At 37.4% G+C, this 72,089-nt stretch overlaps 1 non-coding gene and 1 pseudogene across 1 annotated transcript; one reads left to right on the top strand and one right to left on the bottom strand.

The window, feature by feature from the left end:
* Positions 1 to 17,927: 17,927 nt before the first annotated feature.
* On the top strand, positions 17,928 to 48,357 carry LOC140709546 (uncharacterized; annotated as a pseudogene).
* Positions 48,358 to 51,054: 2,697 nt separating this feature from the next.
* LOC119620661 (U2 spliceosomal RNA) lies at positions 51,055 to 51,238 on the bottom strand. Its single transcript, XR_005237205.1, has one exon. It is a non-coding gene; the product is annotated as a U2 spliceosomal RNA (small nuclear RNA).
* Positions 51,239 to 72,089: the final 20,851 nt, after the last annotated feature.

Genomic DNA, 72,089 nt, shown 5'->3' with positions numbered 1-72,089 from the left:
GGCATTTTTTAAAACTCTGAATTTAGCATTGTTTCTTTATTTTTCTGACAACATAGATTTTAATTTTTTAAATTTATTTTTAGGCTCATTTACAGACTTAGGCATGTTATACAATGTACAAATATTACACTTTTTGTAAATTGTATTACTGTAATAAGATATTTGTTTATAGCATGATGGTCATTACACTTAATCTATGTATTTTCTCCTGTTATGACAGTGACAATATTTGATGTTCCACAATTACTCCACAATATCACTATACTAGTTTTACTTCAATTAGCTTATGATAGAAGGTACCATTCCCCTTTGAAAAACTGAAGCTTTCATTAATTATTTTGTACTTTCAATTATCAATTGCATTTCAATTACTTTCAATAATTCAATAATTCTCATTGATTTTTATATTACCTTTCTTTTATTTCTAATGCTTTTTCCCTATGGAATGCCATTTGAAACAAAACTGAAACATCTCAATTTATTATTTGAGTGCCTTTTTTTAATTTAATTTAAGTTCCAGGATACATGTGCAGGTTTGTTACATAGGTACATGTGTGCCATGGTGGTTTGCTGCTCCAATCAACCCATCACCTAGGTATTAAACCCAGCATGCATTAGCTATTTATCCTGAGGCTCTCTTTCCCCAACAATCCCCACCAAAAAGCCTCAGTGAGTGTTGTACCTCTCCCTGTGTCCATGTGTTTTCCTTGTTCAGCTCCCACTTATTATTTTTTATTATGATAGTTGCTTTATTGTGGTGGTCTGATACCAAACCTGCAGTGTCTCTGAGGAATTCCTATATTCTGTTTTTTTTTTTTTAATTTTATTTTTAGGTCTGGCATACATGTGCAGGTTTGTTACATAGGAAACATGGGCCATGGTGGTTTGCTGCACTGGTCAACCTGTCACCTAGGTATTAAGCCCAGCATGCATTAGCTATTTTTCCTAATGTTCAACTCCCACTTCTAGGTGAGAACATGCTGTGTTTGGTTTTCTGTTCCTACATTAGTTTGCTGTGGATAATGTCTTCTAGCTCCATCCATATCCTTGCAAAGGACATGATCTCATTCCTTTTTATGGTTGCATAGTATTTCATGGTGTATATGTACCACATTTTTTTATCCAGTCTGTCATAGATGGGGATTTGGGTTGATTCCATGTCTTTGCTATTGTGCATAGTGCTTCAGTGAAAAAATGCATCCACGTATCTTTATCATAGAATGATTTATATTCCCTTGTGTATATATATATATCAAGTAATGGGATTGCTGGTTGAAATTGTATTTCTGGTTCTGAATCTTTGAGGAATTGCCACACTGTCTTTCACAATGATTGAACTAATTTACATTCCCACCAACAGTGTAGAAGTGTTTCTATTTCTCCACAGCATTGCCAGCATCTGTTGTTTCTTGATTTTTTAATAATCACCATTCTGACTGGCCTGAGATGGTATTTCACTGTGGTTTTGATAATGATCAGCAATGTTGCGATTTTTTCATGTTTGTTGCCTGTGTAAATGTCTTATTTTAAGAAGTGTCTGTTCATGTCCCTTGCTCACTTTTTAATGGAGTTGTCTTTTTCTTGTAAATTTACTTAAGCTGCTTGTAGATTCTGGAAATTAGTCCCTTGTCAGATTAATAGATTGCAAAAATTTTCTCCCATTCTGTAGGTTGTCTGTTCACTCTGATGATACTTTCTTTTGCTGTGCAGAAGCTCTTTAGCTTAATTAGATCCAAGTTGTCAATTTTTGCTTTTGTTGCAATCACTTTTGAGGTTTTTGTCATGAAATCTTTGCCTTTGCCTATGTCCTGAATGATATTGCCTAGATTTTCTTCTTGGGTTTCTGTACTTTTGGATTTTATGTTTAAGTCTTTAACCCAACTTGAGTTTATTTTTGTATAAGGTGTAAGAAGGGGTCCAGTTCCAATTTCCTGCATAAAGATATCCAGTTATACTAGAAACATTTATTAAATAGAGAATCCTTTCCCCATTTCTTGTTTTTGTCAGGTTTGTCAAAAATCAGATTGTTTTGCAGGTGTGTGGTCTTGTTTCTGAGTTCTCTATTCTGTTTCATTGGTCTGTCTGTTTTAGTACTACTACCATGCTGTTTTGGTTACTGTAGCCTTGTAGTATAGTTTGAAGTTGGGTAGCATGATGCCTCCAGCTTTCTTCTTTTTCCTTTGGATTGTCTTGGCTATATGGGGTTTTTTTGTTTGTTTCATATGAATTTTGAAGTAGTTTTTTTCTAATTCTGTGAAGAATATCAATGGTAGTTTAATGGGAACAACATTGAATCTTTAAATTTCTTTGGGCAGTATGGCCATTTTCACAATATTGAGTCTTCCTATCCATTAGCATGGAATAGTTTTTTATTTTTTGTGTGTCCTTTGGTTTCCTTGAGCAGTCATTTTGAGTTCTCCTTGAAGATGTCATTCACTTTCCTTATAAGCTGTCTTTCTAGGTATTTTATTCTCTTTGTAGCAATTGTAAATGGGAGTTCATTCATGATTTGACTCTCTGCTTTTCTATTGTTGGTGTGTAGAAATGCCTGTGATTTTCACACATTGATTTTGTGTGCTGAGACTTTGCTGAAGTTGCTCATCAGTTTAAGAAGTTTTTGAGCTGTGATAGTGGGGTTTTCTAGATATAGGATCCTGTCATCTGCAAACAAAGACAGTTTGACTTCCTCTCTTTCTAGCAGAATATACTTTATTTCTTTCTTTTGCTTGATTGGTCTGGTCAGAACTTCCAATACTATATTGAATAGGAGTGTTGAGAGAGGGCGTTTTTGTCTTGTGCCAGTTTTCAAGGGGAATGCTTCCAGCTTTTATCCATTCAGTATGATATTGGCTGTAGGTGTGTCATAAATGGCTGTTATTATTTTGAAGTATGTTTCATCAATATCTAGTTCACTGAGAGTTTTCAACATGAAGGGATGTTGAATTTTATCAAAGCCCTTTTCTGCATCTATTAGTTCTGTTTATGTAATGAAATACATTTATTTGTTTGTGTATGTTGAATCAGCCTTGGTTCCCAGGGATAAAACTGACTTGATCATGGTGGATAAGCTTGTTGATGTGCTGCTGGATTCAGTTTGCCAGTATTTAACTGTGGATTTTTGCATCAGTCTTCATCAGGGATATTAGCCCGAAGTTTCCCTTCCCTTCCCTTCCCTTCCCTTCCCTTCCCTTCCCTTCCCTTCCCTTCCCTTCCCTTCCCTTCCCTTCCCTTCCCTCCCCTTCCCTTCCCTCCCCTCCCCTCCCCCCCTCCCCTCCCCTCTCCTCCCCTCCCCTCCCCTCCCTTCCCTTCCCTCTTCCTTCTTCTTTCCTTCCTGCCTCCCTTTAGCATTGGTTCGCTTCCCTTGCCGTTCCCTTCCCATCCCCTCCCCTCCCCTCCCTTCTTCTCTCCTTTCCTCTCCTTTCCCTCCCTCCCTCCCTCCCTCCCTTTCTTCCTTCCTTCTTTCCTTCCTTCCTTCCTTCCTTCCTTCCTTCCTTCCTTCCTTCCTTCCTTCCTTCCTTCCCCCCCTCTCTCTCTTTCTTTCCTTTCTTTCTTCCTTCCTTCCTACCTGCCTGCCTACCTGCCAGGTTTTGCTATCAGGATGATGCTTGCCTCATAAAATGAGTTAGGAAGTAGTTTCTCCTTTTAATTTGTTTGGAATCATTTCAGAAGAAATGGTACCAGCTCCTCTTTGTACCTCTGGTAGAAATCAGCTGTAAATCCGTCTGGTCTTGGGCTCCTTTTGGTTGGTATGCTGTTTATTACTGCTTCCATTTCAGAACTTGTTATTGTTCTATTCTGGCATTCAACTTCATCATGGTTCAGTCTTGGGAGGATGTATGTGCCCAGGAATTTATCCATTTCTTCTAGAGTTTAGTGTATTTGCATAGAGGCATTTATAATATTCTCTAATGGCTGTTTGTGATTCTGTGGAGTCAGTGGTGATATCCTCTTTTTCAATTTTATTGTGTCTATTTGATTCTTCTCTCTTTTCTTCTTTATTAATATAGCTAGTGGTCTTTTTATTTCTTTTTTTTTTTTTTCAAAAAAAAAAACCTACTCCTGGATTTGTTGATTTTTTTAAGGGGTTTTCATGTCTGTATCTCCTTAAGTTCAGCTATGATCTTGGTTATTTCTTGTCTTCTGCTAACTTTGGGGTTTGTTTCCTCTTGCTTCTCTGGCTCTTTTAATTGTGAGGTTAGAGTGTTGATTTGAGAGATTTCTATCTTTTCCATGTGGGCATTTATTGGTGTAAATGTATTTGTTAACTGTACTTTAGCTGCACCCCAGAGATTCTGGCATGTATGTTGTCTTTTTGTTCTCATTGATTTCAAAGAACTTTTTGATTTCTGCTTTAATTTCATTGTTTACCCAGGAGTCATTCAGGGGCAGGTTGTTAAACTTACATATAGTTGTATGGTTTTGAGTGATTTTCTGAATCTTGCGTTTGAATTTGATTGTGCTGTGGTCTGAGAGACTGTTTGTTATTATTTCAGTTCTTTTGCATTTGCTGAGGAATATTTTACTTCGAATTATGTGATCAATTTTAGAGTAAGTACCATGTGGTGCTGAGAAGAATATATACTATGTTCTCTGTGGGTGAAGAGTTGTGTAGATTTCCATCAGGTCTGCTTGATCCGAAGTTGAGTTCAAATCCTGAATATTTTTGATAATTTTCTGTTTCAATGATCTGTCTACTATTGAGAGTGGACTGTTAAAGTCTCCAACTATTATTGTGTAGGTGTCTAAGTGTTTTTGTAAGTCTTTAAGAACTTGTTTTATGAATCTGGGTGCTCCTGTATTGGGTGACTATAAATTTAAGATAGTTAGCTTTTCTTATTGAATTGAACCTGTTACCATTATGTAATGCCATTCTTTGTCTTTCTTGATTTTGTTGGTTTAAAGTCTGTTTCGAAACTAGAGCTGCAACCCTTGCTTTTATCTGATTTACATTTGCTTGGTAAATTTTTCTCCATCCTTTTATGTTGAGCATATGTGTGTCTTTGCATGTGAAATGGCTCTCTTGAAGACAGCACATTGAAGAGTCTTGACTTTTTATCCAGATTGCCATTCTGTGTCTTTTAATTGTGGCATTTAGCCCATTTACTTTTAAGGTTAATGAGGTTATATGTGAATTTGATCCTGTCATGATGCTAGCTGGTTATTTTGCAGACAAGTTGATGTAGTTTCTTCAGTGTCATTGGTCAGTGTTGTACTTCAGTGTGTTTTGTAACGGCTGGTAATGGTTTTTCCTTTCCATATTTAGTGCTGCCTGCAGGAGCTCTTGCAAGGCAGTCCTGGTGGTGACAAATTCCCTCAGCATTTGTTTGTCTAAAAATGATTTTATTTCTCCTTTGTTTATGAAGCTTAGTTTGTTTGGATATGAAATTCTGGGTTGGAAATTCTTTGGATTTTGTGGGGGCATTTTTGTTGATGCTGCTGTTGTTGTTTTCTGTTTGTTTGCTTTTCTTTTAATAGGGCACTCTTCTGTAGGGTTTGCTGCAGTTCCACTCCAGAACCTATTCACCTGGGTCCCTCCCGCACCTGGAGGTGTCACCAGTGCAGGCTGCAGAACAGCAAAGATGGCTGCCTACTCCTTCTTCTGAGAGCTTTGTCCCAGAGGGGCACTGACCTGATGCCACTGGGAAATCTCCTGTGCAAGGTGTCTGGCAACCCCTGTTGGGTGTCTCAGCCAGTCAAGAGTCACAGGATAAGGGATTGGCTTAATGAGGCACTCTGGCTGCTGCTTGGCAGAGGACGCGACACACTGGGAGGAATCCCTCTAGTTCAGACTGCACAAATTCCTTGGAGCCAGCAGGATGAAAGACTAAGTCCACTAATTCATGGAGACTGTGGGCACCCCTCCCCACAGGGGCTCCATCCCAAAGAGATCAGAGTTCTGTTGGTAAATCCCTGGCTGAAATTGCTGAAATTCTGACAGGGAGGCCCCACCTTGTGTGGAAGGATGTGTCAGGATCCAGACCAAAGAGGCAGTCTGGCCACAATCTGTGAGAGCTGCTGTGCTGCCCTGTGGGGAATTCCTCCCGGGTCCAAACCACCCAGTCTCCCTTATAACAGCAGGTCAAAATGGCAGACTACAGCTGCAGTGATGGTTGCCATTCCTCCCCCTGGGAATTCAGTTGTCTTAGGCAGCAGACATCCATAATGATGACAGCCACCCTTTCCCCCAAGAACTCGGTGGCCTTAAGTAGTCTCCAGCCTAGTGGCCACTGAGAATCTGCACATCTCTGTGCTTGGGACCCAAGGCCTTGGTTGCATTGACTCACCAGGGGAACTCCTGATCCGTGAGTTGACAGATCCGTGAAAAAAGCGTGGTTTCCGTGGAAAAAGTATGGTTTCCCAGGTTTCCCAGGCAGGGTAACACAATCAGTCACCACCTCCCATAGCTGGGAGTAAGGGCTCCCCTTGATCCATGTAGCTCCCAGATAAACTGTTACTTCACCCTGCTTTTCCTGGCTCTCTCTGGGTTGCACCAACTGCCCAGTCAGTCTCAATGAGAGAACCTGGATATCTTGGTTGCTGGTACAGGATTCACTCACTGTTTTCATTGTCGCTGGGAGCGTCCAACTGCAGTTGTTTCTAGTTGATCATCTTGGCCCCTCTCTTATTATTTGCATTTCTTACATGGGGTCTCACATTTTTATCTTTCTCTATTGTAATTACATTCCGAGTATTTTCTTCACAATTGTGTTTCAATTAGTGGATTGTCTCTTACTAGTTTTGAGATTACATCACATTAAATGTATTAATTTGGGTACAATAATATTCTTTTAAATACATTTCATGTGATTTTTCCATATTTTTTATATTTGTCATTGTCTTAACATTATTTCTAGCTTAAAATTTTTTGTTAACTATTTTCTTGCCACTTTAATAGATTTTCTTCCATTTTCTTTTTAATTTGTTCTTGTTTGTAAAAAGGAATGCTGAAAAAGTACTGAATATTACAGTTATTTTCAAGTTGTTGAATTACTTTATTGTTTTAAAACTGAAATCAATTAAGCCATCATATTCCCATTTTAACCTACATTATAATTTTAATAATGATTATAGCTTTTTCTTGGTTAATTCCGTTAAGTAGTATATTCATAACATAATTAAAGGGTTTTTCTTATTCCCAGACTTAATTGAAATATTGGTAAATATCACACTGTTTAACACATTTTATAAACAGAATAATATATATTTTTTATTTCCATTATATTCTCATATATAATTTTTTAAACAAAACTGAGATATGACTCTTATCACCTATCTTTTTTGCTTTTGTAGAAAAATAATTTTATTAATAACATGAAATAATTTGCATAATTTGTAATATTGAATCATCTGTGTATTCCTGGAAAAATTTTATTTGGTCATGATATATCTTTTTATAATGCAGTTAGTTCATCTTGCTATTTTATTAGAACTTACACAATCATGTACTTACTTAGACTGATCTGTAATATTGTTTTCTGTGTTAAATATATCTTCAGTTTATGACCAAAGTTATGCTTGTTTCATAAAAATGATTTTCAAGTTTTGCAGCTGTTGATAAGCTATGATACATTATTAGCATTTTTCATAACTAGTTTTATGAATATTTGGAAAATCTTTTCTGAAAAATTTTCTGGGCATGAACTTTTCTTGGGAGATGTACATTAAACTTTTGTATTCTACAGAGTTTTTTCATTTCATTTGTATCAGTTTATATTTTACCATAACATTATCATTTGATCTCTCTCTCTCTGTGCGCATATATATATAAATAATATATATTTATATAAAATATATAATATATAGAATATATAATATATTTATATAAAATACAGAATATATAATATATTTATATAAAAATATAATATATAATATATTTATATAAAATATATAATATATAGAATATATAATATATTTATATAAAATATATATTTAATATATTAATATATAATATATATAATATATTACATAATATATTATATATATAATAGATATACATTTTTTTGATTTTCTTGAGACGGAGTGTCGCTCTGTCACCCAGGGTGGAGTGCACTGGCAAAGTCTCCACTCACTGCAACCTCTGCCTCCCAGGTTCAAGCAATTCTTCTGCCTCTGCCTCCTGAGTAGCTGGGACTACAGGTGTGCAACACCACACCAGCTAATAATTTTTTGTATTTTTAGTAAAGATGGGGTTTCACCATGTTGGCCAGGCTGATCTTGAACTCCTGACCTCAGGTGATCCACCTGCCTTGGCCTCCCAAAGTGCTGGGATTACAGGTGTGAGCCACTACTCCTGGCTTCAATCTATATTTTTAAATGAATTTTTATATATCTAAGAAATAAATTTTTAATATTTTCATTAATTTATACTCAAACTATTTCTTTTTTTCTTTTTGACCTATTTATTCTTTCTCATTAATATCTCAAATTAATCATTTTACTTTCATTTTTATCAATGTATGAAACAGCACATTTTCCTCTGGGGAGAATTTTAATTGCTTTCCATTGAATCTATGTGGATGGTTTATTATTGTTAACATTATCTTTATTATTAAGGTTTTCTATATATCACATCATTTTGCTTTTATTTCTTCTTTAATCCTACTTATATTTAAGAAAGTTTTAACTTTCTATGCACTAGAGATATTTTTTTTCTAGTTTTGTCATTAACATTTAGTTAAATTTATTGTAAAAATAGGATATTTCCTGAAGCATTTTCATTTCTCACAAAATATTACATTATCCTCAATGTCAGCTTCTGTGACTGTTTCATGGTGTTATCTAGGATTTTGTAATACTGAATTTGCATACGTGTTCCTGTGTATGTAATAATACTAAGGTCTAATTAATTAATATTTGCTTTCTCTTTATCAATAAATAGCTAAAATAATAGTCTATTATCTAGCAGAGTGGAAGAGATGAGTAACATTTTCATACTATCAAAATGATGTTCCAATGCTTCTTTAAGTTATTTATAGTTTTGCAAATCAATATATATTTACAGAATTTATTTGCAATGCTGAGGTGGGTGGTCAGGTGTTCAAGACCAGCCTGGCCAAGATGGTAAAACCCCATCTCTACTAAACATACATAATGTATTTGTTACCATCAGATTGTTTTTGTATAATTACAAGTTGCTCTCTTTTATTCCATTTCTAATGTTTCTTGATTTAAGACTGAAAATTAACTTTTGTTTTAGATTCCCCATTTAATACTTGAGGTTAATATTTTTACTTGTATTGATATAACAGCCATGCTTTTTAAAATTCCTGTATCATATGTTATGCTATAATTTGTTTTTATTGCTACATTGTTTTTTAAAATTTACTATAAATCTTTTATTTTTCAACGTTCATTAATGTATATGTACTTATACACAGCTGTGTTTTATTTTTTTAATTCTTTTAGTCTGATAATTGGAAGGCTTTTTCAAAAAAAGTTGATGTAGAAGTGTTCAAATGCTTTAAATCATGAAAAAGTATAATTATATCTTCCTATTGTAAATTGCAGTCATTTCATGATTTTAGGAAAATCAAGTTTAATTCTTTTTCTCAGTGCTTGGTTTTAATTTTCAAATATCTACATAGGGCTTAAATGTACTAGAAATACACTTGAAGCCAAGTGCTCATGCCTGTAACCCAGCACTTTGGGAGGCCAAGACAAATGGATCATGAGGTCAGGAGTTCAAGACCACCCTGGCCAAGATGGTGAAACCACAACTATACTAAAAATACAAAAATTAGCTGGGTGTGGTGATGGGCACCTGTACTCCCAGCTACCTGGGAGGCTTAAGCAGAGAATTGCTTGGATCTGGGAGGCAGAGGTTGCAGTGAGCCAAGATCAGTCCACTGCAGTTCAGCCTGGGCAAAAGAGTGAGACTCCATCTCAAAAAAAAAAAAAGAAAAAACTATATATATATATATATATGTATGTGTGTGTGTATATATGTGTGTATATATGTGTAATATATGTGTGTGTGTATATACTTGAAAAAGGGAACGATATTTTTGCATAGAATATTATGTAGTATATGTTTAAAGCTTGGAGAATGAGATAAAAATCAAAAGTGATTTTGACATGATATTTTGCGAGTGATTGACATACTTTAATAATTACTAAACTTTGTAGCTTAATCATTGTACACTGCTAGATCCTTTTCCAAATGGTAGCATGACTACTTTCTGACAGACCTAATTTAATTTGAGCAGCCAACAAAAATAACAAAAACTCAGATAATAAAATATATTTTAAAATCATGAGGAAATACACTCATATGCCTACCTCTCAAGAAATGTAAAAAGGAAAACATTTTAAAGAGCAATTGTAAATTTGTATTTGTATTTGAAAGATTTTTAACATATACCAATAGCAATTATATTGGAATCATTGGGTAATAAAATATAATATCATAGACGGAGGGAGCCAAAAGAGAAAATAAATAACTCAATATAGTGGAATTCCTGTATTTGTTTTATGTTTCTGTGTATCAAACTACCACACAGTTGGCAGCTTCATATTCACAGTGGATCCCTGAACAATGCAATCTGGGCACCAATGCCCGAGTAGTTGAAAATCCGAGTATAACTTTTGGCTTCCCAAAAACATAGCTACTAATGACCTACTGTTGACTGGAAGTCTTATTAATAACATGAACTGCCTTACCCAGGTGTGGTGGCTCACACCTGTAAGTAATCTCAGCACTTTGGGACACTGAGGTGGGTGGATCACAAGGTCAGGTGTTCAAGGCCAGCGTGGCCAAGATGGTGAAACCCCATCTCTACTAAAAATACAAAAATTAGCCGGGCATGGTGGCAGGTGCCTGTAATCCCAGCTACTCGGGAGGCTGAAGCAGAGAATTGCTTGAACCTGGGAGGCAGAGGTTGCAGTAAGGCGAGAGCATGCTGCTGCACTCCAGCCTGGGCGACAGAGCAAGACTCCGTCTCAAACAAACAAACACACACAAAGCAAAACAAACAAAAAAAGGAAACTGCCTATTCTTCCATTAAAGTAGGTCTGAGAAAAGGAAATGTTATTCAGGAAATCATAAGAAAGAGAAAATATATTTAATAATCATTTAGTGGAAGTGGGTCATCATAAAGGTCTTCATCCTCATGGTCATCGTGTTGAGTAGACTGAAGAAGAGGAGGGAGAGGAGGAGCTGGTCCCACTGTCCTAGAGTGGAAGCGGAAGAAGAGGTGGTAGATGTGGAAGGGGAAGCAGGAGAGGCAGGCACACTCCATGTAACGATGTGAGGGTTGTGGGCACCAATCCTCTGTGCAGTTGAAAATCTGAGTATAATTTTGGACTCCCCTAAACCATGCGGATACATTGTAATTTTTGTCTCACGTTTTTTTGCTTTTCTGTTTCTCTAAAAAATGTTTCTATATTTTTCTTCTTCCACAAATTCTTCCACCATTTGCTTTAGTGTCAGGACTCAGTTATCATAAAAGGATACATGTTGTAAAGAAGTCAAAAGCAGCTCTCTTGGATAAGGACAACCTTTCTGCCACATTGGCTACTGATAATTTGTTTTCTGGCACTACTTATTTTATGCCTTCCTCATTATCTGGCACTGGTTTGAATGCACTCATCTCCATCAAGTCATCTTCTGTTAATCCCTCTGGTGTGGTGTCTATCAGTTCCTGATTTTTCCAAGATGCATAACTTGAAACCACTTACACCACCACCAGTCCCATATTTTTTTCCATATGTACAATCTCTTTCATGATTTCCTTGATTTGCCTCTATCTTTAATCCTGTGGAGTCATGTATAACATCTAAACATAGTTTTCTCCAATAGAAATTTATTGCTTTTGGCTTGATGGATTTGACACCTTTTTCTGTAACAACAATGGCATCTTCAATAGTGTAATCCTTCCAAGCTTTTCTGTAACAACAATGGCATCTTCAATGGTGTAATCCTTCCAGACTTCTATAATGTTCTCTCAAGATGCTCTTCTATAGCCTTGACCATCCTCTCCACAGAGGATTGACAATCCTCCTCTTACTGCGCATAAGAACCCAATTTATGACTTCCTGATATAAAGGCTGAATTAGAGATGTTGTGTTTGGGAGCAAGTAGACCACTTTGACACCTCTGGTGTTGAACTAATGAGTTTCTTGGAGAACAGGGGCATTGTCCAATATTAAAATAACTTTAAAGGCAGTCCTTTACTGGCAAGGCACTTCCTGATTTCAGGGACAAACCATTAATGGAACCAATATAGAAAAGGGGTTCTCATTGTCCAGGCCTTCTTGTTGTACAAACAAAAAGCTGGCAGCTGGTGTTTATCTTTTCTTTTGAAGGCTCTGGGGTTAGCAGCTTTATAGATAAGAGCAATCCTGATCATAAATTGGACTGCCATTTGCACAAAACAGAAGAGTTACCTATCCCTTCCTGCCTTAAATCATGATGCTCGTTTCTCTTCCTTGCTAATCGATGTCCTTTGTGGCTTTTTTTTTTTTTTTTCCAAGAATGGGGCACTTTTGTCTGCATTAAAAACCTGTTCAGGCAGATAGTCTTCCTCCTTAGTGATTTTCTTAATGGCATCTGGGAACTTTTCTGCTGCCTCTTGGTTGGCAGAAGATGCTTCTCCAGTTATCTTGACATTTTTTAAGCCAAAACTTTTGCTAAAATTATCAAACCATTTTTACACCGGTATTAAATTCTTCAGCTTTAGATTCTTCTCCTTCCTTTTGCTTTAAATTGTCATATAATGACTTTACTTTTTCTCAAATCCTATCAGTCTAGAGTTATGCCTTTTACATAGTCAGCCTGTACCCACATAAAAGCTGCATCTTCAATATGAGATAAAAAAAATAGTTATCAAAAAGTGTAAGATTTTGATGACTGCTGAAAGAGGTGCAGCTATAGTTTCATGAATTTTATTTTGTTTTTGCACAATGATATTTCTGCTGAATTCATATATCTTAAAATGGCGGGCAATCACAGCTGCAGACCTTTGTCTATGGTACATCCCAAGCAATTCAACTTTTTCTTGTGATGCCATAACTTTTCTCTGTTTCTTGTGAACACTTCCAGCTTAAACAGTGCTACTTTGTATAGGTTATTCAAGATGTACCATGTTGCATGGAACACAGTGAAAAAATACACAAGAGCCATGAAAGATTGCTTTTTATTGGAATAAGCAATTTACTGAAGAGATGAGAGGCTCACATGGAGACGATTATCTTCACAGGGCATTTTAAGTGGATCCTAACAACGCTTGGGTTCCCTGCAATAGCAACAGGGGATGGCTGTGAAATTATTACAGTAGTACAGAATTACTACAGCTAATTTTATGCAGTTATTATTTAATATTCCCTCTTTATGTTTGTTTACATTTCTCTGGACTGAATGGTACCGTGCATGCTTTGTGTTTGTGTAATTTTGATAAATTTTAATTTTTATAACAGATTTGTGTGCATTTTATGGTAGTGATAGTGAAATAGACTAGTAGCTACAAATATTTTCTGTCTTCATGACATATTTAATTTTTTCTTAATTTTTTTGATATTTCTAAGCTATACTATTTGCAAGTTTTTTACAAAGTGTCACAAATTCCCTAAAAAGTATTTTAATGTATTTGTTGAAAAGAAATGTTTGTGTAAGTGATCCCATGCAGTTTAAACTGGTGTTGTTCAAGGCTCCACTGTATATGGTGGTCAGAATTCCTCCTCAGGGTGATTGGATTCTCTGTTCAGAGTCTCACTGGACTTGAAATAAAGGTATCCACTGGGGCTGCAGTTCCTATTGGAGGTTCAAGATCCTTTTACCAGTCTTGATTTTTTTTTTTTTTTTTTTGGCAGAATTCATTATCTTGGGGATGCAAGGCTAAGTTCACTGTGTTCCTGCTATTGGCTGAGAAAGCTCTCAGCTCTTTGTGGCCACCACAGTCTCTTACCCCTAGACTTCCTTAAGTAATGAGTGACATGATATTTGTCATTTTCCAGGCTAATCAGAGAATGTCTTGTAACCAGCTGGAAAAAAGTGGCATCTTTAAAGTGCACATGCCCAGGATAACCTCCCCCATTGTCATAATACGTAATATAATCAAGGGAGTGATATCTCATCTCAGCCACGAGTTTCATCCACACTCAAGGGAAAGGAGGCTATAAAAGAAAGAAGGCTTTCCAAAACCCATGGGATGTTAATTTACAGAGGTGACAGGTCAATATCATTGACAGAATATTACTGAAACTGTCCAAGAGAAGGTAGCCAGGCTGCATCATGCAAGGGCATCTGGCGAAGCACCATGGTCAGCCAGGAGGCAGAACATGCAAGAGAAAGCCTGCTCCAGTGTCTGTATTCTGCTTTCTATGGGAAAGAAGGGAAGATGGGACCGGTGGAATAATTTTAATGGGCTCTGGAACATAAGGGTAGTCTCTAGTTTGCTCCTGGCCCTGGGGTGATTTAGGGTAGGGAAAGAATTGGCATTGTGTGTGAGAGTTAGATAATGAAGGTGATTTGAGGTGTGGGCTGTACTACTCGATATCTATATGAAAAGTATGTTCAAAAGCAAGTTGTGTTTTATCTCTAAAAATCCTAGGAGTTAGCTTGAATTACACTGGAATGAGCAACCTCTCCATAGGCAGGAAGGCTCTCAAGATGTGAAACCATCATAAAATATAGGGGAAAAAACGTGATTAATACAAGGTCATGGGAGTCATCTTAGAATTCTACCTACCATAAATTGAAATCAAATTTTAGGAGTTTGTTATGATAATTGAAGGGACCCAACATTGCTTAATGAAAAGATTATAAACAAAGAATAAAAAATTTAGCAGTGTATGATCTTCAGCAAGCATCTTTATTATTCTGAAGTTTAGTTTCTCTAACTGTAAAATTAGTGTAATGGTATACATGCTGTAAATACGTAGGATGAAGTGAGAAAGTATATTTTAAGAGTTTACCATAGTATTGGCACAGAGTTGAGCTCCAAAATTACAAATATTATTATTATTAGTATGTTATTATATAAATTTGATTATTCTTAGATTCTTTCAGACTGTCTTCCTTCCTTCCTTCCTTCCTTCCTTCCTTCCTTCCTTCCTTCCTTCCTTCCTTCTTTCCTTCCTTCCTTCCTTCCTCATCATTAAATTCCAAACTCTGGAAACCCCTGGTTTTATTATAGCGCTGTCTGGACTTGTACCCTTTCTTATTTCTGAGATCTACATTGTGTTTTTCACAATGTCCCATTAATCATATTATTTACAAAAACACCTAAAATATGTAACACCACCTATCTTGTAGGACAGCAGGCACCAGAAAACAGATAGACCAGTTTGACTCAATGGACACTCATGCTATACCGGGAAAACTTTTGGATTCTTATTTGACAAGATTATAAATAAACATATGTACATAGGATAGCATTGACTGAGGTCACAAAGTATGAATGAAAGGGAGCTGAGTTTGGAATGCATGGTGCTGCAGGGTTAAAAAGCCTACTTTCAGAAGTCTCCTTTGAATTGAGAGGGCAAAGGTGGGTGGGGGGGTTAGTAGAAGAGAGATAAACAGATAACAAGCACACCATGGTAAGGAAACAAAGGAACAGGCCTAGCATGGTGGCTCACACCTGCTATCCCAGCACTCTGGGAGATTGAGGCAGACAGATTAATTGAGCCTAGGAGTTGGAGACCAGGCTGGGCAACATGGTGAAACCCTTTCTCTACAAAAAGTACAAAAAAAAGTTAGCCTGGTGTGGTGGTGCACACCTGTAGTCCCAGCTACTTGAGAGACTGGGGTGGCAGGATCGCTTGAGCCCAGTAGGTGGAGGTTAGAGTAAGCCACGATTGTCCTACTGCACTTCAGCCTGCGCAACAGAGCAAGACTATGTGTCACAACACAAAACAAAAACAAAGAAATAAAATCAGGAGCTGTAATTACGTCTTGATATAATTTTGATGGTTTTAATCAATATAGATATCTGACTATAATTAAATACGGCAAAAGTTTTAGACTAAAAATTCTTTGCTTGTTCAGGTTTTAAAACAACATTATAACTTTTTATCTAGGTGCTCTAACAAGAGAACAGCTGAGAAAGCTTTAGAGTTCTGCAGAAAGTGTGCCTGTCAATGATCCCTTCAGAAGAAGTTAGGGTGTAGTGGTGATTCTCAAGCTCCCAAAGGAGCTCTAACAGGTGGAATCAGGGACCAACGAAAGACATTTTTATAGTCTCCTATACCAGTTTTCATTATGTTCTAAGCATTAGCATTTGTGAGATCCGTAGATGGCTGTCCAGTGAGTAAGATGTAAATGTTTATTTTATGAAATCATTGTGTTTTGGGTATTGTTACAGCAACGAACTGTATGTAATTCAATAGTTAAAAAGAAAAAAACCAAAAGGTCACTTTTTAATAGGTAATGAGTTATTATGATGTCATGAAGACAAATACCAAAGTGCTGTGTAACACTCTTGAAGATTTATGGGTATAAACGTTCCTTGGGCTTCCAATGGTGGATGTAGGTGTGGGGTTAAAGAAGTGGTAAGTTGGAAAAGACCCTGAACCTGTAAGCAGAATAGATTAGATTCTCTTCCTTATATATCGCACACTACATATTACATTTCAGATGCATTTCAAGAAATGGTATACTCACAAAAGGATGGAGGAATGAAGCAGTATTATGATTGTAGTCATGGAAATCTATATCAAAGATGCAAGGAAAACATTCTAAATTAGGAAATTAGAGGAAACGGTATGTTCAGTCCTTGCTATCTATAGAGCTGTAAATTCCTGCAAATGATGAGATTGATTTATACAATACAAAGACCAGACAAAACATAACAAACAAACCAACAAACAAAAAACAACATCGTTCTGATTTCATAGCAATCTTGTCGGAAATAAATAAATTCAGTGACAGCAGAAACTCCGATTCGGCAGAGACTGCAGCAATGTCATGTCTATTCGCAGACATCTTGGGAAGGTGATGGACTTCACACAAAATACAGGCTGAAAGTCTAGAGCCAATTTTATTTCATTGCAAAAGTCAGGATGATATAAATGGATTTCTGAATTATATTTAGTAGAAAATATGAACTTTAGAAGGCTTATTGCAAAATCAAATTTTGTGATTTTAAAACTATACTTCAGTGCTTCCCAAATATATTAAAAAATCATAATCCTGGGTTTTCCAGAAAATTTCTCTACAGTATTTTCTTCACATTTACCCATCATTTCCAAGATGTCTCATAAATTTTAATATTCTGTGATAATATTCCATCTTTTATCAACCCAGAAAAGAGTATTGCTTTTGAGATATTTCAAACCAATGATTTTTTTTTTTTTTTTTTTTTTTTGATTCAGAAATTTTGGTCATTGATGCTAAAAGACGCCCCGGCTATTGGGAAATCTAACCCAAATGGTTGAAGAAAGATTTTTAAATTAAACATAATCTGTCTACACACATTAAGTTAATCAAAAGGCTTCCATTTTGTCAACCAGCATGTGCTGTAAATCACAGTTGAAATCTTCAAGGGGGGTCGGGCGCAGTGGCTGGTGCCTGTAATCCCAACACTTTGGGAGGCGGAGGCAGGCGGATCACTTGAGGTCGGTAGTTCGAGACTAGCCTGGCCAACATGGCGAAACCCTCTCTCTACCAAAAAATGCAACAATTAGCCGGGCGTGGTGGCACACGCTGGTGATCCCAGCTACTCGGGAGGCTGCAACAGAAGAGTCACTTGAACCAGGGGGACGGAGGTTGCAGTGAGCCAAAACCACACCACTGCACCCCAGCCTGGACGACAGAGTGGTGCTCAATAAAAAATAAATATTCACACAGACAAATACTATCTGTGATGGCTAATCCTAGGGGTCAGCGTGGCTGGAGGAGGGTACCTACGGCTGGGTGAAGTTCTTTCTCAAGTGACTGTGAGGGCGTCGCCAGAGGAGATTGACAGCTGAGTGGGTGACTGGGAGAAGAAGACCTGCCCTCAGTGTGGGGGACCAGCCAATCCGCTGCCAGCGGGGCTGGAACCAGGCCAACAGAAGATGGGGGATGAGCAGTGTGCAAGGTCCTCATCCTCTGGCTCACTCTCTCTTCCCGTGCTGGGCGCTTGCTTCCTCTCCTGCTGCCCTTGGAAGTCAGATTCCAGGTTCTTCAGCTTGTGGCCCCTGGGGCTATCGGACTTGGGAGGACTGACTGGGAGCACACTGTGGACCTCGCTGGTTTGGGGGCCTGGGACGTGGCCGAGTCCTGGGGCTTCTCTGCGGCCTGTTCCGGGCGTCGCGGTGAACCGCCAGCCAGTTCCCCAAGTAAGCTCCCTGCTCAGACGCCTGATAGCTTGTTGGTTCTGTCCCTCTGCGGGACTTTCACTACCACTCTCAAACTCACACACAGAGGAAAGAGTGTTACGGAAGAGATGGAGCAGTCCACTCCAAGAACATTCCCATCCTATGGATTACGAGAATTGCCTGAGGCAGTTTGGGTATGTGCATAAATGTGATTTTATGTATAGCATCTTTAAGCTTGTGGTACAGAGGGAAGGTGGGCAGCCCATAACTGGTACCTTGGCTTCCAAATTTGGGCTTCAGTTGTAGTTCTGACACCAGTTTCATGATTTTTAAAACTCATCATCTATTTGGGGAACTTTGTTTTGCCATCTATGAAGTACGGATAATTGTGCTACATAATATTTATTTGAAGAGCGACAGGATATCTGAAGGTCATGAATAGTCAAACATCACTTAAACAAATTTTATAATGTGTTTTACAAAATTGAATCAAAATTTGATAAGGATTTATAAAGAGTAAGTCAAATTTTTACCAGGACTTCATACCTGATATGCCCATCTGTTTTATTAAAATGATAGGCATTTTTTGAATATAAAAAAAACAACTAGACATACTGTCAGAGATACAATAAAATGTATTCCAAGCTACCAATTATTTAACCTAAATACAGAGTTCACCATTTTCTAAGCAATTAAGAAAATGAGATCTCTTGCTAATTAAGAATCGGTAAAATATTATATATAATATATAATCTCATATTATATATAATCTGTTATATATAATACATAATCTCATATATAATCTGTTATATATAATATATAATCTCATGTATATTTTATATAATCTCTTGTATATAGTATATATAATCCCTTATATATTTTATATAATATTATATATAATATACATAATCTCATATATATTATATATAATGGCATAAATATGTATAAAATAAAAGATAAAATATATATGGTTCTGTGTCTCTGGAACCCTAACATAGGTGTTAAACATATTCATAATTTACTCTTTTAATAAACATTATTGAAAACGAAGTATCTGTCAAACATTTTGCCAAGTAATTGGGATTTAACGGTGAAAAACCACAGTTTGTGCTATCAATTTAGAAGGAAAGACATTTGAGCAAACAATCATTTCAAAACCTAAGTGAGTAATTTCAGGACATTATGCTATGCGCTAGATTTATACAACCAAAAAGAGTGGAATGAAGGGGGAAAAAAGAGTCTTTATTTAAATAGGAACCACAGGGATTGGGCGCCATGGTTCACGCCTGTAATCCCAGTGCTTTGGGAGGCTGAGGCAGGCCAATTACCTGAGGTCAGGAATTCGAGACCAGCCAGGCCAACATGGTGAAACCCCGACTCTACTAAAAAAAAATGCAAACAATTTAGCCGGGTGAGGCGATGGGAGCCTCTAATCTCAGCTACTCGGGAGGCTGAGACAGGAGAATGGCTTGAACCCGGGAGGTGGAAGTTGCAGTGGGCTAATATTGCGCCCCTGCACTCTAGCCTGGGTGACAAAGGAGACTCCACCTCCAAAAACAAATAAATAAAAATAAATGAATAAATAGGAACCACAGTAATAAGAGTGAGTTTATAGGTCCATTCTTTAATATTCCCAACATTTTATTTATTAATAAATTTACATTTTTTAATTATTATGTATTTTTAATAGTTGTATATATTTCTAGGGCACATGTAAAATTTTGATACAAGCATGCAATGTTAAATGATCAAGTCAGGCTAATTGGGGTTCCATTACCTCAAGCACTTATTATTTCTTTGTTTTGGAAACATTCCAATTTCATTCGTTTAGTTATTTGGAAATATTGGCAATAATTGCAACATTGCTCTTCCTCCAGCACAAATTTCCTTTAGTCTTATTTACAAAACTATGGTAAGGAAGTTTAAATTAAATTCAAAGCACGCCATGTTACAGGTAAAATTGTTCCATAACAAAGCACACTGAAAAATTGTTGTATTTATTAGTTGAGGAGACTAAGTCACAGCATCTGTTCCAATATATAGAAAACATATCTCTCTAACATGTGCGTATACAGACACACACACACGCGCGCACACACACATATTTATAGTGCCAAGCTAGGCAGCTAATAAATGTGTTCAGCAGCAATATATAAATCAATAAAATAACAAAGGGATAGATTGAATTAATTTTGTTAGAAGACACAAAAGTTGAACATTTATAAATTTTAGGTGGCTTGAACTTGATTGGTTCATTTCACTCTTTCAAAAAATAAAAGGTGAATTTAATTTTGCTTTCACCCTGCAGAATTATAGTAAATGCATAATTCAAAACATATAAAATAAAAACAAACCTAATTAGTACAGTGCATCATATAATATGTTCACTTTCTTTAAATTTAGTAAACTCCATACTACTTTATTACTGCAAATCTAATACAATAAAGTTACGTTTTACTGACTACTTTCTATTTGTTAAGTTCTAGAGACTTATTTTTCAGGATAATAAGTACACAACAGCAAAAATATGTATTGTATATGAGATGAAAGTGTTTAGAGGATACTAATTTTTTGGTGTATGAGTGTAAGCTATTTTTTCTGCTTATTTGTATGAATTACACATTGTGAGAAAGCACTGCAGTTTTAGATAATTATTCTTAGATTTCTGATGATAATTCATTTTATTGAACATTAAAAAGGAAAAAGTAGTAGCTGTAACATTATTATAACGCCAAGTAGGACTCTGCTGAGATTTTTTTTTCTTAACAATATATTTAATATTTATTTCAATAAACATTCAGGTCTTTTTTTTGTTTTAATTGTTGTAAAGCCAAAGGTAAAAATACCATAATTTATAATATTTCCCTGGGTGAAATATTTAGGTTTAAATGTATATTTTCTCAAATATTAACATGACTGCATAAAATTTGTGGTTATTAAAATAAAGCCAGCTCTGATTTAAGTAAATGATTTTTTCTTCTAAAAATTAATGAAAAAAATAGATCCTAAATCCTCCGGAGCAAAATAACCTTTAAAATTGGGACATAAAAAACATCTCATTTGGGGGTCTGCTCAAATGAGAATCTAAGAGATTTATTAGTTTTCTTACATGTCTTTTGTATTATGCCAGATTTAATATGGTGACTGAAATAGATCATATAATTCTATGCATCTCATTAAGTAGGTCTCATTACTATATATACTTGTATATTTTTCTTTCCTTTTATTCTATTCATATACCTTGGAGTGTCATTTCCACTTGACTTTACGTTTGCACTTCTGCGGTTTTTCTCTCTAAAAGCTTTATGGTAATATAATGAATATATCATACAATTTAGCTGCTTAGTGTACAATTCATTGCATCTTAATATATAAACAATGTTGCACAGCCATCACCACCATCAATTTTAGAGCATTTTACCAGCATTCCCTGTAAAAGAAACTCCATCCCACATTAACAGTCACTCTACTTGTAAATTTTTTTTTCTTTTCTTTTCTTTTTTTTTCTGAGACAGTGTCTCACTCTGTCGCCTAGGCTGGAGTGCAGTAGCATGATCTTGGCTCACTGCAACCTGTGCCTCCCAGGTTCAGGTGATTCTCCTGCCTCAGCCTCCCAAGTAGCTGGGGCTATGGGTGTCCACCGCCACACCCAGCTAATTTTTGTAATTTTAGTGGAGATGGGGTTTCACCATATTGGCCAGGCTGGTCTCGAACTCTTGACCTTGTAATCTGTCCACCTTGGCCTCCCAAAGTGCTGAGATTACAGGCGTGAGCCACTATGCCTGGCCGCAGTCACTCTACTTTTACAGCCACCCCCACCCTCAACTCTAGACAACTACTGATAAAAATTCTGCCTCTATAGATTTGCTTGTTCTGGACATTTTATATAATTGATATAAATGAAGTGTGAATTTTTGTCAAATGACTTTTTCTGTGTCCTTTGAGATAGTGTGTGTTGTGTGTGTTACATCAATTAACTTTAAGATATTATGGCACTCTTGCATCCTTGGAAGAAATTGCCCTTGATCTTTGTGTATAATCTTTTTATGTTTCTGGATTCAGTTGCTAGTATTTTCCTGACACTTTTTACATACAGTTTAGTAAGAGATATTGGCCTCTAGTTTTATTTTTCGCTATCTTTTTCTGGTTTTGATACAGCATAATACTTGCCTCATAGAATTACTTGGAAAGTGCTCTCTCCTAATATTTTTGTAAAAGTTAGTGAAGAATTTATATTTATTATTTAAATGTTTTGTAGAAATCATCAGGCAATTTGGAACTGAGTTTGTTTGTTTGTTTGTTTGCTGTTTGGTTTTTTTGGTTTGTTTTTGGTTTTGTTTGTTTCTGTCGCCCAGGCTGGTATGCAGTGGTACAATCTCGGCTCACTGAAACCTCTGCCTCCCGGATTCAAGCGATTCTCCTGTCTCAGCCTCATGAGTAGCTGGGACTACAGGTGCATATCACCATGCCGGCCATCTAAATTTTTGTATTTTTAGTAGAGATGGGGTTTTACCATCTTGGCCAGGATGATATCGATCTTTTGACATTCATAATCCACCCTCGTCGGTCATCTAAAGTGCTGGGATTACAGGCATAAGTAACCTTTCCCAGCTAGGACTGAGTTTTTTTTAAAGAAATGTTTAAATTTTTAATTCAGTTTCTTGTTATAGATCTATTCTCATTTGATATAATTTTGTGAGTCAGTTTTGGTACTTTCTCAGAATTTGTTCATTTTGTCTAAGTGATCAAATTTTTTGGCATAAGTTGTTTTTAGTGTTTTCTTATAAGCTTCTTTATTATTCTACAACATTGGTAACCATGTCCCCTCTACTTCCACTCTTGATATTAAGTTGCATCCTGTCTCTGTTTTTTTTTTTTTTTCTTTACTACTATAACTAATGGTTTGTCAATATTTTGGTCTGTTCCAAGAACCAAATCTTGGTATCATTAATTATCTGTCTTATTTTCCCAGTCTTTATTTTATTACTTTCTGCTCTAATCTTTATTACCCTTTTCTGCTTTCTGTATGTGTGTGTGTTTACTTTTCTCAGTGTTTTAAGAAGGTGGTTCTGGTTATTCATATCAGTTCTTTTTTTTTTAATATAAACTTTTCAACTTTGAAGTTCCTGTTGTATAATTTAAAAATTGTCTGGCCTTTCTTTCACTTTCTTACCACGAAAATTCTAAAAACTCTTATAACTTTCCAATGATGGAAGTATCTTGGTTATTCAATGCCCCCTTGAAATACACCTGAAATTGTACTTATGAGGTGACTCAGGGTAAGACCTTAAATAGCTTTTAAGATTGGGGCTACTAATGTCAGAAAGGCCACTCATATGATTAGAGGCTTGCAGGTTTGTGCCAACAATATCAGCCTTACCCTTAACCTCTGTGGAAGGGAGGGAGGCAGTACATTGAGTTAAATTATGTGACCAATGGATTACATTGACCATGCCTATGTAATTAAATTTCAACAAAAACTCTGGACACTAATGCTTAGTGGAGTTTCCTGATTGGTGAACACACTGACATGCAAGGAGAATGATGCAACCTAAGAAAGCATGTAAATTCTGTATTCCAGCTCCCTTGGAACTTCACCCTCTGTATCTCTTTGTTTTGCTATTTCTCAGTGGAGTCCTTTATAATAAAATTGTAATGCTAAGTGTAGTGTTTTCATCAGTCTTATGAGTGGTTGTAGTGAAATTATCCGACCTGAGGAGGATGGTAGAAATATTCTCGATTTGTAGCCAGTTTATATGAACTGAAGACAATCTTGTGGACTGTGCCCTTTAACATCTTGAGTCTGTGTTAACTCTAGGTGGTTCATGCCAGAATTGAATTGTGCTACCTCAGTTAGGGTTGGTGTCAGAATAGTTGGTGTCAGACGTGGGAGTCACTAGCATGACCCTGGCTCATTGAAATCTGTGCTTTGAGAAGAGAAGTAATAAAAGGGAAGGAGATGGGGAAGCTTGATTTACAAGTGGTCATGAGGTTCCCCATGGTTTAAAATAGCAGATATGCTGTAGTCAGTTTCTGAAAGTAAAGGTTACAAATGAAATTCAGGTATGATTGATTCTTCTCCCAGAGAATTGCATTACTGGGTGTATAAGAAAATGTAAAATAGAAAAAAGAAAATTAAGTTTAGAGAAAAACTGGTGTTTGAATGTGTAACTAGTTTTATTTAATTTACCTAAATGTATTATGGAGATAATTAGTGTGTCTGACTAGGGGACATTTCCTCTATGTAGTGTTATAAAACAGAAACTTGGAAATCTGCCTTTAAAACTATATTAATTGCACCTGCTAAATAGGAGTTAATACGATTGTGTTAGCCCAAGCAAGAAAGAATAGAAACAAGAGTGCTAGTGTAGAAAAGTTATCTGTGCGATAACCTTGTGTGGAGCAGAGGCTGGGGCTTATAATAAAAGCCTGTAAGTGTCTTTTAGTGAAGGATATTTCAGCCACAGTGTGAAATATCTAATGTTTGTCCTCAGATGGGTCAGCCTTTGGCATGTGGGCTGTGACTGTGAAAGAGTGGACTCAATGAGTTGCTTTCCTTGATATCTTAGTTATCCTGCCAGCATCTTCTGATATCACACCCAGAAGTTAGGCTCCACTAATTGCCAGCTGATTCTATTGCTTTTAACAAGGCCTGGGTGGAGCATAAATTGTTCCACTTCTGATATAATTGATGTTGGGCCCTTTTATAGACTTTAAGATTGGTCTTTGAGGCTTTCACTAACATGCTAGGTGGACTCTTCTCATCTTTCTCTTTCCTGATTTTCTCTGATAAACTTCTAGCTAGTCCAATGTTTAGCTTGTTGCTAATAAGGAGCTACCAGCTTCCTCTTTATTGTTTACTACTAAAGTCTCCATTGTTTTTGAAAGCACCTTTAGGATCGAACTTCTTCACGATCTGTTCCAAACAGAAGCAAGGATGCCCATGGAGCTCTCTGCTCTTATGTTGTTCCTCTCCTTCCGAGAAGCAGCTCTGAACCCTGCTCCAAAGCATGGGTAGGCATGAGATGCTTTTCTTATTCGAGTTACTTCCTTGCTTTATGAATAGGGCAATGACAAGTGGTGATCACTTCTAGTCTTCTTGGGCTGCCTGACCAGCATGGAACAGACAACTTACAAGTCATCTGGGGTGAGACTGATAGGGGTTCAGTGTTCCTGGCCTGCTGTTCCTTTGTTAGGGCTTCTTCTCTCTAAATGAGGCCTGGATGAAAGAAGAAAGTCCTGTGCTTCTTAGCCACTCTTGTCTGGAATAGAGCTTATGCAAAACAAAGCAGGGGTGGAGGCTGAGAAATGATGGTATTCTACTCTTCATGCAGAGATGCCTTAATTTTAGAATAAAAGGTAGAGGGAAAGGGAGTCCTGCGTTCTTGGCCATAGCCACTAGGATTCAAGCTTCTGTCATTCTGAGCCAAAAGGCAGGAAGACAGAACAAGCTATGGTACAAATGCCACTGACCACTGACTTTCCCTGTTCATACTAAGATTTGGTAGATTCCTTAAGTTTTCTTGTTCTCTGTTCCCGCTTGCCCATAAGACAGTTTCTAGAGACTTTAAATAGTTCTTTTTTTAAAAAAAATAATTTTTATCGGTTATGATCTTTTGTCTGGGAAAAAGATTCTGTAGGGTTTCTCATGCCTTCATTCAAAAACCTTTTTGTGTTGTCTGTTTTCAATCTGTGGTGACACACAAACTGAAACATCCACAAAAACTTCAAGTCTAAAGATAGTAATTACAGATGAGTATACTTTACTACAATTCAAACCCTTATGATCATTTTCAGAACTCAGCTTCAGGGAAAGGAATTAAGAGAAAATGGAATAGCAGGCAGATGACCCATCCGCTGATATAAGATAAAACATGGCTAGAAGAAGTCTTTTTGTATTTTTTTACAAATAGATTTACAAGCATTTATTCATGTATTCTTAAAACGATCACTATTGAATATACAATGCCTATCAACACTGCTTCTTATTTGTTATTCATGTAAAATAATCACAGGTTCCTTGGTATTTAATTTTTTTTTTTTTCAATGTGGTTCAGGAAAACAACACCTACCTTCTCTCTATTCTTTCAACTCTGGAGTTGACAACGAAGGGAAAAAGGAGTAGAAGAAATGTGATAGATAATTTTTTAGTTATTTTGTATTCATTCTGGTGAAATGAACATTGTTTTTGGTTTTTCTACCACGTAAAGAATATTGCCCTAGAAATGATAATTTAAGCCTAATGCTTCTCTGGGTGGGGGAAAGAAGATACTATTAAGTGATGAAGAGTTTTAACGTGCCAGATAAGTTTTTTTTTTAATGCCATAAAATATCTTGCATTTATGATTATTGATTTTTAATTTATTTTTGGGAGAAATGTAGTATGCAGTAATAGGTTTATTTTTTCTTATTTTAACTCTATTATTCGAATTGGTATACATTTATTTTAAATCTGTAGGTAAAATACAGATATGATAGGCAGGATAGGATGATTAGCTGTGGTTTTTGACTGGCTTGGCAGTTTGGGGATATTGCATTTAACCAAAATATGCTTGTTTTATAAATTCTTGAATTGCTACAAGAATCACTATTCCATGGCTAAATAAAATAACAAGGGGTGCTCATTTCTGATTAAGTGATTTGAAACATTGAGTCGGCCGGGCATGGTGGCTCACGCCTGTAATCCCAATACTTTGGGAGGCTGAGGAGTGCAGATCACCAGGTCAGAGGTTCGAGATCAGCGTGACCAACATAATGAAACCCTGTCTCTAATAAAAATACAAAAATTAGCTGGGCTTGATGGCCCGTGCCTGTAATCCCAGCTATTCAGGAGGCTGAAGCAGGATAATCACTTGAACCTGGGAGGCGGAGGTTGCAGTGAGCTGAGATCTCACCACTGCATTCCACCCTGAGTGACAGAGCGAGACTCCGTCAAAAAAACAAACGAATAAACAAAACAAACAAACAACAACAACAACAACAAAAAACAAAAGAAAGAAAGAAACATTGAGTTAATGGGAATCTGATGAAAATATTTTCATATTTTAAATTTTAAAATGCAATTTTTGGGACAAAAATAAGCTATAGGCTAACAATTACAGGTTTTTATAATTGATGCAGTAAGTGTAGAAAATATCATGATCAAAAATGTGGGAAATGAGCAATGATGATGAAAAGGAAATGGAATTGCTCAGAAAGAAAATTAGGGCTACACAGTAGCTAATGCGCTGCATGACTGATTGCCTATAGGTATGGAGCCAAAGTGAAAGACATGTGATATTAGATACTTAGATTTTAAAAACTTTGTTAAATAAATAGAATATATATGAATACGTGTTGGAGCTATATCTGCCTACAATGTTTATACTGGCAAACAATAGGATATTGTTGGCAAATAAAGCCCTATAGAGTTATTTCATACTAGAAATATTAAAACAAGAATAGGTACACACTTTAAAAAAGTGTAATGAGGCCCCAGAAACACATTTTAAGATTGATGTCGAGAAATTAAGGAATATAAAGTCAACTTTAAAGAACATCCTCTTTCAAGCTTGTCAAAAGCATTGTAGTATGAGGTGGGAATGTAGAATCAAAGGCGAAATACAACTTATGTCAGAATCACCTTCAGTGCCAATTAGCAATGTAAATTCCTTTGATGAGATTTGCTGGGATAAGCAATTTTGAGGACAAGGGTTGGAAATCAACAGTTTACAAGATATCCAGGTGATTCTTATATATACTACAATTTAAGAATCACTGCCCCAGTCTGTTACATTACTAGACAACTTACAATATGGAATCTATTTGATAAAATATACAGTGATTTCAGAAATTGAGGAATGAAAATGCATTTTTCCCTTCATTCACTTTAAAGAGCATGGAGCCGGGGAAGGACTGTGGCCTGTGGGATGCAGGAGGAGATGACCTTAATGCACCCGATGCATTCTTAAATAATAAAATGTTAAAGTTATTTTTTATTTAATGATGATTTTCTTTAAAGGCCTGTATCATACCACTGATAGTTAATTCATTATGAGTAATTACAAAAGGTTGAAATATACATGCTTCAGATAATCTGGTTTGATCCATAGCTAAAATTAGTAACAATTAGACATACCATCTAAACCTTAGTATTTTTTTTTTTTTTAAACGGAGTGTCACTGTTATTGGCCTGGGGTTGGAGTGCAATGGCATGATCTAGGCTCACTGCAACCTCCACCTCCCAGGTTCCAGCAATTATCCTGCCTCGGCCTCCTGAGTAGCTGAGATTACAGGCACCCGCTACCATGCCCGGCTAATTTTTGTATTTTTAGTAGGATAGGGGGTTTTACCATGTTGGCGAGGCTGGTCTCGAACTCCTGACCCCAGGTGATCAACCCACCTCAGCCTCCCAAAGTGCTGGGATTACAGACGTGAGCCACCGTGCCCACCCAGTAGTATTTTTATAACAAAACATTGGATATTTTTTGTACTTATTAGGGATTAGGTCAGATCTACATACTCTGAAAGTCAGTCAAAAGAAGTTCATTCACATGTGAAAATAAAAGGCACAGGTCTGTTCCAATATGATCAGGCTGCTATAACAAAATACCATAGACTGGGTGGCTTAGAAACAACAGGAATGTGTTTCTCACAGTTTGGGAGTTGGGAAATCCAAGGTAAAGTCACTAGCAAATTTGGTGTCTTGTGAGGCTGTGTTCTTGGTTCCCAGACAGTTCCTTTTAGCTGTATCCCCACATGCAGAAGCAGGGAATGAGCTCTCTGGGATTTTTTTACACAGATGCTAATCCCATTCACGTGGGCTCCATCCTATGAACAAATCACCTCCCACAGGTCTCACCTCCCAATAGTATCACACTGGGGGTTAGGATTTCAATATATAAATTTTGTCATGACACAAAGGTTCAGTCCTGCGGGGAACTCACTAAAATTCTACCTATACTTTGTGGGAGAATTCAGGAGAATAAGGAGAAATGAATATGTTTCTCTTGTACATTTCATTTGCACAAAATTTATTTCTGAGTTTTCACTAACACTTGCTAAAATAGGGAGTGTCAAAACTTCCAAATTCTAGCCAGTTGAAACATTCTATGTGGGCATTTTATTTTCAAGTTATCAAGGAAAAGCAGTTGTTAGGGATGAAGATCAGTGGTTAATATAAAACTCTTCATTTTTAGTCTGATTTAATAAATTTTTTTTGTGGGAGGAAGTGCTCACAAAAGAGTAAAGTCCAATACATATTTTATATTTCTTTAGCCTCATTCCTCAGAAGGAGGACATTTTAAAGAAACATATGAAAGGAATGTAAAAACCACATTCTGAAAGTTTTGCACTCATTTGCTACAACTTCAAACCATTTTTTTCTTCAGTCATTACTCTGATTTAATTGCTGTCATTTAGAATCTTTGAAAACATTCAATCAGCTGTTTTCTGTTTTAAAGCTACTAATTTATTAATGATTTATGTCTCTTCACTTCTCGAATTCTTGTTTGCTTGTTTTTTCTAATTCTAGTGTAAGCTTGGGGAAATCAGATCTTTCTGTACCTCATGTGTGTGAACAAGGTTTACATTTTATTTACCTATATACTTGCACATAAAAAGGGGTGTCCTGTCTACCCAGAGGAAGGGCCTAGAGTCAAAAAGACTATTTGACAATGAAGATGCTACTCTATGTTGTGGCTGTACATACCCATTGCCGCAAATTTCTGAGACATAGAACTATTTTGATGAAGTTGTAGATACATTTCAATGAACTCACTAAGCCAGCTGACCTTAAGATACCAGTTGCCATTCAGGAGTTAGCACTTTCAAATAAACTCAGCAGATACCTTTCATGTCAGTATTAAGCATATGGTTTAGTACAATGTAATTCTCTAAAATGTTTGTTAGACATTCACTCAGTCAACCAGTCAAGAAATACTTATTGAAAAATCTACTATTTGCCAGGCACATCATTCCACTGGAGACTAACAGGGACCAAGACATGAGCATTGTCCTCCAGGAACTTCCAGACCACTCAGAGATACAAATGAGTGTACAGGAAAGTAAAACACTGTGTGATGTAGAGAAAATAGAAGATTAACATAAAGAGGCAGCTGATACCTTTTGAAAGTCAAATAAGGCTTTCCATGGTGGAATGAAATAACCTAAGATGAGATGGATGAACAGGTTTTAGCATATTAGCAGTGGTGGTGGAGTGCTGTGCAGTGTTCTAGGCGTAAGAGCATGGCAGGTGCAGACTTCCAGAGTTTGGAGAGTATGAAGTGGATTGACTGAGCTTCATTTTATATCAGTATTGCAATGGTATTACTGATACTGAGTGCATTGCCTTAAAAGTGTTTTTCTTACTTTCCATTTTGGTTTATTTTTATGCTAGGTAAGTAAAGGTTCATGTTCAAATGCTTAATTGCCATATGGAGTGCCCTTAGCTGAGATGAGGCTTTAGGGGCATGAAGTAATGGCACTTCGGGTGGAATCCAGAGTTAAATGCACTTCAAAATTCACTCCTGTGTTTCTCAATGCTTGGTCTAGGAGCTAAGAATAAGTGTATGTATCCCAGGACTACATAAAAATCTCATTATCTGTCCCCAGTGTCAGATTCTACCACTGAATGCCTACAACTTGTCCCTAGGGCGTAACCATAACATTCAAGTCTGGTGCTTACCTTTTTCTTCTGAACTATTTCTGTTTTATCAAGTCTTTGTTTATTCCTCTGAATAAACCACAGCATCTTAAGCTTCCTCAGTGATATGGAGGAATCTTCTATACAGACCAACTGACTCACCAGATGTCTGGGTTTTTGTGAGGTACTTGAATGGTCGTTAGAAATTCTACATCATGAAACATCTCTTTGACAAGCACTGGGCCATATGGGAGAGATGAAATTGGTTGGATGACTCCTGATCAGCCAGATGGAAATCAGGATGCATGGAAGCTAAAGTTCCATGCTATGCCCAGGCCTTTACTCTCCATGATCTGTCCACTGACTTGGAGATACACAGATGCCAAGGAGAAGATCTTCAAAATGATGCTTGCAGTGACACTGTTTAATATTCCCTGTTTTGTGGGATGCAAGGGTCTTTACGATTGATGAGGCTTAACAAAATTTATTAACTCATCTGTAGCATATGTTGAGAACTGCATTTTTCACAGTCAAACCAAAAGTTCCCACCAGTCACATCCCCACCTAATACTGAATGTTTTGTACATAGGAAGAAAGAGGGGATTATAAGCTATAAAAATATTTGGCTATGATAATGTTAAATTTATTCCAAAGCCCAGGCATGCCTACCACAGAAGTTAACATATTCTGAATTCATTAAGACAGTCTCACCTTCTGAGAATAAATTTTGCTACTTTAAACTTCTAACCTAATTGTTGATCAGAGTATGAAGGAAAGTTTATATCTCAGAAGAGGCTTTCAAAGCAATTTACAGGTCACAAAAAATACACACAATAATAAAATAACACTTGCTAGTATTTAAAGTTTGGTTAGATTCTAGTCCCAGGGATTTATGTGTTTTACCTCCCCTCACATACACTATTTCTATGAGGGAAGCACTGGTATGACCTTAACTTTATATTTGAGGACACTGAGTTTGAAAGAGCTTATGCAACTTTTCTAAGTTCTCACTTAGACTAATCTAAAGTTCAGGATTATAATCATGATCCCATCGTGATTCCCTTGGCTTAAATTTTAAATTTAAACAGTAACACTTCCATCGTCCTGGTTTACTCACTAATTTCTTCTTGTGTTCAGACTTTTACTTGTTCACTCACTAAGTTTAGCATGATCAGTTATTGGGGCACCTCTGCTCTTCAGCCAACATCTATTCTCTTGTATCCACTGCTCACAAGCAATCTACCAGGAATAATTGTCACATGGAGAGCCAGTGGGGCACAAATATGAAGAAGCATGGATTCTGCCCTTCGTTTCTCAGAGGGAGACATGCAAAACCCGTAACGTGGCTGACATGGCCAGAGCCACGGGGAGGGGGAGGCTGAGGTGCAGCGCAGCGTGAGAGGATTGGATCCCCAGAGAGGCGGGTGGGGAAATCTGGGCTTGCAGCTGCTTGCTGTGTAATCAATATGCTTTTCAAAGATTCGAGGGTTGGAACTGGGAAGAGGCCTGTGTAAAGAGAGAAATTCATTCTCTGACCAAAAAAAAAAAAAAAAAATTCCTCAAATACAGCTGGGTAGACAAATACATTTTGTGAATGGTCATTTTGATTACTTTACCAAGAGCTAAAGGAAAAAAAAAAAAATCGACTATTTGCTTATAAATGGAAAGCATATGGATTTCGCAGCCTTGGCTCTGTTGCTAACTTGGCTTCATTATTATTATTATTGTAATTATTATTTTATCCAATGGTGATGCTTCTTTAGAACATCAGCCATCAGATTTCCAATATTCATTATCACCTGGTGAAGTTCCTGCAGTGGTGGTGTATAAGTAAGGGTTCTCCAAAGAAGCAGAACTTATAGGATATGCATATATCATACAAGTGTGTACGTGTTTATATGGATATAGGATGTGTGTTTATATACATATATGTAGAGAGAGAGATCATAGGAATTGACTCACAGGATTATGGAGCATGGCAAGTTCAAGATCTGCAGGCTGGCCTGGCAAGCTGGAGACCCAGGAGAGCTGATGGTGTGTGGAGGCTAAAGTAATGCTATCCTGGATGCTCATTCAACATGTTGACTTCTGACTAACTCTGGTTTCGGGACTGCCTGTAAGATTTCTGTGTTACCTACTGTTCCTTATGTAAACATGTACTTACCATAAATCTTGCCTTTAAGCAGTTGTCCTACACATCCCTTCTGAAGCATGGACATTCTGTCTCCATGGTACATAAGCCCTTGGTCTTGGGGATAACCCCATAGAATCCACCATCTCATCTTGGTGGCCGTTCAGTGCATGGTTCTGTTTGTAAGTCCCTGTTGAGTGTTTCTGAGAAACTCGCTATGTCAGACTCTGTCTTTAGCCTCTCAGCTTCCTTGGCCTTTGGGAGTGGGTTTACATAGACATGCCCATTGTGGAACATGGTATGAGTTTCAGTCCAAGGAAAAACTGATGTTTCACTTCTAGTCTGAAGGCAGGAAGAAGCTGATATCCCGGCTTCAAGGTACTCAGACAGGAGGAATTTTCCCTTACTTAGGCAGAGTTGATCTTTTTGCTCTACTCGGGACCTTTACCTGACTGAATTAGGCCTTCTTACATTAAGGAAGGCAATCTGCTTTATTCAGTCCACTCATCCAAAAACATCCCCAGAGAAACATCCAGATTAGTGTTTCACAAAATATTTGAGCATATGAAATTAGCTCTCACAGGTGGCTCTCAGAATGTGGTCCTGGGATTGACAGATAAACACTATCTGGTAATTGCTAGACATCCACATTTTGAAGTGCTAACCTAGATCTACTGCCTCAGAAACTCTGGGGATGGGGCACAGCAGACTGTGGTTTCAAGAGCATTGCAGGCAATTCTGATGCAAGCTAATGATTGAGACCCAGTGGCAACAGGATTGCTCCTGCTTCTCTCGGATGTTACTCATTCACATTGACACTTACCTGTTCAGAGAAGAGAGTTATTTTTTCAGGGTGCTTCCTGCAGTTCACATCTGCACTGGGTGAACTCCATGGCCTATTAGCCCAAGGAGTGGAGACATCTATTACTTGTTAAGGATAATTTTCAGAGTCCAGAGTGCTAACCATTACATCACGGGGCCAGATGTGGTAGGGATAGTTTTCAATGTGTACATTTAATATGCTACTAACAGGAAGTTGTGATGACCGTCATTAAGCTATAGTATTAGTACTCTTCACGGTGCAGTACACCAATTCTGAACTACGAATCAATACACCAGTGGTTTTGCCCCAGGGCCTGCACACACCCAGCTGTGCTGCCTTGCGTCATGAGTTAAATACCTCCAGCCTTGAAGTCTTTAGCTGTTACTTGCACAAATAATGCCAGACCTGTCTACCTCAGATGTTTATTTGAGTATAAAATGAGAGAAAAAAATGAACGAAAGCTTTTGATACTTGTGAACACCGATCAAACACACAAGGAGAGAAAGGCTAAGTTTGATGTATTTTAAAAAGCAGCCTCGAAAATATCAGTGGGAGAGAAAGTGTCTGTCTTACAGAAAGCAGTAGAGGAATGATGTGTCGTCTTGCTAATATTTCCTTCATCTTGAAACACCCATCACTGGGAAATTGAGGTAGGAAAGGAACAAATAGCCAGGCCTGTCTGTGGTCTTAGTCCTCGTAGTTCACACAGGAAATTGACAAGAAGCAAATAGATTAGACGTTGGCAAATTCTTATAAAAATGAATCAGGGGATTAAAAAAATAAGACTTGCCTTCAATGATGATTCAAATTTAAAGAAATCTGATTGTTAATGAAGCCACGCACACAGAACTTGGTGTGGAAACTGAACAGCTCATACAGGGTATTTTGCCCTAGAGCTCAATGAAGGTTATGGTTGATAGTGGATAAGGGAGCTCCTCTCAGAGCACAGAGCCTGGGTCTCCCAGAATAGATACTGATGGCCTCAGCAGCCCATCTGGAGCAACCACAGTGGGGATGCCAGCTGCAGCAGCAGAGGCGTGGCTGGGACTGTGCACTCTGTGGAGCAGGCAGGGGCCAGAGACAGGAGGGATCCTTGCCCTCTTCTGAGTTGGCAGGTGAGGAGCCCTGCACTCCCAGCTGCAGCTGCCTCCACCCAGCCATGGTTTTGCACCCAGGCATCCCTGCATTCTCGGGAGCCCAGGAATCCCCCTGCCAAGGCAGGCTCAGAAATGTCTGCTCCCACTCCTCCTCACTCTTAGCACCTGCTCTGGAGCAAAGTTAAGGCCAAACTTGGGTGCTGTCACTACCCAGTTGGTTGTGCACATGCTTGAGTTGGCACTGACATGCCAACGGCCTGCTGCCTCAGCCCTCTCCAGACTTTGGATGCCAACAAGCACAGGAGGGAGGCTGAGGGGGAGTGAGAGCGGTTCAGTTCAGGCCTGCAGATGCCCCTTGGCACAAACTACCTGGGCACCATAGATGGCATGTTGATGGTGGCAGGAGGTAGACAGACTCCTGGGTGGAAAGGGACAGGTCTCTGGTAAAATCCCACCTTCAAGTCAGGGACAGCCTGAAGACTGGGGGTCAGGCTACCAGTTATGAGTAGAGTCTGCAGTCCAGAGTGAGAACTTGTGGTGCTTTTTCTGGGCCTGCCCATGGACAATCAGCATATACTTTCCTCCTTCTGAGCCCATAAAAACCCTGGACTCAGCCAGACTCAGACAGATGTCAGGACTACCAAACTGCAGAAAGGAGCTACCCACTTCAGGTCTCCTTGACTTTGTGAGATGACCTCCCTGCAGATAGGAGCTACTCACTCCAGTTCTCCTCTCTGCTGAGAGCTGGACCCTCATCGGGACCACCTGCCTGTGGAAAACACCTATCCACTTTTGGTCTCCTGAGAGCTGTTCTGTTGCTCAGCGAAGCTCCTCTCCACCTTGCTCACCCTCCAGTTGTCCACATAGCTCACTTTTTCTGGACGTGGGACAAGAACTTAGGAATCTCCAAACGGCAGGAATGTAAAAGCTGTAACACAAACAGGGCTGAAACATGCCCCCGCCACTTGCCACATTGTGGGTGATGAGAAGGTCAGAAGAGCTGCAGTCTTTCAGGGACTCCAGACCTAGGGGTTCCCTGAGCTAGGGCTATGTCACCCTCTTTGGGATTCTGTGGCTCCTGGCATCTCCAAGCTTCCGGGTACCATTGCATTCCCCTCATCCAGAGGCAGAGGGCTGCAGTGGAAGCCACGTGCAGTACATCTGGTCCTGCTGCAGCCTCACATAGAGCTGGCACCTGTGCTGGCACCTGCAGCTACCTGCCCCACCAGAGCAGCTAGTGTGCCTGGCTGTCTGCAGTGGACAGACCCCGTGCTTAGTCACCCACACACCCCTTGCTGCTCTATACCTTTCTTGCCCTTGGCAGGTGTGGGATCCAGGACAGTAGCGTGAGCTGAACGCAGCTGCCAGTCTCAGTGGGTGGAATGAGCCCAGCAATTAATACTCAGGCAGAAAGCACCTCTAGCCACAGAAATTTCTGGCTAGTGAAGTGGCTCCCTAAGGATCCCATGGTAATAACAAAGCATTGGATCTCCTGTTAGGGGTTAGAGATATTCTCTTCCTGACCAGCAGGATTATCATGTGCCAGGGATGCCTGTTTTACATTTTTTATTCTTAAGGGGAATTTTGTTGTAACTCTTCTATGTGTGCTCCAACACTGCAGAGACAGATAGGTTATCATTGAACTTGAGACTGGCTCAAATCACAGATAATAGATTACAAACTAAAGGTAATCTAGGTGAATTTTGATATTACTTCTTCCTTAAAGATGTGAGCATGTTTCATGTGGAGGAACTGAGATTGTTCATGGGCAACTGTTACCCTGTTTTCTGGGCTATGACAGACAAATTGAAATATAACTCCCATCACAATCCACTTTTCCCAAGTTTTTCTTGTAAATAAAGGTAACTATGTCATATACATCTATCAAGGGAGGTTTTGTGGGTGAGGTATGTATGTATCTCTTTAAGAACAAAAAGCACAACCTTACTAATAGTAATGATTTTGGGTCATTTTCCCAACCCCCTTCATCCAACTTGGAGTTTTTTGTGATACTTGGAGAAGCCACAGGTATCTGCTAACCATGCAGATGAAACATGCAACCAGCCAACCCTGGAATTCTAACCTCTGAATTTTTGACACAATGAACAAATAAACCCCTCTGTGTTTAGGTCATTTTGGACCAGTTTTCCTGTTATTTGAAAATGAGTACATTACTACATGATAAATGAGAACTAGAAAAAATAAATCCACCCACTGGCAAAAGGAGATCATGCAGAGTCTTTTCTATCTCAGTCTGGATTTGGGAAGAAAAATATTCTTCAGTAAAAGTCCTTAAATGATGCTCTTTCTCAGAAATTTAATGTTCATGCTTTTAATACCTGCGCAGCTTAGTCACTTTCAAGCAGATATTTGGGTAAAATGTAGCTGGAGGCTGGTTTTGCCACTGGGATACCTGACAGAAATATTCAACACCAAACATAGGATTCTTCACGATAAGATCTTTTTCAAAGATGTGCTCGTAATACAGAGTTAGGAATTAAATCACAGGGACACATGCATTACAATGATGAAAATTAAATCTGCCAAACAATATGAAATACTGGTGAGAACCATGAGCAACTGATACTCTTGCACATTGTCTGTGAAATAGAAAATAGTACAACTACTTGGGAAAACAGTTTGGCAGTTTCTTATAACATTTAAAAAGGCCTACACAAATATCCAGAAATTCAGCTGATAGGTGTTTACAAAAATGAATTAAAGCAAATGTCCATACAGGATTATATTAGAATGATCATCACAGTTTATTCGCTTTAGCCAAATCTGGATGTTATGAATAAGCATATTGGAGTGTACTCATACAATTGAATTAATACATAGAAATTCAGATTAAAAAATATGGACATACGGAGAAACATGAATGAAGCTAAAAGTTATGCTGAACAGAAACAAAGCAGATACAAAAGAGTACGTGCTTAAGATATATGTTTATGTAAATCTCAACTACAGGCAAAACTAATGTATGGTAAAAGAAATCGAAACAGTACTTACCTTTAGGTAGCAGTTAATTGGGGCTGTTTGTAAATAAAATTTTTAAAATAATGATGGCTACAGGTTTGCTGATTTATTAAAACTCAGAAAACTGTGTAAGTTCTATTCCTTTTACTGCATATAAATTATACATTCATTAAAAATGATCAAATGCACAAGCACACAGCACGTGGGTCTAGTGCCAGCATGTCATGGGTAAAGAATGAGCAGGCAAAGTAACAGCAGATTAGAATTTGGATAATTTAAGATAGTCAAACTGCAGGTGAAAATTACAAAAACATCTGAAATGATTAAAGGCATTACAAAAGGAAATGATAAAAAGACATGAACAGTGAATAAGAGGCAGGCATATTTGAAAAAAGAACCAAACAGAAGCCAAATGTCTGTCAAAACCAATAGCCTAAAAGTGTAGATCATGTACACCTTGAAGATGAGTTAATAAATTGTAAGATAGAGATGCAGGAACTATCTAGAATGCACCACAGTTATATAAGATAGAAAATATGTAAAAGAATATGACCAGATAGTTCTCAAAAGAAGACATTTATGCAGCCAACAGACATATGAAAAAATGCTCAACATCACTGGCCATCAGAGAAACACAAATCAAAACCACAATGAGATACCATTTCATGCCAGTTAGAATGGTGATCATCAAAAAATCAGGAAACAACAGATGTTGGAGAGGATGTGGGGAAATAAAAACACTTTTACACTGTTGGTGGGAGTGTAAATTAGTTCAATCATTATGGAAGACAGTGTGGCGATTCCTCAAGGATCTAGAACTAGAAATACCATTTGACCCAGCAATCCCATTACTGGGCATATACCAAATAATTATAAATCATTCTATGATAAAGACACATGCACACGTACATTTATTGACACACACTATTCACAATAGCAAAGACTTGGAACTAATCCAAATGTCCATCAATGACAGACTGGATTAAGAAAATGTGGCATATCACAGAATACAATGCAGCCATAAAAAAGGATGAGTTCATGTCCTTTGCAGGGACATGGATGAAACTGGAAACCATCATTCTAAGCAAACTATCACAAGGACAGAAAACCAAACACCACATGTTCTCACTCATAAGTGGGAGTTGGACAATGAGAACACATGGACACAGGGCAGGGAACATGACACACTGGGGCTGGTCGGGGCTGGGGGGCTGGGGGAGAGATAGCATTGGGAGAAATGCCTAATGTAAATGACGAGTTGATGGGGGCAGCAAACTACCGTGTCACATGTATACCTATGTAACAAACCTGCACGATGTTGCACATTACCCTAGAACTTAAAGTATAATTTAAAAAAGAAAAAGAAAAAGAAAATATGTAGAAGGGAAAAGAGACATGTCTGACAGGATGAGACAGTAAAACATATTCCTAATTTGAGAAAGATAAAGTAGAGAGACTGGAAGACAAGCAATATTTGGAGAGAATGGCTGAGAATTTTTTAATTGTTGAAAGACATGAATATTGATATTCAGGAAGCATGAAGTTACCCAAGCCATATGTATGAAGTTATACAAAAATAGGATGCTGAGTTGTAGAGTATGTTGTCAGTCTAATTGTTATTTTTGTCCAGGCAATCTATAGTTTTGGTGATATTAAAATTATCTTTTTTTTTTTTTTGGAGATACGGAGGTGTCACGTTGTAGATTTTTTTTTTTTTTTTTAGTTTTGCTTGGACTCAATATACCCTTTTTATATGAAGGCTTACCTGCTTATATAATTCAACACTCAACAAAGTGATAATGTACATTTTTAAAGCACTTATTTAGAAAAATTGAGCCTGAACAGGTTTCAGTGCATGTCAACAAATGTCTAAGAATATACAAAGAATATATTTTCTGACTATAACCAATCATATTTAGAATTAAATCTAAATGGTAGTAAAGCAAATAAACAAGCAAAACTGGAAATTTTTAAAAAATCTAAATAACTAATGGGTTTAACAGGACATAATAACGAAAATTACAATTTTTTTAAATTAACCAAAAACTAAACCAAAGGCAAACTTATGGAGTTTATTTAACATGGTACTTAGAGAGGAAATATATTTACCTCAGGGTGTTCACCTAGAAACAAAGAAGAAATATATAATTTTGTTAAGTGTTCAATACAGGAATTCAGAAAAAGTAAGAATAACTTTTTTTAAATGAAGGAAAAAACATTAATTAAAATGTTGGAAAATAATGAAAAAACTGGCAAAATCAAACTTAAGTTTCTGGAAAGAAGCAAACATACAAAAAAATACAGGAACCATGAAGAAAACAATAGATACATATAAAAATGTATTAATCATAGTAGAAAATGTAAAAACATAACTCACTTAACAACTTTGCTCAAATTTGAAACCACAGCATAATAGATAATTTTTAGAAAACATATACATTATAAAAAATATTAATAGATTTACAAGACCTGAATATTATGGCTTGTGTTTTCAGAGCATGTGCAACGTGCCTCTGCATATCTTGCTTTTTTCGACTTGCTCTCTTCTCTTTGCTGAATTCTCTGTAATCTCCACAATATATCTTCCAATTCAATAATCATTAATTTCAATAATTCTTTCTTCACCACTATCTAATCTACCGTTTAATCTATACATTGAGCTTTTTTAATGATCACATTTACATGTATAATGTTTCTAGTTAGTTGTATTTTAAACCTGACATTCTTTCTTTCTTTGTGATTATGTTGTCTAGCAGTTGATGCAAAAGAGAAAGGCAAGGTCTTCAACATATTACTTCAGTACAAGCATATCATAAACAGCACTGAGACAACCTTGTGCTTCTCAGCAAACACTGCCCTTGCCTTGGGTGCATTCATCATCGCTTTGCTTTGTCAAAAAACATAATGCTACCACACCAATGTATGTGTTATTTCAAAAGTTTTTCTTACACTATAGATTTATGCAAAAAAGCATATATATGTATATATACATGTATATCTCTTAAATATTTTTCCAATATTATGCTTCTACTATACGTTCATGTTGTTTCATCTACACTATGAGTATATCATATATACTCCATGCCTATTCTGTATTCCTAATCTTCCTGATGAGCATTTGGGCTATTTCCAAGTTTTGCTGTAAAAACAGTATTGCTGTAAGCATTCATGTGCACATTCCTTGACAGTTATATGTAATGGTTTGTATAGAAACTATATCTAGAGAAGTCAAATTGCTGCAGGATTCTAAGGAACAGGCAATGTTTATTTGTAAAATAAACTCTAATTTTTTTTTCAAAGATATATCCCATCAACAAGTGCAATAGCAAGTGACTGCTCATCTCTTCAAATTTTTGCCAAAACATGCAATGACAAATCCTTAACTTTGCAAATCCATGTAATCATGTTCTGAGGTTTAGAGTGAATGTTTTTTTATTAAGTTAAGGAAGTTGTCTATCTATCTATCATCTGTCATGTCTCTATCTCTCTATCAGTCATCTATGTATCATTTATCCTTTTTTACTATCAATGGATATAATACTATATTAAATAATCTTCTACATTTAGTAACATGAGGTCAAAAGTCTTCTCTCTCTCTCTCAACTGCCCTCATTCTCTTCCTCCTTATCTTTTTCTATTGGAAAAAAATACCTAGCTTTATACAATGCCATAGATAAAAGGGCTCAATTGTTTTCTATAAATATTTTGGATTATCCTGGTTAAATTTGTTCCTAGTCATCATGTCTTAATAAACTTATGTCTATTATGATTGTTATTTTAAGAAGTTTAATTGTCTAACTCTTGATTGTACATAAAAATGCAGTTCATTCTTATATATTAATCCTATATCTACACCTTTATATATTGCTATGTCTACATCTTTTAATGAAACATACATTTTCTAAAGATTCTCTTGAATTTTCATTGTAGGCAATTATATATTCAACTATTTTCATTACGTTTATTTCTTTTAAAGCTCACTTCATTCTTTAAGACAAAGTTACTGCATTGGTTGGGAGATTCCATAGCATGTTTTAGGAAGCTGTGATTGTTGGCATCCTTGTCTTTTCCTTGATCTGTTAAATAATTATTTTTACAGGTAACTTATGAGAAATATGTGTTCTACAGGGTTGGACAGGTTTTCAAATATATAGAACACGTTTTCAAGTTGAGGAAGTTCTCTTCTAGCCACTTAATTATTTTTAAATTTTATAATGAATGAATGTTAATTTTCATCTTATAGCTACTCTGCATATTATTGAAATAATCATATTAATTCATAAGTGGTGAATTACATCAATTTGATTAATGTTTATTCTGTTTTTCATCCAGACATTTTTTAACAGCAGAAAATTAGCTATGTACATGATGATTTGTCTTATATGTTAATGTACTTGGTTTAATCATATAATGTTTAGGATTAGTACATTTATGTTAATGAGGAAAATTGAATTGTATGCTCCTTTCTTACATGAGTCGTATCTCGTTTATATGTTTAGGTTACATTAGCTTCACAGGAAGAGTTGGAATGTAAATTATCATTTTTTTAGTCTGGTATTATAAGATTTTTAAATTACTGATTGAAATTTTAAAATGTAGGGTTCTTCAGATATTTATGAATCAATTGTGAGAAGTTACATGGTTAATTTTATAGAGATGGTTTAATATAGACAAATTTTCAAGTTTATCAATTAATTTTGTAAGTGAAATTTTCTAATTAACTTTATAATCTCTGTTTTATCCCTAACCACATTCCTACTTTGATTTTTAATTTTTATTTGTGCCTTCTTTCCTTTTTAATTTATTTCTGATTAAATTTGCCATAGTGTTATCTTATTTCTTTATATTTATTCATTCATTTATTTTAAAAGAATTTATATACATTTTGAGTTAGAGTTATCAAATAATCAACTTCTGACTTTCCATGCTTTCTATTGTAGATTTATATTCTATTTTACTAATTTCTGCAAATATTTTATTTATTTTCTTGCCCCTATATTCTCAATTTCATTTCTTTGTGCTCGAGTAAGTTTCTAGGCTTGTTTATTTTCAGACTTTATTGTTTTCGGATAAAAAAATATTTACAGAATATACTTTACTCTTTCAAGAGCAGTTGCATTGCTACCAGAATGGCTAGAATTCTACTAGAATTGATATGTAGTGTTTTGTCTATTATTCATTTCTGAGAATTATTTAGTTTTCCAATATGACATATTTTGATTCATAAATTATTTACAAGCATGTTTTTAAATCTTCATTTTAAAAATCTTTAGTATACATGTGTGGATACATAGATTTATGTATTACATTAAATCTCAACTATATATATAAAGGTTATATGTAAAACAATATATTTTTCAAATGCTTACTGAAGAAATTGTTATTTTTAATCTTCAACTTACTGTTATATCTTTTATTATATGTTATTTTCTAATAGTTTATATAACCTTCCTTATTTAAGGAAGACTTGTTACCTGAATTTTTCTCGTTTTATTTTTTATTATGTAAATTAGTTTAAGTGGATTAATACCTCTTAGGTCCTTAATATTTTCTCTTTTATACTGAATTTTTGGTAGATTATAGCTATTAAAATGAGTCCAATCATTCTAGAATTTACTTTACATTATGTTTTAAACAGTAAAACGCCTAGAAAGCCATCACCACTAGATTTGTTACAAATGATGTACCATGCTTCAGTCTGGAACAAAGTTGGCAATAGACTTAATAAAGTGGTTTTTTATCTATTCTCAATCAATCAATACCACCCAAAGGCCTTCTTTATATGTTACTATGAACAGAAATATTATCTTTTTTTTAACTAAACAATCAGTTTTGTTCATACCCCAAAATGTAGTTTACTTTTAATTCCACAGAATCTATACCATGACATCATAGATGGTTTTATTTTGGATTATTTTTATTAGTACTATTCATTTATCTTCTATACCAGGAGAAATATCTCGTTTTAATTTGCACTGCTTTAGGGGTCCACCAAGATACTTTATCAATGAAACATGATTCCAAATAAGACATTGAATTAACCTGCAGGATGGAGTTATTTAGTGTTGGTGTAGGATATATTCTTCATTTCTCTAGCAATTTTGACTTTGGTGCTGTAAAATCTACTTTTCCTTCTAATGACAATGAAATGACAGGTGCAGATGCTTCTTCAATTTTTAATTCATTATATTAGAATAAGTTATCCACTTTCAAAACTATTTCTTGTTGACATGAAAGAAGACATCCGTCTATTTAACACTATTGTGGAAGGCATGGAGCTTTGCTCATTGAAGTCCAAGTCAGTTTCATTTTATTTTCATTATTTATGATACATTTTTTGAATATTTAAGATAGGCTCTTGATCTTGGAGTTTTGCTCAAATTTAAAATGCAGAGGGAAAGCTGGGTTGCTCCCTATGGAACAAGACCATAATGCAGGTTCTTATTTCATTCTCAGATAAAATCTGAAGGTGAGAAAAGAGCAACTAGCACTGTGATCCCAGCTTTTCATCAGGTGCCCCATCAACTTTATTGTGCTTAATCCTTATTATAGCCATTTTAGAGTGGTATTTTAGTATCTTCAAGGTTAGAAAAATATTGAGAAAAGTTAACCGCCGTATCCAATTCACAAGACTAATAAGTGGTGGAACTGTTATTTGAACCAATATTTTCCATGTTTCAAGTCTGTATCTTTCTTTAAAAATTCTGCCTTTCAGCGGGGCATGGTGACTCATGCCTGTAATCCCAACACTTTGGGAGGCCGAGGTAGGTAGATCACTTAAGGTCAGGAGTTCGAGACCCGTCTCTACTGAAAACACAAAAAATTAGTCGGGTGTGGTGGCACACACCTGTAGTTGCAGCTACTCAGGAGGCTGAGGCAGGAGAATTGCTTGGACCCAGGGGGCGGAGGTTGCAGTGAGCCGAGATTGTGCCACTGCACTCCAGCCTGGGTGACACAGTAAGACTCCGTCTCAAAAAAAAAAAAAAAAAAAGCCTTTCTTTCACTCAGAGTCTAAGAATGTGTATTTTTGTTGCTCTTAGTGTGCATTAAAATTAATTCTAAAACTGCCATGAGATTCCTGCCTTTCTCAGAAAAATCTAATGAAGAAGTTTAGAACAGCTTCCCTGCTTTGAGAAGTAATAGTGATTCACCTTCCTTGTGAAAGATTTTTTGCTGACTCCTCTCTTCAAACATTTCAATGGCTTCTTAGAAGCCACAAAATTATAGCTTTTAAATTGCCAATGTCACATTAGAAGAAGCAGTAGTTCTGGAAATGTCATGCCAACATTTTCCCAATAATTATTGATAACAATTTTATTATTGAAATCGTTTTCTTTGGGAAGATATGAGCCTGTGATTCAATTTAATTATTAGGAACAGTTTTTTCAAGTATATGCATACACACATGAAAACATACACACATGAATAATATTTACACATATTATGGGTCTCATTTTACTATGTTGTGATTATTTGATAAAAGAATATTCTACATGGTGCAGATTTTATTGAAATTGCTTCACTTACTCCCACATGAGAAATTTTCTTTTGAAGTACTCAAAATATTGAAAATTTCTTCAGACGTTGCCCCAAAATTATTCAAGCTAACTAATCTATAGATCTCTAGCAAGCACATTTCCTTTAAAAAAAAAAAATCACCATTTTTATGTTCTAGTATTCTAATACGTTACAAATTCTTTTTAATTCCTTAAAATCCTTCAGTCTCACAATCTCACTTGAGTTTATCTGAAAGAGCCCTTCTTATTATTGAAAAGTGATGTATCCTGATCCAAAGGTATTGACTGATTTAATATCGAACAGTTCTCTTCAGTTTTCTTAGAATCAGTCACTCAAGTAGTGAAGCCACTTCCAGTACCAGCTGCTATCTACAAAGTTTGAAGTCCTTCCACCAGGAAAATAGGGGCTCTTAGGTTATAGACAACACACTGCTTCAATTCATGGACTCAAATTAATAAAATAACTTTCCTTACGTGGAACAGAAATCTATCTGCAGGACCACTCAGTATGCTATTACTCTTAGCCTTTATAAAATAAAGCTATCCCTGTCTTTAAAAATAACTTTTTCATTTTTAAAGTCAAAATTTATATGTTTCCTAAATAAGAAAACTCAAGTGGTATTTTTGTATCCTTAAAAACAAAATAATTCTTTCTCAATCTTATTCCTGAAAACATGGCTTTATTTCTGTAATTCTTTTCTTCCTCCCCTTTCAATAGGGATTTCCTTATACCTGTATGATATTTCTGGATTTTTCAGGTTTTGGTATTTTCGAATGAGTGTAATATTTTCTATGTAATAATATTTAACACTAATGCATGCTATCATTTGAGGTTTTTTTTCTTTTAACACTTTATGCTTTGTTATATACATGATATCTATTTTAATTTTCACAAAATTCCTCTGAGAAACCTTTTATTACCACTATATCTAACTAGAAAGGAGAAATTAGAACATGGAACAGAATGATCTGTAATGTATTACAAATGTATCTCTATAATAACCTAAGGTCTAGGTTATAATTTACATTTTTGGACTCCCTGTATTGGTGCAGCCAGGACACTAAATCTTTCTACCTCCAGCTCTATCCAATGCTGTAACTCAGGACTCATCTGTACAGGCACTCCAGTTCTGTCCACACCCATGCCAACAGCTCCCTTGATCTATGGATCTGTAAGTGGTACTGTGGTCCAACCTAGGTGAAATGAATCTGGAAGAAGTTTCATATCAGCCCTGTAGTGAGCTTAGAGATTTTTAGTTATGGCATTTTGGGGGCATGTTTAGACAAGACAATGTACTTTTTACAGGTCTGAAAATTACTTAGAAAATTTCATAAATTCAGAAGATGTGTCATTTTAAACACAAAGGTCTTTTAAACAGCTTAGTGCTTAGTGCTCACAGCACAATAATGTAAGCAAGTTTGGAAGATATTTGGCTAGCAATCTGCTTAAGAGTAGTTTCTTTTGAAAAACAAGGCTTTATGAAGGTTGTCATTTTAGGAAGACATTTTAACGCAATATGAAAGTATGAACTCTTCCATTTTATCAAAATAATCTTAAAATTGCTAGGAGGTTAAAAATAATTCAGTGAAAAAAAAAAACAGTCTGTAACAAAGCTTGTCAGGGCATCGGACTTAGCATTTCTAAGAAAGGCTAAACTGATTTGGTGGATAGGATTCAGTAATGAAGGTCAGGACTCTGGCATTCTCAACAGCAAACATTGCTGCTTCTCCTTCTTGATAGGGATGGGCATAGAACTATGCTAGGAACTTCCTCAAACACTGCTGAGGACTTCATGGCTGAAAGCCAACTATTCAGGTATTTAATAACACTGATTTCTTACCTAGGGTTAAATCCTGTGCGTAAATGATTGGAGTCAGCATTTTCTCTTTTGGTTTCTAAATCGTGTCTTTGTTATTTCTCACTTTAAATTTAGTCCCCCTGGGATTACAAGAGTGTTGAAGCAACGTTGTGACACGTCGGAACACCTTGAAATACATGGAGACTTTCAAATCATTAAAGACTCTCAAGGTAAGACACCTACTTGGTAGGATAGTCTTCTTGTCCACCTAGCATCCCATAAGCTAATTTTCACTGGTCCATATACTATAACTTTGGAGGAATAGTTGTCAAAGGCGGCAGGGCTATGTTTTCCAGGAGCTACATCAGTTGTTGCTGATCATCGACAGAATTTTACCTCCTGAGATTGCACACTGCGTGTTCTCCATCATCAGGTGTAGATCACTGGGGCCACTCGCCATACCACTTAGCTGTGAGTTGACCAGAAGCAAAAGCCCTGAGGCAGCCAATACAGAATTCTGGATAAAAAGTGGAGAAAATAAACAAAATAGCTGTGAATATTAGAATATTGAAAAGCTTGCCTAGAAAATAAATAATGAAAAATTTCTTGAAAACAAAATGATACTAATAATTGCATGGTAACCTTCATATCTCAAGCGTGCAAAACATAAATGAAAAGAGAGTTGGGAATCTCAAACTTTAATTTTCAGGTCCAGATCTCTTGTAGCAACGTGGACTGTTGAGATCTACCAAAAGAAATGTTGACTCAGTAGGTCTTGCATAGATACAGGAATGGGGTTTCCAAGCATCCGGAGTCACCCTGACACAAGTGGTCCTGATCCTACTCTGACAGGCAATGAAGATGTGATTGGAGTTTGGTGGTGAAACATAAGGCCAGCAGATATATGGAGGGCATATCAGTCACTTCACTCACCCTATTTCAAGTGACTGTCTCTTCTCATAAATGACCCTCTCCTCTTTGTGTGCCGGGGCAACTGCTCTGTGGAAATGGGGGACAGTGGGCGTCCTATTTATGTGGACTTGTCCTTGCACAGTTCTTGAGCTCTATGGGCAGGGGCTACTCTGGTCTGCTCTCTGTGCCTCAGTCAAGTGTGACCAGTGCAGCCTTACGTCCCGAGCCAAGCAGCTCTCTTGAGGATGCTGCTGATTCAATACATGTTGACTTCAACTGTGCAGGGCCTGGCTGTATATCCTGGGAATAGTAAAGCATCTTCTGTTGAAGAAGTCCTCTGAACCAGGCAACTTACATGCTATAAAACCTGATATGCACTATTTTCTTCTGAATTAGTTTCCAGATATGCTGCATCTGGGGTATCGATTTTGTTTTCAAAGCAACAAAATAATTAAGATGACAGTGATTTGCCAAGCACTTTAGTTTTTGTTGTTGTTTGTTTGTTGTTGTTTGTTTGTTGTTGTTTGTTGTTGTTTTGTTTTGCTTTGAGACAGAGTCTCACTCTGTCACCCAGGCTGGAGTACAGTGACATGATCTGGGCTCACTGCAACCTCTACCTCCCGGGTTCAAGCCATTCTCTGGCCTCTGCCTCCCAAGTAGCTGGGACTACAGGCGCACGTCACCATGCCTGGTTATTTTTTGCATTTTTAGTAGAGACGGGGTTTCACCATGTTGGCCAGGCTGATTCTGAACTCCTGACCTCAAGAGATCCACCCACCTCAGCCTCCTACAGTGCTGGGATTATAGGTGTGAGCTACCATGCCTGGTCTAAATTTTGGTTTCTATTTTTGTAGTTATAAAAAATATTACTACACTGTTATAAAACAAGTGTCACTTGCATCATACTTTATGGAATGTATTGTGGTGTTCCTAGTGACCTAACATAGCCTTTGCAAAAAGAAAAAAACAATGTAAGTAATTTTGAATAAAACATACTCTTGCCATCAAATTAATACCATTTGTAACAGGGGGGCCTCATAGAACATCTCCCAAGCTATTGATTTTCTCAGAATGCCTCCTGAATTCTTAATTCAAACCTGATAGAATGCTAGAAACTCTAAATATGCTTTTCAACCAGTGTTGATATAGGGAGACTTATAGGTGATACACACTTTTCAAAGCATTTTATACAAAAATCACATATAGTCATCCAAAAGAGTAAACCTGGACCCCAAACTTTTACAACCATATACAAGATTTAACTCAAAATGCATCAAACACCTCAGTTTAAGATCTGAAATGATAAAACTCTTAGGAAAGAATATGGGAGGTAATCTTCATGGCATTTGATTCAGAATCTTTTTTTTATTAGATATGACACTTAAAACACTGAAACAAAAAATTAATTAAATTGGACTTTCTAATTTTTTTTAAAACCCTTGTACTTATCATGGGATGCTGTCAAAAGAGTGAAAAGACATTCCACAAATAGGAGAAAATATTTGTAAACCATATGCAATTGACATGGAATTAATGTGATATAGATGGAACTCCTACAACTTAAGAATAACAACAAAAAAACACAACTTAAAAATGAGCAAAAGACTGAATAGACATGACAATAAATACATAAAAATATGTTCAACATCACTAGTCTTTAGAAAAATAGAGATCAAAGCCATAATAAAAGACTACTTCACATCTGCTAGAATGACTATTACTTAAAAAATATAGAAAATCAGTTTTGGTAGAGAAGTGGAGAAATTAGAATCCTACTGTATTGCTGGTAGCAATGTCAAATGGGGCAGCTGCTACAATTTGGTGTTTTCTCAAAAACTTAAACATAGAATTGCTATGAAATCCAGTGGTTTCACTTCTAGGTATACAGTGGAAAGAATTGAAAACAGGCACTCACACAAACGTGTGTACACTCGTGTTCATAGCAGCATTATTCACAGTAGCTGAAGAGTGGAGATAGCCCAGGTTTCCTTCAGCAGACAGTTGGATGGATACATGCGGTGTGGTGCACGCATGCAATGAATACTTTTTCCTTTTAAAAGTAGTGATGTTCTGATACATGCTACAACGTAGATGAATCTTGAGAACATTGTGCTGGGTAAAATAAGTTATGCACAAAAGCATCTGTTTTGTACGGTTTGACTTCTATCAGCACCTAGATTGGGTGAATTCCTAGAGACAGAAGCAGAATGGAGGTTGCAGGGGCCAAGGGAAAGGGGAAAGGGAAGTTATCATTCCTTGGTGGGAGCTTTTGTTTGGGATGTGAAAGTGTTCTGGAGATGGATCGTGGTGGTGATTGTGCAACATTGTGGGTGTGTTTGGTGTTACTGAATTGTACACTTGAAAATGGTTAGGATTCTAAATTTTATGTTGTTTTACCAAACTAAAAGAAAGTGTCAGAAAACTTACATTGATATTCTGAATATGATTCATGGAACATCACAATCTCACCTAGATACTGAAAAAATGTGTGCACCAAGTGCAGGCAAATAGAAAATGTGTGTGGACAGTGACCTTCACTAGGAGAGGCTTTGCTGTGCCCACTTATTAGGAGCCATTCTCTATTGTTTGCTGCACTCGTCCTTAAACTGCTTCCACTATGACTTTCTGATAGAACCCTTGTTTTTGCCCAGTATTAAAAAATGAGTTACATAAAGGCAGAGCAAATGCTAAAGGAAATTGTCCAGAAGGAAGGACAGTAGTAAGTGGAGAGACGTTATTGCAAACAAGCACCTGGTAACAGCTGTGTGAGTTGGTAAGTGAAAAGGAGCTCATACGCAAAGCCGGTTACACCCCAGCATGTCAGTCTGCTGGCTAGGTGTGGGCTTTTTCTGTGTTTGTTGTGCCACTCACTGTTAACTGGTTGTGTGTTTCTAACATTCCTCATTTCAATTTATGGAAAATCGTTACCCAGTTGCCAGTTTTATGCAGAACATCTGATTAGCAGGAGCAAATGGTCAACGTTAAGCATAGTGTATTATTTTCCACCATCTCCCTGCTCCAAAAATCCACTTCATATATTGTCCTGGGATAAAGGATGTACCAGATATTAAACTGATAAAAACAGATCCTACACTTGATCTTAACCAAAAGACCTAGAAGGGATTCTCTCCTTTAATCTCTTGCTCCTCAGACTGGGTAGGAGAAATTTTGTCTTAACATTCCTTAGCTTTGCTGAAGCAAGTCCTTACACATGCATTCTTCATTAGCCTTATATTCATTATATTCTCATCCTGTTTTTTTATGCATGAAAAAGAGAAGTAGGTTCTAAATAGTTTGTTTTCAACTCATTTTTCTAATAATCAATTCTATCAATTCAATTCTCTCTAAAATCATTTGGTAAGAATTTGAGACAATGAACTGGAACAAAAAAGGAATTTCAGTATTCCAAAAAAAATTAATATGAATTTGCTCTGATCTATGTCCATTTTTGGACTTATTCCCCTTTGCTTTTTGGAAATTCTCTGCTAGCATACAGCATATTTTGCTGCAAAGGTTTGCATACCTAAAATTCAACCTGGAATGCCAACTCCTTCTTTTCTGGAAAATGCTTATTTGTGTTTATTTAACTGACCCTGGTCAGTGATAGCCTAATTAACTCTAAATTTTGCTCTCTCCTGCTTCTTTTTTTACCTTCAGGATGATTCTGTGGGAAACAAAACAAAACAAAACAACAATATCTAAGTTTCGGGGGGGAAATGTAAGGTGTCTGAATAGCTGAATGTGTATCTGTCATTGTCCAAGTCTCTGATATTCTGTAGTGCACATCTAGATCTATGTTGACATGCTTAAATTCTTTTGTTTCACTTTTCTTCATAAATGACATTCTGATTTGGCTCATTAGTATCCTATAACTAAGTTTGGGAGAGATATTCACATTGTTAGATATATAGGGAGATCTACGATGACTCCTAACATCTTCCCTTATTTTAGGCCAAAGTTTACACTCTCAAGTACGTTATTTACAATGTGCTTTTTTTTGGCTGTTTCCTTATTTAATTGAAGATATATATTTTAGTGTCTTAGTTGATTCATGCTGCTCTAATGAAATTCCTTAGATTGGGTAATTATAAATAATAGAAATGCATTGCTTATAATTCTGGAGACTGAGAAGTTCAAGATCAAGGTGCCAGCGGATCTGGTGCTCAGTGAGAGCTCCCTGCTTCACAGATGGTGCCTTGTTCCTGTGTCCTCACCTGGCAGAAAGAGTGAATGTTGTGTCCTCACATGGCTGGAGGGCAAAAAGTGACAAACTTGCTCCATTCCACCCTTTTATAGGAGCACTACTCTCATCCTGAGTGCAGAGCCTTCATGGGCTAAGGACCTTCTAACGGTCTCGCCTTTAATACCATTGCACTGGGGGTTAAGTTGCAACATGAATTTTGAAAGGGACACAAAGGAGGTCATAGGTAAAAATGGTTTGATTTGTTCAACTTTTCTTGAAAGTCTTGAATTTTTTAATGAAGTGTTTGCAAATAGTAGCACATGAATAGTTATGCAGAATCTAATTCTTGGTGATTTTTTCTCTAGAATTCACAAAATTGCGACTAAGGCCTTAGTCCCCCCACAGCCTGGTTCATCTTTCAGTTTCATTCAAGATGGACTGTATGGAAATATGAATGAGCAATGTCCGTATCACCTTTTAGTTTTTCAAAAGTTGTGCAGCTAACCTCACATCTGCTCACTGACTATGTTACTTGTAGAGTTTATCATATCTACATGCAGAGAAAAGGTACTAGTGCTGACCTGTGTTATCACTAATTCCAACGAAGGGAAGACTGGTCAATGAAGAGGTGAGAAATGCAAAGAAAGCTGTCTTTTTTCCTCTGCCTCCCCCAGCCTGTGTAACAGCCAGGTTGTTAATATGAAGGGAAATGGTAAAACCCCTGTAGTCTCTGCATTATGGTGAGAGTGAGCAGAGGGCGATCTTGGAGGCTGGTGTGAAATGACTGTAAGAAGTCAATGAGAAGCTTAACTGCATGAGAAAGGCACAGAATAAATTTTTAAATTTGCCTATTTCCTTTTCACACTGTTAATTTCATTTTTACTTTTTGTCTGCTTTTTTAAAAAAAAGGACTGATTACTTGCTTTAATCTGTCTTTGTGTTTAAATGTCCTTGTATAGCCTCTTGAAAATCTTTCTTTTAAAGAGGTGTTCCTCTCTAACTTCATAGAATGAGAGAAAAGCAAGTAAGAGCTTCACACTACTTGCCTAAAACCCCAATAGAAGAAAACAAGACAGATCCACACTAACAGTGTCCAGGCCTGTGGAGGAAGGCCTGCCCTTAGAAACTGTCTTTTGGAAGCATCTTGGTTTTTCCTCTGACGGTACCAGTTGTAAACAGTGAAGCATAGATTTGTAGCTGGAGAGGGACATTCGGGGGAAGAAGATATTCTCCTGTTTCCATAAGGCACTTGGTAGCCTCTTGGAGTGGAGAATACTGCCTCATTGTCTGAAATAAGCCATCCACGAACATTCTTAATAGTGATGCTCTACTCATTCTTCAAATCTCATTTCCAGGGTTTCAAAGAATCTCTCCAGCACCCTTCAGACCAGGCAAAGGAAGGACTCTTACTCTTCTTCCTGGCAACTTCTGGTGTAGCACTTGCCGTGGAGTGTCCTTTATGAATGAATTTGGAAATTTTCACTTCATGTTTGTGGCTCATGCTGGAATATAGTCACTATGAGAAAGAGATCTATGATCTTTTATTTGTTGTTTTTCTTGACACAGTTAAATGTGGTATCTTGAATAACATCTGCTCCAAAATAATCATAACTAATTTTCCCCACTGCAGGAATATTTTTAAAGCTGGGAAAGATATTTCTCTCATGCAATTCTTACAAGTATACTGTGGCCTCCACCTACTTTCTCCTGAAGATTCTGTTTCCAGGGTTGGGAATCACTCAGACATTTATAAATAATGGGTACTTTGCTCTTGGGGGAAAGCAAAAAGATCATTCAGGGTGTGCATAGGACTGGCAAATGAGAAGAATATTTTTCTAGGTTTCTATTCACAAGAAGAAATGTGTATCATTAAATTTGGCTTATAATCAAGAAAGCTAGAAAACAGGAGAGCATTCTCAGATATTTCAAGGAAGGTGGTGTGAAATGTGAGATCCAGGGCGAAGGATGGCTCTTCTCTGTTTAAAAGGATCTCAAGGATAGGCTAGGTCACCTTGCCATGGCTGGAGGTCCCCAAAACAAAAGGAAACTGACATTGTTTCCTCAGGAGATTTACAGGCCCAGGAGAACTGGGAGCTTTCTACCATCAGCTGGCTGTGCTGAGGGGTGTGGATGTGAAGAGCAGAACTTCAAGAAGCAAACAAGTGTGTTTGTGAGCACATGCCAAAGGTTTATGTAACTCATTGTGAACTAATCATGGGAAAGACAAAGTTCAAAGAGAATTAAAGGAGTGGGGCAGGCAAGGGATGCTGAAATGCCATTACTATCTAAATTCCAAAACTGGTTTTTGTTCTCCAGGGAACTGAAACTCTAGCTATTAAGGTCATTTTCTCTAGCAGACTGTAAAACTAGGATGACATCCGTCTTTATATAGATTAACTTCTAACTTGATAGGGTTGTAAAATATCTGAACTCTTGCTGTTGAGAATTGTTAGTTAAAAATACATTCCCTGAGAAAATCATATTGGTCAAGTGAAGTCATGCCAGTTTATCAGAAAGACTCAAATCAGCTTACAGAAAAAATCTCTGTCTCTCCCTCTCTCTCTCTCTCTCTATCTATGATATATAGATATGCTATCTATGTGATATACATATAGATATGATACCTGTGATAACAATATGAGAGAGAAAGATGTAAATACATACATAGCTATAGATAGATATAGATACATATAAATACTCAAGTCATCACTGTGTTCTCATGTTTGGGTAGACATATTTTAACAGAAATTTGAACAAGGTATCTCTGAGGCCCTAATTGACTTCAATATTCCACAAGGCAAAGTTTTTGAAGGTACCTAGTCTTAACTGACAGTATGGTCATCTGATCTGGTATTTCTCCTGGAAATGTGGATGTCTCTCAGTAAAACTAGCAGGAGGAGTTGGCACAACTGTCACTGTGCCCCTTGCCCCACATGTCAGTTATAAATTTACAAGTAATTATATTTAAATCCACTATTAAAGCAATATGTCCATCAGAAACCTGGTTCAGACCATTAGCACCTTCATGGGTAAAGCACTTAAAATCAGACGTGATGGCCTGGGGAGAGAGGAGGCCCTGCAGCCAGGCTTTTTCCTAACCGCACCCGAGGTTGGGACCTGACCTGGGTCCTATCACAGAACCTGATGACACCGTCATGTAAAGACCACTGGACTTTTAACGCTAAGTACTTTAGCAAAAAGCATTTGAAAGGCAAACATTTTATTCACATATATTTCCATTATCCCTTCAAGTTTCCTATGTGATTTAAGATAAAGATAGACATTTTTTTTTTTTTTTTCCTGGCTTTGGCTCTGGCCGGTAACAGTGAATTGTTGCTTAAAATGAACACTATTAGGTAGCTTTCTTTTTTAGCCCACCAGGTATTTTTGAAAAAAGTACTCTGAGAAAACAGAAACTGCAAGCAATACAGCTACCAGGACTAGGGATTACGGTGATTTCAACCATCACTGGATACTCCCGAAAGGGTTCTCCGAGAGAGCAGCTGTGTCTACCCTGCTTTGGCGTTCTTTCCCAGGCATGGCGACTGTTAAGTCCAAATGTAATCCTTATCTGGTCATACATGCCCTGGCATTACTCATATATGCAGATATTTTAAATTCTTCCAATTTTTTTTAGGGAGGGTATTAAAACATGAGTAAAAATTAATTTGTGGGCTCACTAAGAGTGGGATTTAATTTGCATTTTTATCCTCGTTGATTAGCACCAAGCCTAGAAAAACTTGTGTTCATTAAGAACTTGTTGATTGAACAGCTAGAAAGGGGCTTGTCTTCCATAAGGAGACCTCTACTCTTGTGAATTTTACTCTCTAGCAGAGGGACATGGGCAACAGACAACAAAATAAATGTTACATGGTATAGTTGAACAATATAAATGCCATGGAAATGAAAAATAAAAGTGCAGAGCAAGGAAGAGAGATGAGAAGGTCAACTGAGATATTAAATGAAGTGGGGATGGTGGGCCTCACAGAGAGGGGAGGTGACACACTTGAAGAAGGTGAAGGGGCAAGCAGAGATACTTCCTGGGGAATGTGCATTCCCAGCAGGACCATCAGTGCTAAAGCCATATTTGGAGGTGTGCCTGGCACTTGCCAGGAATAATGAGGAAGGGGAGGTAGCAGAGGAGAGCTAAGCTGCTAGGAGAATGGCACAGGACGTTGGAGAGCTGATGAGGTCCAGATAACATGTGGCTTCACAAACCATTGCAAGGATATGGCATCTACTGTGAGTCAAATGGAAATTTATTGCAGGATTTGAAAAAAGAGTGATGGCCATGTCCAGTGGCTCATACCTATGATCCCAGCATTATGGGAGGCCGAGGCAGGCAGATCACTTGAGCCCAGGAGTTTTAGACCAGCCTGGGCAACATGGTGAAACCTTGTCTCTACCAAAAATACAAAAATTAACCAGGCGTGGTGGCACATGAAAATAGTCTCAGCTAATCAGGATGCTAAGGTGGGAGGGTCACTTGAGCTCTGGAAAGTGGAGGCTGCAGTGAGCTGAGATCATCACCACACTCCAGCCTGGGCGACAGGGTAAGATCCTGTCTCAGTAAAAAGTAAAAGTCATTGATGTGGTTTGGTTCTGTGTCCCCACCCAAATCTCATCTTGTAGCTCCCATAACTCCCACATGTTGTGAGAGGGACCCAGTGGGAGATGATTGAATTATGAGAGCTAGTCTTTCCCATACCATTGTCATGGTGGTGAATAAGCCTCACGAGATCTGATGGTTTGATAAGGAGAAACTCGTTTTGCTTGGCATTCATTTTCTCTTTGCCTGCTGCCATCCATGTAAGATGTGAATTGCTCCTCCTTGCCTTCTGCCATGATCGTGAGGTTTCTTCTGATCATGGAACTGCAATTAAACCTCTTTCTTTTGTAAATGCCCCAGTCTCAGGTATGTTTTATCAAAAGCATTAAAACAAACTAATACAAGCATGATATAATGTGGATTTATACTTGAAAATACTTGAGACTACTCTGTGTATGGATGGAGGTAAAGAAGGGGAAGGAAATGGAGATCCCTAGGAGACTGTCAGTAATACAGGTGAGATATTGATGACAATGACCGTAGTGGCAGCCAGGATCACAGACCAGGTGGAGCAGGGAAAATAGTCAGATTATGGATATTTTTTTTGATGGGAGAAGCAACTGCATTTCCTTAATTTGGATTTGGAGAAGAAGAGAAACTGACGACTCAAAGTTGGCATTGAGGTTGCAGGCATGAACAAGTAAGAATGAAATTTCTATGCAAGACATCAGGGAAAGCTGCTGCTGGAGCAAAGGAGGGGGTAGAGGAGGGGGTATTGGGCTGAAATCAGGTTTTTTTCTTTGCCCCTGTGAGGTTTGAGGTGTCAAGTAGATATCCCAATGGGAGTTCCAAGCAAGTTAAATATTTGAGGGCAGTACCTCAGGGAGATGTCTGAGATTGAGATATGGATTCTGCTGTCAGTAAATATTTCTTCAACAGAAGTTTGGCATTAGGGAGAAAAGGAAAATCCTGGATCAGGGAAGCAGGGGGACAGCCACAGTTCAACTTCATCTCATTGCAAAACAAAAAGGACACAATGGGAGGTGTACACGGGAAATAAAGTAGATTAAGACATTCTTCTTGATTTCACAGTCCTTTTTTAAAAACTACATTTACCTTCAAATAATATTTTTAAATATTCAATAACCTTGGAATAATTTTTGCTAAGTGCAGCATTTCCAACTGTCATGTTTACCAGTGAATAATCTAAGTATATAAGTGGGACTGAATTTGAATATTTACTGTCATGCATTACTTCTGTCAACACTAACTTTCTAATTCAAACCATATATTTTATATTTAATTGATTATCTATTACATAATCAGACAATAATAAATACCATGTGATTATTTCTTTGGAAAACTTAATCTAACACAAAGTATATTCTGCTTCTTAAATCTGGTGAGAAACGATGAGTTTGGTGAGCTTAAAGCAATTAAGAAAAAGTAAGATAATATGGTAGACACCGTTTTGTGGACTGTGTATTTTTAAATTTGCTACTATATCATTGGATTGCTTAAACTGGAGAGCTATGAAGCCTAAAAGAGTTTGTTTTTCCTAATAAAGTGCTGCCAGCTCTGTACTGTGATCTGCACACATCAGAGAATGGAGGCTTAAAAAGCAGCTAGAGAAGGTAGCTCCTCAGAAAACAGAAACTCCTTCTGAAATCATAAAACTTCATTCCCTCTCAGAGTGGTGAGGGTCTGCCCCTGCCTGTCAAGTAGTTTGCAAGGCAGAGAGGTGTCTTGTGCAGTACAAAGACGTGTTCCTGATCATGGTACCCACCATTCCTAGAATATGCCTCAGAGGTCCCAGAGCTGAGTGATGGTAAGTGGCTAGCACCAGGAATGAGCAAGAGTTGAGCACATGCTGACATGAAGGTGAACTTGTCCAAGGAAATACTTGCTTGCGGTGACATTTCTTTCTATGCAGAGAGGCATACCTTGTTTCTGAAAAGAGCTGAGTGCTTGAAATTTTCTTTGAGCAGAATGCTTGAAATCATGCAAACTGAAGTGGCAAATAAGGCAAAACCATTCCCCACATGTAGAAAAATCAGCAGAAGCTTTCAAACATATGAGTTATGAAACAGCACAGCTGGGATTCTTTTTAAGCAATGTGTCAAGTTATTACTCAGAGCACTGAAGATGTGTTTTTGCTTCCTGCTACATTTCTCTGAAAAGCAGTTGAAAAGGACTGGCTGCCCTCAAAATGTGGAGAGAAACATGAAAAGTGGTATATGCTACTCAAGCAGGCATTTCTCTATTTTAATGAAACATTAGCATTTGATATTCATCAAAATTACAATAAAAGCACTGCCACTCAGCCAAATTATTGGTTATCTAGGTCCTTCTGTGAAATGTACTGGTAGGGCACATAGTAAAATAGCATGGTGGAGAGAATCCTTGATTTCGGATCACACGACTTGGATTGCAGTGTTTGTTCCACAAGTTTCTAGATAAGAGAAGTGAATTTTCACAATTTTAAAATGGGGATATAAAAACATGTACCAAAAGTATAGGTGTTTTATGATGAATAAGTGACAAAGGTTTGTGAAAATTACTTTTTATTTTACTAATTATTCTAATATTACTTTTAAAAATATAATATCTCGCACCCACTGGGATGACAACAAAACCAAACAGACAAAATCAGGGAAAAAATTGTTAACAAGAATGTGGAAAAATTGGAACCCTTGTGCACTGATGGTAGGAATGTAAAATAGTGCAGCTACTGTGAAAATAATTTGGCAGTTTCTCAAAACAATTAAAGATAGAATTGCCATATGATCCTGCAATTCCACTTTTGAATATATACCATAAAGAACTGAAAGCAGTGTCTCAACAAGATATTTGTTCACCCATGTTTATAGCAGTTATTCATAATCGCTAAAAGGTGAAAACTACCCAAAGGGCCTGTAGACAGACAGAAGGTTGGATTTAAAAAAATGTGATGCATCCATACAATGGAATATTATTCAGCCTTAAGAAGGAAGGGAATATTAAAACATGCTACAACAGAAGTGATCTTCAATGACATTAACCTAAGTGAAACAGCCAGACACACACATACACACACATATGATATGTATGTTTTCACTTATGCAGACTACTTATAGTAGCCACATTCATAGAGACAGAATAGAATGGTGGTTACCAGGGCCTGGGGGAGAAGGGAATGGGTAGCCATTGTTTAATGGGTATACAGTTTCAGTTTGGAATGATGAAAGTTCTGGAAATGGATAGAAGTGATGGGTGCAAAACAATACAAGTGTACTTAATACCTCTGAATTTTACACGTAAAATACTTAAGATGGTATATTTTAAGTTATGTGGATTTTCTTACAATAAAAATTGGATCAAAGAAGAATCAAATAAATGGAGACTTACTCTATATTTATGAATAGGAAGATTCAATATTGTCAAGATGTTAATTCTCCCCAACATGATCTGTAGGTTCAAAGCAATCCCAGTCAACATTCTAGCAAGTTCATTTGTGAATATTGAGAAGCTGATTCTTAAGTTTATGTGGAAAAGCAAAAGACTCAGAATAGCCAACACAATTTTGAATGAGAACAATGAAGTTAAAGGACTGACACTATCTGACTTCAAGACTTACCATAAACCTATAGTAATCAAGACCTTGTGGCACTGGTGAAAGAATAGACAAATAGATCAAAGGAACAAAACAGAAAGCCACATATTTATATAGTTAACCAAACTTTTACAAAAGAGCAAAGCTATTCAGTTGAGAAAATATAGTCTATTCAACAAATAGTGCTGCAACAATTGGACATTCACACGCAAAAAAAAGGAGTCTAGACACAGACCTTACATCTTACATCTTTCACAAAAATTAATTCAAAATAGATCACAGAACTCAATGTAAAATTCAAAACTATAAAACTCCTAGATGATAGCGTAGAAGAAACTCTAGATGACTTGCATTCAATGATGGCTTTTTAGCTATGACACCAATGGCCCAATCTATGAAAGAAAGAAACACAATGGAAGTTTCTGCTCTGTGAAAGATACAGTCACTAGAATGAAAAGACTAGACTGAGGAAAAATATTTGCAAAATAAACATATGACAAAAGATTCTTGTCTAAAATATACAAATAACTCCTTTTTTTTTTTTTTAACTTAGAAGAAACTTTAATTAGAAAGAAACAGGAATATTCAATGGACTCCCAAGACAAGAATGTAGATGTGTATCAGAAGCTGAGCACTGATGTTGCTACTAGAGTCTCTCTGAGCCTTTATTGGATTCCCACTTCTGGAGCTGCTTTCATTATTTTGCCTCTCAGTTTCAAAACAGACAAATAACTCAACACTCAACAATAAGAAAAGTAACAACTTGGTTGAAAAATGGGCCAAAGACCTTAAAAGACACCTCACAAAAGATGATAGACAGGTAGGAAATAAACACATAAAAAGATGCTCTATGTCAGATGTTCATCAGAGAAGTGAAATTAAAACAACGAGACACAACTGTGCATCTCCTAGAATGACCAAAATCCAGAACACTGGCAACAAATAATCTTGAGGATGTGGAAGAGTTCTCATTGCTGATGGGAATGCAAAATGGTACAGTCTTTTGGAAGATAGCTTGGAGATTTCTTATAAAGCTAAACTTGGATTTACCACAGCATCTACCAACGGTGCTCCTTGGTATTCACCCAGTGAAGCTGAAAATATATGTCCCCACATTAAAAACAGGCACATGGAGGTTTACAGAAGTTTTAAACATAATTTCCAAGGCTTGGAAGCAACCAAGATGTCCTTCAGTCAGTGAATGGATGAATAAACTGTGGAACATCCAGACCATGGGAGATTATTCAGTGCTGAAAAGAAATGAGCTAAGAAAGCCATAAAAAGACATGGAAGAGAAGTAAGTGCATCAGTGGAAGAGTCCAAAAGGCAACGTGCTCTATGCTCCAAATTTATGACATTCTGAAATCGGTGAAACTATGGAAACAGTAAAAATATTAGTGATGCCAGGGGTTAAAGGAAGAGAGAAAGTGATAGGCAAGAGAACTGTGGATTTTTAGGGCAGTGTAAATACTCTGTATAATACTCTGATGGTGGGTACACAACATTATACCTTTGTCCAAATCCATAGGATGTTCAACACCAAGAGTGAATCCTAATGCAGCCTATGGTCTTTGGGTGATAATGATGCATCAATGCAAGTCATAAATTTGGAAAAATTTACCTTTCCTGGGAAGGAGTTGATAATGAGGGAGTCTATGCATGTGTAGTGGGAGGGGTTATGTGAGATATTCATGTGCTTTCTGCCCAGTTTTGCTGTGAACCTAAAATTTCACTAAAAGTGGATAAAGGATGTGATCAGACAATTCTCAAATGAAGACATACATGCAACCAACAAACATAAAATAAAGCCCAATATCACTGATCACTAGAATATTGCAAATCAAAACCACAGTGAGATACCACCAGTCAGAATGACGATTATTAAAAATTCAAAAAACAGCAGACACTGGCAAGGTTGTCAAGAAAAAGAAATGCTTTTACACTTTTGGTGGAAGTGTAAGTTAGTTCAACTACTGTGGAAGACGGTATGGTGATTCCTTAAAGACTAGAGACAGAAATACCATTTGACCCAGCAATCCCGTTACTGGGTATATATCCAAAGGAGTATAAATCGTTCTATTATAAAGACACATGCACATGTATGTTCATTGCAGCACTATTCACAATAGCAAAGACGTGGAATCAACCTAAATGCTCCTCAATGATAGACTGGATAAAGAAAATGTGGTACATATAGACCATGAAATACTATGCAGCCATAAAAAAGAATGAGACTATGTCCTTTGCAGTGATGTGAATGGAGCTGGAGGCCATTATTCTTGGCAAACTAATGCAGTGACAGAAAAGCAAATATTGCACATTCTCACTTATAAGTAAGAGATGAATGATGAGAAACATAGACATATTGAGGGGAACAACACACACTGGGGCCTGTGGGAAGATGGGGGCAGGGAGGATGGGGGGTAGGATGCTGGTCTTAATACCTGGGTGATGGCATGATCTGTGCAGCAAACTACCATTGCACACATTTACCTATGTAATGAACCTGCACATCCCACACATGAACCCGTGACTTTAAAGTTGGAGATTTTAAAAAATGAGAAAAAAATTGCTCTACAAAATGAAGTCTTTAAAAAATGGGAAAATTGCAATCTCTTACTGATATCACAGTTATTATGCATCATTTCTCAGAACCTTATGAAGATTGTTGCTGAAAATAGGAACCAACACATTGTTTTTGCTATTGGACCAGAAAGAATTAAGAAAGCTCAGTCCAGGTACAGTGGCTCATGCCTGTAATCCCAGCACTTTGGGAGTCTGAGGCAGGTGGATCACCTGAGCTCATGGGTTCTAGACCAGCCTAGACAACATGGCTAAACCCTGTCTCTACTAAATACACAAAAATTAAGTGGGCATAGTGGTGGACTTCTGTAATCCCAGCTCCTCAGGAGGCTGAGGCAGAAGAATCACTTGAATTTGGGAGGGGGTGCTCCAGTCAAGGCGACAGAGCAAGACTCCATCACCCCTCCCCATCCCCAACCCCCCCGCCCAACACACAAAATAAATAAATAAAGTAAAAAAGAAAGTTCACCATCTTTGAGGCACAAGCCAACGGGGGTGAAAAAGCCAAAGATGCCAACATCTACTATTTTTTGGTTGTGGCCATTCTTGCAAGAGTCAGGTGATATCACATTGTGGTTTTGATTTGTATTTCCCTGATGATTATTGATGTTGAGCATTTTTTCATGTTTGTTGGCCATTTGTATATCTTCTTTTAAGAATTGTCTATTCAAATCCTTAGCCCACTTTTTGATAGGGTTGTTTTTTTCTTACTGATTTGTTGGAGTTGGTTGTAGATTCTGGATATTAGTCCTTTGACAGATGTATGAGATTGTGAAGATGGTCTCCCATTCTGTGGGTTGTCTGTTTACTCTGCTGACTGTTCCTTTTGCCATGCAAAAGCTCTTTAGTTTAATTAGGTCCCAGATAAATAAATATCTTAGTTTTTATTTCATTTGTGGTGAACAGGGAACCCTTTTACACTGCTGGTGGGAATGTAAACTAGCACAGCAGCTATGGAAAACAATGTGGAGATTCCTTAAAGGTCTAAAAACAGAACTACCATTTGATCCAGGAATCCCACTACTGGCTATCTACCCAGAGGAAAAGAAGTCATTATTTGAAAAAGATAATTGCACACACACACACGTGTTTATAGCAGCACAATTCATAACTGCACAATCGTGGAAGCAACCCAGATGCCAATCAATCAATGAATGGATAAAGAAACTGTGATATCTATACACACAATGGAATACTATGCAGCCATAAAAAAGGAATGAATGAATAGCATTTGTGGTGACCTGGATGAGATTGGTGATGTAACTCAGGAATGGAAAACCAAACATCATATGCTCTCACTGATATGTGGGAGCTAAGCTATGAGGACGCAAAGGCATAAGAATGATACAATGGACTTTGGGGAGTTGGGGGGAAGAGTGGAAGGGAAATGAGGGATACAAAACTACAAATATGGTGCAGTGTATACTGCTTGGGTGATGGATGCACCAAAAGTCTCACAAATCACCACTAAAGAACTTAGTCACGTAACCAAATACCACCTGTACCCCAATAGCATATGAAAAAATAAAATTTTTAAAAAGCCAAAGACAAGTGAATGAAAGGAATAATTGATTGTCATGATTTCCAAGTAGATTTGCTGGGTCAAGATCAAGGTCAGGGGAAAATTTACACACTGTGAATATTTTTTTATCTGCATTGAAGTTGAATAGAAAATTTGAATTCATACTTATGTCTAATTTTAAAATAGTTGCATATGTTCTATTAAATTCATTTAATTGTCATTTATTTTATTGTGTATAACAAGCATTACATACACTGGGTAAGGAATTAAGTAGCTGTAAAATAAAATAGGATGAAAATTATGCATTCCTCTTCTCCATTTTTTCTGGAAACAATGTTAAACCTAAATGATTTTAAAACGTAGTTACTCATTCTTAAGGTATTTTGTTCTGCTTTTCAGTAGACTATTAAAAATTTTTGTAAAGCAACTCATTAATAAATAACATAATCTATAAGCACACAAAAGAAACTATGTATGGAAAACAAAATGCTAGCAACAAAAATTTGAACCAAAATACTAAAAATGTCTATTAAGATAACGTAAATAACTAATAATTAGAGAGTTTCACATTCTTGAATTGGAAGCTATAATTAAAACTATATGTATGTATATGTGTGTGTGTGTATACATATATATATAATGCACAAAATGCTACATCATGTTTTTACTTTCTTGATACTCTTAATTAGAAAAACATGTTGGAAAGCAGTTTAAAAATAAGTGTCAACACATTTGTTAATAACATCAATGAAATATTACTAAAAAACATACTTCTGAGTTTTTATTCTATGAGTATAATCTATAATCTGTAATATTAATATAAGAGTATTTATTAGAGAAAATATTAGAAACCAATTCAATACCCAGCATTCAAACACTGAATATGAAAACTACCATGTTTCAAAATTTCAGGAAAATATATAGCCTTAAAAAAGTGGTTGTGGAGGGGCGGAGCAAGATGGCCGAATAGGAACAGCTCCAGTCTCCAACTCCCAGCGCGAGCGACACAGAAGACCGGCAATTTCTGCATTTTCAACTGAGGTACTGGGTTCATCTCACTGGGGAGTGCCAGACGATCGGTGCTGGTCAGCTGCTGCAGCCCGACCAGCGAGAGCTGAAGCAGGGCGAGGCATTGCCTCACCTGGAAAGCGCAAGGGGGAAGGGAATCCCTTTTCCTAGCCAGGGGAACTGAGACACACAACACCTGGAAAATCGGGTAACTCCCACCCCAATACTGCGCTTTAAGCAAACAGGCACACCAGGAGATCATATCCCACACCTGGCCGGGAGGGTCCCACACCCACGGAGCCTCCCTCATTGCTAGCACAGCAGTCTGTGATCTACCGGCAAGGCAGCAGCCAGGCTGGGGGAGGGGCGCCCGCCATTGCTGAGGCTTAAGTAGGTAAACAAAGCTGCTGGGAAGCTCGAACTGGGTGGAGCTCACAGCAGCTCAAGGAAACCTGCCTGCCTCTGTAGACTCCACCTCTGGGGACAGGGCACAGTAAATAATAACAAACGCAGCAGCTCTGCAGACGCAAACGACTCTGTCTGACAGCTTTGAAGAGAGCAGTGGATCTCCCAACACGGAGGTTGAGATCTGAGAAGGGACAGACTCCCTGCTCAAGTGGGTCCCTGACCCCTGAGTAGCCTAACTGGGAGACATCCCCCACTAGGGGCAGTCTGACACACCACACCTCACAGGGTGGAGTACACCCCTGAGAGGAAGATTCCAAAGCAAGAATCAGACAGGTACACTCGCTGTTCAGAAATATTCTATCTTCTGCAGCCTCTGCTGCTGATACCCAGGCAAACAGGGTCTGGAGTGGACCTCAAGCAATCTCCTACAGCTACAACCTACAGCTGAGGATCCTGACTATTAGAAGGAAAGCTATCAAACAGGAAGGACACCTACACCAAAACCCCATCAGTACATCACCATCATCAAAGACCAGAGGCAGATAAAACCACAAAGATGGGGAAAAAGCAGGGCAGAAAAGCTGGAAATTCAAAAAATAAGAGCGCATCTCCTCCGGCAAAGGAGCGCAGCTCATCGCCAGCAACAGATCAAAGCTGGACGGAGAATGACTTCGACGAGATGAGAGAAGAAGGCTTCAGTCCATCAAATTTCTCAGAGCTAAAGGAGGAATTACGTACCCAGCGCAAAGAAACTAAAAATCTTGAAAAAAAAGTGGAAGAATTGATGGCTAGAGTAATTAATGCAGAGAAGCTCACAAACGAAATGAAAGAGATGAAAACCATGGCACGAGAAATACGTGACAAATGCACAAGCTTCAGTAACCGTCTCGATCAACTGGAAGAAAGAATGTCAGCGATGGAGGATCAAATGAATGAAATGAAGCGAGAACAGAAACCAAAAGAAAAAAGAAGAAAAAGAAATGAACAAAGCCTGCAAGAAGTATGGGATTATGTAAAAAGACCAAATCTACGTCTGATTGGGGTGCCTGAAAGTGAGGGGGAAAATGGAACCAAGTTGGAAAACACTCTTCAGGATATCATCCAGGAGAACTTCCCCAACCTAGTAGGGCAGGCCAACATTCAAATCCAGGAAATACAGAGAACGCCACAAAGATACTCCTCGAGAAGAGCAACTCCAAGACACATAATTGCCAGATTCACCAAAGTTGAAATGAAGGAAAAAATCTTAAGGGCAGCCAGAGAGAAAGGTCGGGTTACCCACAAAGGGAAGCCCATCAGACTAACAGCAGATCTCTCGGCAGAAACTCTTCAAGCCAGAAGAGAGTGGGGGCCAATATTCAACATTCTTAAAGAAAAGAATTTTAAACCCAGAATTTTATATCCAGCCAAACTAAGTTTCATAAGTGAAGGAGAAATAAAATCCTTTACAGATAAGCAAATGCTTAGAGATTTTGTCACCACTAGGCCTGCCTTACAAGAGACCCTGAAGGAAGCACTAAACATGGAAAGGAACAACCGGTACCAGCCATTGCAAAAACATGCCAAAATGTAAAGACCATCAAGGCTAGGAAGAAACTGCATCAACTAATGAGCAAAATAACCAGTTAATATCATAATGGCAGGATCAAGTTCACACATAACAATCTTAACCTTAAATGTAAATGGACTAAATGCTCCAATTAAAAGACACAGACTGGCAAACTGGATAAAGAGTCAAGATCCATCAGTCTGCTGTATTCAGGAGACCCATCTCACACGCAGAGACATACATAGGCTCAAAATAAAGGGATGGAGGAAGATTTACCAAGCAAATGGAGAGCACAAAAAAGCGGGGGTTGCAATACTAGTCTCTGATAAAACAGACTTTAAACCATCAAAGATCAAAAGAGACAAAGAAGGCCATTACATAATGGTAAAGGGATCAATTCAACAGGAAGAGCTAACTATCCTAAATATATATGCACCCAATACAGGAGCACCCAGATTCATAAAGCAAGTCCTTAGAGACTTACAAAGAGACTTAGACTCCCATACAATAATAATGGGAGACTTCAACACTCCACTGTCAACATTAGACAGATCAACGAGACAGAAAGTTAACAAGGATATCCAGGAATTGAACTCATCTCTGCAGCAAGCAGACCTAATAGACATCTATAGAACTCTCCACCCCAAATCAACAGAATATACATTCTTCTCAGCACCACATCGTACTTACTCCAAAATTGACCACGTAATTGGAAGTAAAGCACTCCTCAGCAAATGTACAAGAACAGAAATTATAACAAACTGTCTCTCAGACCACAGTGCAATCAAATTAGAACTCAGGACTAAGAAACTCAATCAAAACCGCTCAACTACATGGAAACTGAACAACCTGCTCCTGAATGACTACTGGGTACATAACGAAATGAAGGCAGAAATAAAGATGTTCTTTGAAACCAATGAGAACAAAGATACAACATACCAGAGTCTCTGGGACACATTTAAAGCAGTGTGTAGAGGGAAATTTATAGCACTAAATGCCCACAAGAGAAAGCAGGAAAGATCTAAAATTGACACTCTAACATCGCAATTAAAAGAACTAGAGAAGCAAGAGCAAACACATTCGAAAGCTAGCAGAAGGCAAGAAATAACTAAGATCAGAGCAGAACTGAAGGAGATAGAGACACAAAAAACCCTCCAAAAAATCAATGAATCCAGGAGTTGGTTTTTTGAAAAGATCAACAAAATTGACAGACCACTAGCAAGACTAATAAAGAAGAAAAGAGAGAAGAATCAAATCGACGCAATTAAAAATGATAAAGGGGATATCACCACCGACCCCACAGAAATACAAACTACCATCAGAGAATACTATAAACACCTCTACGCAAATAAACTGGAAAATCTAGAAGAAATGGATAATTTCCTGGACACTTACACTCTTCCAAGACTAAACCAGGAAGAAGTTGAATCCCTGAATAGACCAATAGTAGGCTCTGAAATTGAGGCAATAATTAATAGCCTACCAACCAAAAAAAGTCCAGGACCAGATGGATTCACAGCTGAATTCTACCAGAGGTACAAGGAGGAGCTGGTACCATTCCTTCTGAAACTATTCCAATCAATAGAAAAAGAGGGAATCCTCCCTAACTCATTTTATGAGGCCAACATCATCCTGATACCAAAGCCTGGCAGAGACACAACAAAAAAAGAGAATTTTAGACCAATATCCCTGATGAACATCGATGCAAAAATCCTCAATAAAATACTGGCAAACCGGATTCAGCAGCACATCAAAAAGCTTATCCACCATGATCAAGTGGGCTTCATCCCTGGGATGCAAGGCTGGTTCAACATTCGCAAATCAATAAACATAATCCAGCATATAAACAGAACCAAAGACAAGAACCACATCATTATCTCAATAGATGCAGAAAAGGCTTTTGACAAAATTCAACAGCCCTTCATGCTAAAAACGCTCAATAAATTCGGTATTGATGGAACGTACCTCAAAATAATAAGAGCTATTTATGACAAACCCACAGCCAATATCATACTGAATGGGCAAAAACTGGAAAAATTCCCTTTGAAAACTGGCACAAGACAGGGATGCCCTCTCTCACCACTCCTATTCAACATAGTGTTGGAAGTTCTGGCTAGGGCAATCAGGCAAGAGAAAGAAATCAAGGGGATTCAGTTAGGAAAAGAAGAAGTCAAATTGTCCCTGTTTGCAGACGACATGATTGTATATTTAGAAAACCCCATTGTCTCAGCCCAAAATCTCCTTAAGCTGATAAGAAACTTCAGCAAAGTCTCAGGATACAAAATTAATGTGCAAAAATCACAAGCATTCTTATACACCAGTGACAGTCAAACAGAGAGCCAAATCAGGAATGAACTTCCATTCACAATTGCTTCAAAGAGAATAAAATACCTAGGAATCCAACTTACAAGGGATGTAAAGGACCTCTTCAAGGAGAACTACAAACCACTGCTCAGTGAAATCAAAGAGGACACAAACAAATGGAAGAACATACCATGCTCATGGATAGGAAGAATCAATATCATGAAAATGGCCATACTGCCCAAGGTAATTTATAGATTCAATGCCATCCCCATCAAGCTACCAATGAGCTTCTTCACAGAATTGGAAAAAACTGCTTTAAAGTTCATATGGAACCAAAAAAGAGCCCGCATCTCCAAGACAATCCTAAGTCAAAAGAACAAAGCTGGAGGCATCACGCTACCTGACTTCAAACTATACTACAAGGCTACAGTAACCAAAACAGCATGGTACTGGTACCAAAACAGAGATATAGACCAATGGAACAGAACAGAGTCCTCAGAAATAATACCACGCATCTACAGCCATCTGATCTTTGACAAACCTGAGAGAAACAAGAAATGGGGAAAGGATTCCTTATTTAATAAATGGTGCTGGGAAAACTGGCTAGCCATAAGTAGAAAGCTGAAACTGGATCCTTTCCTTACTCCTTATACGAAAATTAATTCAAGATGGATTAGAGACTTAAATGTTAGACCTAATACCATAAAAATCCTAGAAGAAAACCTAGGTAGTACCATTCAGGACATAGGCATGGGCAAAGACTTCATGTCTAAAACACCAAAAGCAACGGCAACAAAAGCCAAAATTGACAAATGGGATCTCATCAAACTAAAGAGCTTCTGCACAGCAAAAGAAACTACCATCAGAGTGAGCAGGCAACCTACAGAATGGGAGAAAATTTTTGCAATCTACTCATCTGACAAAGGGCTAATATCCAGAACCTACAAAGAACTCAAACAAATTTACAAGAAAAAAACAAACAACCCCATCCAAAAGTGGGCAAAGGATATGAACAGACATTTCTCAAAAGAAGACATTCATACAGCCAACAGACACATGAAAAAATGCTCATCATCACTGGCCATCAGAGAAATGCAAATCAAAACCACAATGAGATACCATCTCACACCAGTTAGAATGGCGATCATTCAAAAGTCAGGAAACAACAGGTGCTGGAGAGGATGTGGAGAAATAGGAACACTTTTACACTGTTGGTGGGATTGTAAACTAGTTCAACCATTATGGAAAACAGTATGGCGATTCCTCAAGGATCTAGAACTAGATGTACCATATGACCCAGCCATCCCATTACTGGGTATATACCCAAAGGATTATAAATTATGCTGCTATAAGGACACATGCACACGTATGTTTATTGCAGCACTATTCACAATAGCAAAGACTTGGAATCAACCCAAATGTCCATCAGTGACAGATTGGATTAAGAAAATGTGGCACATATACACCATGGAATACTATGCAGTCATAAAAAAGGATGAGTTTGTGTCCTTTGTAGGGACATGGATGCAGCTGGAAACCATCATTCTTAGCAAACTATCACAAGAACAGAAAACCAAACACCGCATGTTCTCACTCGTAGGTGGGAACTGAACAATGAGATCACTTGGACTCGGGAAGGGGAACATCACACACCGGGGCCTATCATGGGGAGGGGGGAGGGGGGAGGGATTGCATTGGGAGTTATACCTGATGTAAATGACGAGTTGATGGGTGCAGCACACCAACATGGCACAAGTATACATATGTAGCAAACCTGCACGTTGTGCACATGTACCCTACAACTTGAAGTTTAATAATAATAAATAAATTAAAAAAAAAAAAAAGTGGTTGTGAAGATTTCTTTTATAACCATCATTTATTACTTTTCTATTGCAGCATAACAAATGATCACATTTAATGGCTTAACACATGCACATTTGTCTTAGTGGTAGTGGGTGCGGAGTCTGTCCATGACTGGGTCCTGTGGTCAGGGTCTTGCAAGGCTGAACTCAAGGGAGTTACCGTGTTTGTGTTTCTTTCTGGAACCCAGTCTTGTCTTCCAAATCTATGCCTTTGGCCGTGACTTCTTACTTGTGAACACCTTCCTCAGTCCCAGAAGCTGCCCATAATTCAGCCAGGGGGCCCTAACTATAGACCTTCATTGCTTCTCCAAGGCCAGTAGCAAAAGTCTCTCTTTCTAGGTAAGACAAGATTTGTATTTTCTAAAATTGCTACGTTATTTTGCTAAGAATGATGGTTTCCAGCTGCATCCATGTC

This window comes from Chlorocebus sabaeus, chromosome 21, assembly GCF_047675955.1.
Source record: "Chlorocebus sabaeus isolate Y175 chromosome 21, mChlSab1.0.hap1, whole genome shotgun sequence".
NCBI lineage: Eukaryota > Metazoa > Chordata > Mammalia > Primates > Cercopithecidae > Chlorocebus > Chlorocebus sabaeus.
This window is presented reverse-complemented; position numbering and strand designations above follow the sequence as displayed.